The 72,089-nt window shown below is 38.7% G+C and overlaps 1 protein-coding gene across 7 annotated transcripts; it reads left to right on the forward strand.

The window, feature by feature from the left end:
* The first annotated feature begins 15,098 nt into the window (after positions 1-15,098).
* Positions 15,099-38,350, forward strand: SERTM1 (serine rich and transmembrane domain containing 1). 7 transcript variants are annotated; one of them, XM_032880079.1, is made up of 4 exons: positions 15,099-15,371; positions 17,123-17,184; positions 17,377-17,402; positions 35,911-38,350. In XM_032880079.1, exon 4 carries the CDS (start codon positions 36,098-36,100, stop codon positions 36,419-36,421), a length of 324 nt encoding a protein of 107 aa, XP_032735970.1. In that variant the 5' UTR covers positions 15,099-15,371; positions 17,123-17,184; positions 17,377-17,402; positions 35,911-36,097; the 3' UTR covers positions 36,422-38,350. The 7 variants fall into 7 exon arrangements, with proteins under 7 accessions (XP_032735970.1, XP_032735971.1, XP_032735966.1 ...); XM_032880080.1 differs by having other exon boundaries at positions 17,127-17,184; XM_032880075.1 differs by lacking the exon at positions 17,377-17,402.
* The last annotated feature ends 33,739 nt before the right edge of the window (positions 38,351-72,089 follow it).

A 72,089-nucleotide genomic window follows, 5' to 3' on the forward strand; every position in this document is an offset into this window, starting at 1 on the left:
GACCTGAGCCGAAGGCAGACGCTTAACCCACTGAGGCACCCAGGTGCCCCAACATTCTACCCTTCTTATAAGGATACCAGACAGTGGTGCCTGGGTGGCTCAGTCATTAAGCATCTGCCTTAGGCTCAGGTCATGATCCCAGGGTCCTGGAATCAATCCTACATCTGGATCCCTGCTGGGCTGGAAGCCTGTTTCCCCCTCTCCCATTCCCCCTGCTTGTGTTCCCTCTCTCGCTGTGTCTCTCTCTGTCAAAAAATATATAAAATCTTAAAAAAAAAAAAAAAAAAAAGGAAGAAAGAAAAAGGACACCAGATGTATGGATTAAGGGCCTACCCTATTGTAGCATGACCTCATCTTAAATATTGATTACATCTGCAACAAACCTATTTCCAAATAAGGTCACATTCTTAGGTATTAGGGGACAGGGCTGCAACATATCTTTTAGAAAGATGTAACTGAACCCAAACATTCATAAATTTTAAAATTAACTCTAAAAGAAAAAGTGAAATGGGAGAAAGAAGTATGAACAGAGAGGTTTGTGAACATGTGAGTAAAACTAAAAAAAAAAAAAAAAAGAAAAAACTGACTACATAGGACCATGAAGAAATATCTAAATTGAGCGGTTTTTTAATATTTTATATTTCTTTATAAATTGAGTGTTAAAGATAAAACCAAGATAGGAAAAAATTAAATATAAGATAGGGTAGCTATCAGTATTCAGGAGAAGTTATTTATTTAGGAGAAGAATAGGGTATCAAATAGTTTAAGAATTTCAGTCAAATATCTAGTTTAAGATTTTAAGAATAACCTCTGAGAGAATAGAAATTGAGAGTATATTGCCCAGTAATTGAGAAAAAGTGTCATTAAAAAAAAAAAATCATTCCAGAGGCACCTAGATGGCTCAGCTGGTTAAGTGTCTGCCTTTGGCTCAGGTCTTAATCCCGGGGGGTACTGGGATCATGCCCCACATTAGGCTTTCTGCTCAGTAAGGAGTCTGCTTCTCCCTCTGTCTCCCCCTCCCCTCACTTCCCCTCTCTCTCCTCTCCCCCTACTTGGGCTCTTGCTCCCTCTCTCTCTCTCAAATAAATAAATAAATAAAATCTTTTTAAAAAAATCATTTCAAAGGAAGTCAAGAAAAGAGAAAAAACAAGTAACATTAAATACATACACACGTACACACAAATGACTAAAGGATAGTAATAATTCCAAACATACCACAATCATGTTAAGTATTAAGTGCACTAAACTCTCCAGTTGAAAGGCAGAGACTGTGAACTAGACAAGAGGTGTTACAAGAGAAATACCTAAAATATAAGGAGATAGAAACATCCAAAGTAAAAGGATAGAAGAAATTTCATTAAGCCAGTCTTGATGCAGATGTATTAGTGGAGAAAATACTTTAAGGCAAAATCATTATTTAGAGATAAAAAGAGATACTATATAATGATAAACAGTTAAAATTCACCAAGTAATAGCCAATTCTAAATTATATATACCTAACAATGTGGTCTCAAATATACAAAAGCTAAAACTACTGGACTTGTCTTAAGATAATCCACCATTAAAGCATTTTAAAACTCATTTTGAAAGCTGATCAAGACAAAAAAAATAGTAAGAATATAGAAGATTTTACTTGAAAATACAATTAATAAGCTTGATCTTATGAACATCCTACCAATGAGAACACATATTCTTCATAACTATCTATGAAACATTTTAAAAAACTAGCCAGTTAATAGGCCACAAAACAACTCTCAACACATTTAACCAATCAGTATGGATGTATTTTGAAGATGTGGAAAAACAGATTTTTCTTCTGGATGGATTAGATATAAGTAATAAGAAAAACAGAGGTACCAAGGGTAACTGTTCAATTTTGGTTTAAGTACTGAGCAAATGATTATGCCATTAACTGAGACTGTGAATGTGGGACAGAATACAGGCATGGGGTTGGGAGCTGAGGTAGGGATATTAGAAATCCAGATTTCCATGTTGACCAAGTTCGACTGAACTTACCTTTTGGATATAAAAATGAAGATGCCAAGTAGGCAGTTCTGGAAAGAAATCGAATTTGATATGTAGATTAGAAAAAAAAATTAGTACAAAATGTTATTTTAACGACCAGATAAAGTACCTAAAGGAGGTGTCTGTTGATAGGACTAAGACTAAACCAGGGAAAACCCCAAACTTAAAGGTTAAGATGAGCAGAAGAAAGGCAAAAGTGATTAAGAGTTAGTGGCCAGTGAAGTCAAGGAAAACCAGTAGAGTATAGTGTCACAAACACCAAGGTAAGCTCTCCAGAAGGAAGAAGTGATAAATGGGTCAATTAGATAAAGAGAGAGAAGTAGTCATTAGATTCGGCAGTACAGAGACCATCATTGTCCTTAATGAATAACTCCACGGAGTGATATGAAGGAAGTTTTTGGAATGGATTGGGTGGAGAATGTAAGGTAAGGAAGTGAAATGGCAACATAGGAAACTCTTTTCAGAAGTTTATCTATGAAGGAAAGTAGAGAGATGGGGAGAGTAAGACAGGGATATAAAGTGAAGGGAGGGTTTTTTTTTGTTTTGTTTTGTTTTGTTTGTTTGTTTTTAAGATGTTATTTATTTATTTGAGAGAGAGGGCACAAGCAGTGGGAGTGGGTGAGGGAGAAGCAGGCTCTCCTCTGAGCAGGGAGCCCAATGCAGGGCTAAATCCCACGGTCCTGGGATCATGATCTGAGCAGATGTCAGAGGCTTAACCAACCGAGCCACCTAGGTACCCCAAGGGAGGGTTTTTTTTAAGACAGGATATATGAAAGCATACTCTTAAGTTGTTGGGAGTGATGTGATACATAGAGGTATTGCAGGGACAATGTCCTCAAGCAGCTGAAAGAAGACGGGGGCTCAGAGCTTAGGAGGAATGCAGACTTCCATGGGAGCAATGTTATCATAGTGATAAGTGGAGAGGCAAAGCATGGGTACCAATGTAGGTTGCTGGAAAGAAGATGAGGAAGTTCTTATCTTATTTCAACCAGTTTCTCAAGGAGCTATAAGATAAAGTTTTAAGTTGCTAGTTGAGATATGGAGGCAGTGATCTAGGAATTCTGAGGCAAGAAAAGAAGGTGTGAAATAGTTGTTTGAAAGTGGGGATTTGAATATGCCAGACTAGTAGGACTGCTAGGCAGTGTGGTGAATCCTCTAGAATGTTTTAATCACGTATTGAATGTGAAACCAGTCAGCATGGTCTCGTGCTTTTCTTCAGCAACAAAGAGCTTCTTGGGTACAGGTATGGAATTGGTAAATAGTTGGGTTGAACCAGGGTTAGACTTATGCCTGATGAGTACAATGACAGGAGGGACAAAGGACTTAAAGTGTTTGGAAGGGAATGACTACGGCATTGCATGGCCTTCAAACTCTTTTGGTTGCATATTTCCAAAGAAGAATTTTGAAAAACTATGTATCCTCCATGCATTTTTTAAGGTAACATCTAAATTTTACATTCTAAGTTGAAATATGACATACTTTTTGACATATAATGCATTTTGACATATCACTTTTTAGAAAATATAACTGTCAGAGGCCCTTGGTAATGCTGTAACAGAATACTACAGACTGGCTTATAACCAACAGCATTTATTTCTCACAGTTATGGAAGAAGCTAGGTAGTCCAAGATCAAGGCATTGGTAGATCCAGACATTGGTAGAGTCAGTGTTTGGTGAACACCCACTTCCTGGTTCAGTAATGGCCATCTACATGATGTATCCTCACACAGAGGAAGGACTTGGGAGCACTCTCTGGGTCTCTTTTTTATTAGCCTGAGGGGTACAGGTCTGTGAATCACCAAGTTTACACACTTCACAGCACTCATCATAGCACATACCCTCCCCAATGTCCATAACCCCACCTCCCTCTCCCTACCCGCCTCCCCCTGGCAACCCTCAGTTTGTTTTGTGAGATTAAGATTCTCTTATGGTTTGTCTCCCTCCCGATCCCATCTTGTTTCATTTATTCTTTTCCTACCCCTCAAACCCCCCATGTTGCATCTCTACTTCCTCATATCAGGGAGATCATATGATAGTTGTCTTTCTCTGATTGACTTATTTCGCTAAGCATAATATCTCTGGGTCTCTTTTATAAGAGCACCAATCCCACTCATTATTACCCTTATAACCTAATCACCTCAAAGGCCCCACCTTCTAATGTCATTACACTGAGAACTAGGTTTCAGCTTATGAATTTTAAAAGGATGAAAACATTGAGTTTATAGCAGTAACCAATGAATTTTAATACCATATGAATCTGGTGCTCACCATCATTAAAAATACATTTAAAAATGCTTCCTAAATTGAAATTTCACATCACTTTCCTTCTACTTGAATGTATACTTCCAGTATACTTACTCTCCCTGACAACTGAATTTTATACCATATTTTTGTACTCACAAGTTTTTTATTTATCACCTTCACACATTTCTTTGCAATGAACATGTATATAAACTGAAGCTTAATGTAATTTTTTATTCTTCTTTGAGCAAAAGGATCTAAGTGTTGAAGTTTTTCTTCTAGATTAATTATCATTATAACTACTTCTAATATACAATGAACTAAAATAATTTTCATATATTAAAACTTTTTGCCAAAACATAAATATATTTTAAAATTTGATAAATAACTATTAAACATAAAAACTGACATTTTATTGAAAGTTCTTCTCTTAAGGTAAATGAGGACACTTTTTGCCAATTAATTATTTCACCTATAGGTAAATGTTGCTTATTTTTAGATTAAATTGTAGAAAATATAGGCCACTTGTTTTATTTTTATTTTTCATTGTTACGCATATGTACTGAGAAACTTTTTTCTCACAACTAAGTAACTAGAAAGGGAAGAGTTTATAGCAATGCCACTCATCTCTTTGAACTCCTTCTGGGTTGAAAAGCAAAAGAAAAAGTCATACAAAGGTCTATCATAAGAAACATAATAATATATCATCTGACAACTCAATTTATTGAAAGCAAAGAATTAGAAATCCCCAAACTTGCAAAGTGGTTTGTTATCTGGTAATTAGAAGCATTTTTTTCCCCTTCAATTTCTGGAAGTATACCAAAAAAGCTTTACCAAGGTTTATCTGATTTTAAATTATACTTGCTAATCTTTCACTTAGAGGCACTTTGTTTAATTCAAAATACTCAGAAAGAAATTTAGAAAAGTGAGTATTATTAATTTCATTGCACCTTTGTCAATGCAGTATGTTTGATGAAATGCTATTTGTTTTGTTCTAAAGATTTTATTTATTTATTTGACACGGACAGAGAGATCACAAGTAGGCAGAAAGGCAGGCAGAGAGAGAGCCCAGAGGCGGAGCTCAATTCTAGGACCCTGAGATCATGACCTGAGATGAAGGCAGAGGCTTAACCCACTGAGCCACCCAGGTGCCCAGATGAAATGCTATTTAATTATCTTTTCTCACTAAACTTCTTATTTTGAAGTAACTGTAGTTTCACATGCAGTTGTAAAAAAATAATACAAGGCATTCCCCTATTTTCTTTATTTGGTTTCCTCCTGTAATCACATGTTTTTAATATATTTTCATTGATACGTTCAAGCTGCTGATACAATTTATTCAGTATATGGACAAAGTCTTTCATGCAATCCAACCGACAAAGCCAGTACTCAATGTCAAATCAAGCAGCAATATCAGAATTAGTTGCTTTCAGAAAGAGGTTGACTTCACTTTAAAATCATGCCATATATGTATTTTTAGGATATTAAAATATTGAGAAAAAATTGTAGAATACGCTTTGCCAACTAGATTACTTGCTTCTACAGATAAGGTTTAAATGATGTAGAATTAATATAATTATTTCATAATCATTTTCTAATCAGCTATAATTAAAACAAGACCATAATATTGTTTCTTGATACTTATTTTGTAATAATGCAGTGTAATGCCTAGCTGAAATGGTAAGTTTTTTATGACATGAGGAATGTGATAAAAACACATAGCCCTGGGGGTGCCTGGGTGGCTCAGTGGGTTAAGCTTCTGCCTTCAGCTCAGGTCATGATCTCAGGGTCCTGGAATCGAGCCCCGCTTTGGGCTCTCTGCTTAGCAGGGAGCCTGCTTCCCCCCACCCCACCCCACGTGCCTCTCTGCCTACTTGTGATCTCTATATGTCAAATAAATCAATAAAAAAATTTTTAAAGATTTTATTGATTTATTTGACAGACAGAGATCACAAGTAGGCAGAGAGGCAGGCAGAGAGAGAGGGGGAAGCAGGCTCCCCGCTGAGCAGAGAGTCCGATGCGGGGCTCCATCCTAGGACCCGGATATCAGGACCTGAGCCGAAGGCAGAGGCTTTAACCCACTGAGCCACCCAGGCACCCCAATAAATAAAATCTTTAAAGAAACAAACAAACAAACAAACAAACAAAAAACCACATAGCCCTGCTATAATTGCTAAGTAAATTGTATGTGTGTCAAGCTTTGTTTTTTATCCTTTTGGAGTATTTATAGGAAAATTAATATAAAATCAGAAATAACTATTAATTTTGTTAGACAAAGTGATCTTAAATATAAATTCAGAACTTTCTTCTGAATTTATTAAAGGAATAAAGATACATATTACTAAAACTTATCAGTCTAGCAGTCAACATATAGTATTATTTTTTGTTAATAGGAGGTAGAAATTATTGAACATTTTATAAGATGAAATTAGATGAATATTAACAGTAATTGGAACACATATTTCATGATTTAGTAAAAAAATTATTTTTAACTATCTTATTGAAAAGTGCATATACACTTACGTCACAATTTTTTTACTGTAAATTTCTTGAAGAATCAGTAGTCTTGAGGCACCTGGATGGCTCAATGGGTTAAGCCTCTGCCTTTGGCTCAGGTCATGATCTCAGGGTCCTGGGATCGAGCCCCGCATTGGGCTCTCTGCTCAGCAGGGAGTCTGCTTCCCTCTCTATCTCTGCCTGCCTCTCTGCCTACTTGTGATATCTCTCTCTCTGTCAAATAAATAAATAAAATCTTAAAAAAAAATCAGTAGACTTGAAAAGTGTTCCACTGATATTTATAAGAATCAACATCATGAACCTATTCTCCTTGGGCAGTTCAAAGGGTTTTTTTGTATCAGCTAATAAAAAGTGTCAGAAATGGGAGAAAAGAGTAACTTTACATGGGAGAGACCTGACAAATGCTACCTGAGCCAGGTGATCAGACTGACATCAACAGTGGTAAATCATGTGGATTGTTTGTACCCTGGACATGATGTGCTGAAAATGACACTTTACCCCTACAGCCTTCCTCCCAAACCCCATAATTTCAGCCTAATTATGAGAAAAACACCAGACAAATCCCAACTAAGGCACATTCTACAAAACAGCTGACCAGTCTTCTCAAAAATCTCAAGACATCAAAACCAAAAAGGTTGGAGAAGCTATAATAGCCAAGAGAAGAGTAAGGAGGCATGACAATTAAATGTAATATGGGATCCAGGAACAGAAAAAGAATATTAGGTAAAACTAAGAAAATATGAATTGGTTCAATAATTATAAAAATATACCATAATAATGTAAGATGTTAATAACAGGGATAACTGGGTATGGAGTATATGAGAATTCTACACTGCCTTTGCAATTTTTCTGTGAATCTAAAATTGTTCTAAAATTTAAAAAACTTAGTTCATGAATACCTAAGACAAAAAAAATTAGGTATATAAAAAGTGTTTTTAATTTTAAACATTTTTTCCCCTTGCTTTGCTCTCATACAATTCTCCTTCCAGACTGATAACAGACTTGAGGTAAATGAGGAAGAATCCTTAAACAAAAATTGTTAATGCCACCAAGCCATTTCTATCCAACATCTGAATTTAGAACATCCTAACATGGCATATTGTTTACACTTATACTATTTATAAGATCATGTTTCCCCTTAACCAAAATACATAGAAGACAGGAAAATCTTAAGTGCTTTAATGAATTTTTTTTTAGCTTTCTCAAAATTAATGTTTTATTATTTTATTTGGCACCCTGAGGTTTTACAGTCCAGTTGAACACACCCCAGAAGGATTTGGGATTAGTGAGGTATATGTTTTTCTCATGCGTAGCAGGAGAAGTAGTTTATAAATGCTTGTGAGTTCTCAGGTAGATCAATTTAAGAAAAATAATTGACATGACAGTTGAGGGTTTCCTTAAAACTATCTCTGTACAAGTCCTTCCTTGGAAAGTCTTCCTGTACCTTATGGCCACCTAGTTTGAAGACCGCTCAAATGATGAACTGAAGAATTTCAGATGAGTAATGGGGGAATTGAGGACAAGAGGGGGATGTTCAATTGTGAAAACCAGTAGGGCCACTGGTTTAGAAGTTTTGATGGAATCCATGTGGAATTCCTATAAGGGTAGATAGAAAAAGAAAAACAAATAAAACAAGAGCAAGATGATGGGAAACCAAATTTGTTTTTTTAAAAAGAGACAGAGAATACAAGAAAAGTCAAGCCGGGAGTGTTTGCCTGTTATTCAGGTGGGGGAAGTACCAGGACCAGCAGCATGTTCTGGAAGGTCTGTTTTCTCAGATATGCCCATGATGACCAAATCCACTCCTGCTCAAGTCTCTCTTGTTCATGACTGTGTACAAGTTCCTGGCACATGGGAAATGCTCAGTAATTATTTGATAATTAATTGAATGTATTTAGGAAGTTTAGACTGTAAAACACTATTCAGGGAAAATGTTCTTTACCTATCTGCCTTGTATATCAATGCTAGAAGTGAAAATAAGATTACTGTATTTATAGTTTTATAGCACCATTTCCCAAAACATTTTGATTACATGTACTTTGTATAGAAGTACTTGCTTGAGCTTTTCTTTTTCTTTTTTTTAAGATTTATTTGTTTGAGAGAGAGAGAGAGAGAGAGAGACAGCAGGAGTGCACATGCCTGGAGGAAGGAGAGGAGGGGGCAAAGGGAGAAGGAGGAGAGGGAATCTTAAGCAGACTCCTCGCTGAGTGGGAAGTCTGGCTAGGCTTGATCTCATGACCCTGAGATCACAACTGGAGCCGAAACCAAGAGTCAGCTGCTCATCTGACTGAACTGCCCAGGTACCCCTCCTTGAGCTTCTCTAAAAGGCATCTTTAACATGTGAGAAAAATAATTCACTCTGCAATAGTAACCCTATTGGATCTGCTGCTCTTCCTTCCCTTTCTCCTGAGGGGCTTGAGGAAGTCTCATACTTTCTAATTATGCACACATAATATTCTCCTCGTACTTACTGTACTGAAAGAATCAAGGTCCAATTGTTTTCTTTTCTTAAGAGCACATTTGCTCATGATGCATATTGTCCCAGGCTACTGATTGTTGATTCATTTTCACCTGGATATCTGGGGAGGAGGTGCCTGCACACCAGCTCTCCACCTGATGGTCAGTGCCATTCACACCCAACACTCCTGATAAGAATCCCTTTGGGTAAAGCTGCAAAATAAGGTAAAGGACATAGAAGAGTGAATATTTCTTAGTCATGCTGAAGGTTCCTGCCTAAGTAGATTTTCCCCCATAGTATTCGAGGGCGACCTTGAGGAATGGATAGAAAAACGATAGTGCCAGGTACTGGAAATTCCTAGTGCCTGGTATTATGGGGTAGAATTCAGCCTAAATATTTCACACCTCTTTAACTCCTCCCCAGCTCAACAACCGCCGCCCCCCCACCCCCACCCCCACGCCCAGTTTGTTAATTCCTTCCAAGTTAACTTTTCTATCCTAATACCTCCAGGTGCCATTTTGCTTTATGAAATTCTAATCCATGTCAAGGAAAACCTGTCTTTGAGAAGTACCTAAGTGGCACATTATGAACTGCAAAGCTCCCACAGAGCAATTTAAAATGATGAATATCCTTTTCAAACATCCTTTTCAAAATTGCACATGGACTTCAGCCAGTCACAAGACAGAGATGTGGAGGATGCATTAAACTCCCCATCTGCTCCTCACATTGCTCATCATTGATTTCTAACCCGCAGTAAGTCATTTGGCCACACCAGCAGAGCTGACGCGCAAGGGCAGCACCCAGCAGCTGGGGTGCATACTCCATGAAGCAATGTGTCCGTGGCATTACTATTTTTCTCCTCCCTGCATCCTGATGTGGCTCACTGCCATTCCAAGTACAGTTCTACCCACTATTCTCAGGAAAACACACAAACAAACTCTGAGGTACATTTTAGACTTTGAGAAAATAAAGCTCTTTAGGGGTAACTTCAGACTTTTGCTTTGATTAAAAGCAGCTTCGATGCATTTTCTCTCTTTTCAAATACAGCACCATGTGTAAATTCCTTCCTACCTGTGTCATGTCCTATTAACAGAATCACTTTTTTGCTTTCCAGACTGTGCCATTCACTGATTAGGTGTGACATTAAGATATTTCCTTTTCCACAAGCCATGAGAGGGCACTGTGTTATGGGAGATAAAACAAAGGCCATGGACTCAGGCAAGTAACGCCAAGGCATAATTAATGTTGGTGTAATTTCTGAGCATTATCTCAAGGTGGGCATATACAGTAGCCATTGTCCTCTGCCACTTCAGCCAAGCCCCATCTCCTACAGAAGCTGAAGAATAACAAAAATTATGCATGGTCACACTCTAGAACTGGCAGAAGGAAGACTGTGAACTGAGAATGTTTGGTGTTAGTGTCCACCTTGTTGCAAGGCTGCCCTTTTGGCCCTACTGTCCCCTGGCACTCTTTACACTGAATGCCACCAGGACCTTTCCTTATGGGAATATTCCATAGGTCAGTCCTTTAGAATGTTGCAGGGGCTCTTGCTGCCATTTTCTATTGTCTACACTCCACTCTTCCCTCCCGGTGCCCAGTGTTTCTGTTCTATACCTACCTGAACCCCTAAGAGTTCAAATTTAAGAACGAATTCATATGATCTGCTTAGATGCTAATGTAGAAATACCTCCAGCTTTTCACTCCCACAAGAAACTAGAGTACATTTTAAACAGGGGCTTCTGATACACCATTAATTTTTCAGCCCAGAGGAAGGTTCTTCTGCTGCAGATTTCAAGTAAGACAGGAAAAAAAGAAAGTACGTTTTTGGAGAGGAAGATCAGTGACTTCGGAGAGACACTATTTGACTATTGTTTCCTGGGTCCTAGCCATATCATCCCTGTAATCTTTGGAACCCTCTTGTCATATAAAATACACTGTTATCCTGGTTACCTCAAGGAATAAGGGAATTACTGCAAGGAATAAGGATATACAACACAATAAGAGCAACTGGAATTTCACAAGAACCCAGAAATAGCCAGGGTTAATCAGGTTCACAGAAAGGGAAATGTAGTTTGAAAACTAGGATTCAAGGCAAATCCAGGGCTAACCCATTAGCCTGGAGTCCCTGTGAGAGCAGGAGTTCACCTGTTCCCTCACCATCATGGGGTCTCAGTTCCTCTTGCTCTGTTTCCATGCTGCTCTCAGCTAACCACCTCTTCCTCTCCTCTGCATGTATGTAGATGCCTGCTATCTCATAACTTTTGTTTATTCATAACTTCTGCTTACTCATAATTTCAGCCCACACAAAGTCCTTGCTGTCTCATAGTCCATGGGTTGTGTTTTTAACTTCTGATCTGGATTCCAATTGACCAACTCTAATATTTCCAGTTGAGTGTCCTAGCAGAGCATTAGTTAATTAGCACTCTTCTTGCTGAGGTAGAGCCTTTATACCAAGCCTCAGCCAAAGTATTCTTAGTAGCTAAGGATCAATTTGGTAAAAAAAAATATTAATGAAAAGATACTGGATCAGAGACACGCTCAGAGAAGGAACAGAAACAGGGAGCATGCAGCATCACAGCCAATCACACCTCCAAATTAGACAAGTGAGAACACTATTGCCATCAGTGAGCAGTAGGAGCCATAACTTGCAACTGATACCTGGGCACTGGAAACACAATTTCACTGCTTGTCCTTCTGGTGGGCCTAGAAACTGTGGCAATCACTGTCACAGAAAGGGCTTCTCATCTCAGCGCCCTTGAATGATTCCCAGTTCTAGGTCTAAGAAAGGTACATTTGATCGGCCAACTTGCAGTCACATGAGCATGCTCTCGCCATAGCGGCAATGGGGATTGGGGTGGACATGGGAGAAATGAGCATGTGTATATAGCCTTTTTGGTTTCATCAATTTAAGCCCATCCTGAGTCGGTGAGCTCTGCTCAGGAGACAGAACATTGCTCCTCAGTCAGCAGGGGACTGTGGTCAGGATGGGCATTTTGATTGGCTAGTCCAATATAACCTCATAATAACTGAAAAAATAAAGAAAATTATTTCATGTGCACTATTGGCTTGAAGCCCCACAAGACACACTTATATTCAACTTAGGTATTTATATGTCTGCCTAATGGAGCGTAAGCATTTTAGGGTAGAGACTTTGTCTTTATTTTAATCTCCCTAGTGCCTGGGGCACTGCTTGGCATATAGCAGATGCTCCAAAAATGTCTGTTGAATTTAATAGTACTTGTGGTCCAGGAATTTCTCCATAGCATTAGAAAATCTAAATTTCTTCATGTTTTTGGGAAGACTGTGACTTAAGCAAACAAACAAAAAGGACTTACTGACACATCGTGTAAATGCAAAAGAAGTAAGAATTTTTATGACCTACCCTCTTCTCAGAGTTATCTGCGTTCCTCTAGAGGGTACAGAGCTCTGAGATTGTGGCAGATGGAATGTGAGAACTGCTTGAAAGAAGAGAGATTAAGGCATGAGAGGGAAGATAGAGTTTGGGGAGAGAACATTAAAACGGGGGCAGAGATGAAGAAATCAAGGAAAGGGAGCAGAGAATTAGTCTAGGGAGCATTAGAAACAGAACAAGCTTCCTGATAACCTAGAAGGGAATTAGAGAATGGACAAAGTAATTCTGAATGTTGCTTTGATGACAGCAAAGAAGGAAAGACAGAGCTAATATTTTTATACACTTACTACATGCAAGATAGTAGCTAGGAACTGTGTGTGTGTGTGTGTGTGTGTATTTAGACTTCACAACAACCTATTAAGGTTGATACTATTATTGCCATTTTATAGATAAGGAAAATGAGACTCAGAGAGATTGAGTGATTAGCTTAAGCACATAGATAAAAACTGACATCAGAATTTAATGATTCTCCACCTGACTCCAAATTCCACACTTAAAAAAATAACAACAGGAAAAAACAATTCATCCATCTCTGAGTAAGACAGAAAAGGACTGGAGGTTAAGGGGATGATCTTGCTCACTAAAAGCTAGGACTATGTCTCCAAACTGCCTGTGAACTCCCAGGAACTTGAGTGGCGCCTGACTACTTCTGAAGCCTTTCTATGTAAGCAAATTTGACAATTAACTTTCTAGATCACTTATACATGAAATTAAAAAAAATAAAGACAAGAGAAGCTTTGCCTCTCCTGTTAGGTTTTTTTTAACAGTTTGTGATCGGTTGTTACACCAGTACTAGGCAATTAAGCTCAGGAAATGTCAAGAAAAGACCTACAGATTACATATTTATTACTACCTTATTTTGTATTGAAGTACAATTGGTATATAACCAATGATTTCATGGATATTACTACTTACAATGAGGCAAGTAAAAATCTAAGTTAAGACATTGAGTAGAGGGATAGATAGATATAACAAAACTCATGAAAGTGACATGTGAATGAATCAAATTTAGAATACAAATGGAAATGCGTTGGGACAGAAGCAGGTCTCTGAATCTGCCCTCTTTTCTATGCAGTTCATTCCACCGCACTGCATTTTATTTATTTATTTATTTTAATGTTGTACTTGCCTTTTTTTTTTTTTTAAGATTTTATTTATTTGTTTGACAGATAGAGATCACAAGTAGGCAGGGAGGCAAGCAGGGAGAGAGGGGTAAGCAGGCTCCCTGCCGAGCAGAGAGCCCATGATGAGGGCTAAATCCCAGGATCCTGGGATCATGACGTGAGCCGAAGGCAGAGGCTTTAACCCACTGAGCCACCCAGGCGCCACTCCACTGCCCTGCATTTTAGATGATACAGAGATTCACATAGAAAAGATGAACACAACCCTACAATTCCTCTGGAGGAGGAAGAGGGAGAGAGCGCGGGCAGCCTTTGCTGACTTACCAAGGGGGCCTCAGAGTTGCTAAACATGGGCACAACTAACATAATCTCAGGAGATGGGCACTGGTAAGTAGGAGAATTTATACAAGTTTAAACGGTCACTACGACTTGGGCATCATCCTTCTATATTGATTTGCATGATTCATTGTCCTAGCCACAGATGGATGGAGCTCAGGGTGAATGCGGCAGGGCAGGAGGGGGTAGCTGGAGGTAGAAGAAAAGAAGCCAAACCAACATTTCACAAGTGCTCAGCCCTTCACCAGGCAAATAGTCAAGAGAGACAATTGGATTGTTAAATGTCAGAGTAGAAGAGACCCCAGACATCAAATGATCTGTTGAAATAAGTTTTTCAGTTGAAAAACAAGAATCCAGAGTATTTAAGTGAAGATCATGGGTCTGGTTGGTAACCTGGTAACCGAAGTTAGTCTTGTCAGTTAAAGGCTCATTTCCCAGAGTTCTTTTAAGGTCTATGACTCTCTCTAAGCCAGTTACCAGTAAGGACTTTTAGGGTTATCGGTTGCCCTGGCAGTGATGGAACTCCAATCCTATTCATTTCATCTGATGATTTGGCAGAGGACTCAGAGGGGAAAGAAGAGAAAAGCGTGTAAGGAGATACGTGTGAGGCCAAGCTTATCACGGGATGGGGCGATGCCCTCATGCAGCTCAGAGCTGAACTTGATGTCATGGACTCGTTGTCTGTAGTGGGGGTTGCATGGAACTCATAATAGACGTTTAAGAGGGGGTAGAAACTTGGCATAAAGTACATGCTTTCGCCTGCTGAGAGGTCTCTGAGTCTCCAGAGAAACTGCACCCCCGTACCCCCCCACACACAAAAGTTAACGGCACCACACCTGCCTTCCCCAGATGGGGCTCCCTGTGCGAACGCCTCTTCGTCCTCCAGGATTTTCCAACACCGGCTCAAGCTCCTCCCTCGCCCGAGCGGGGCTGCTGTCCTAGAGCCAAGCGCCAGCCAGAGCAGCGGCTGGGGGGCGGCGAGGAGGGGGCCGGCTCGCCGCCATTGGTTGTGCGGACCAGAGGGGCGGGGGAAAGACCCGCGGTCCCGCGGACTCCGCGGCCCCGGGGCTCACTCCAGCTGCGCCCGCTGCCCGCCAGTGCGCTTTGGTGCTGCGCCGCCTGCTGAGCCCGACATTCCCGCGGACCGCTTCGCGGGCGCGGATAGCTGAGACAGGGGCGCCTACGAGGAATTCAGCGCGGCCCCAACCTCACCCGGGGTGCTGAAGTACGGCCGGGGAGGTCGGCACGTCCGGATCCGCAGGTCAGTGAGAGGCTCCCGAAGCCTCCCTCGAGCGGAGGCACTAGAGTGGGGATTCGGGGACGCCCGAGGTGCCGAGCGCTGAAGGAGGGCTCGCCCTTTGCGAGGAGCGCCCTGACTCCTCTCCTGGGGCGGCCTCGAGTTCCGGAGCTTCCACTCCCTCCGGAGCCGCCCCCCCTCCCCAGACTCTCCCTGGCTCCCAAAGGGAGGCTCCTTCTCTGGACTCCCCTGAAGCTATCTCCTTTGTGGCCGGCCGTGTCCTTTATGGCCCCCAGCAACCTCCGCAGGTCACCTTTCCCGATTCTCCGGTTGACTTCGCGGGGCTACGCAGTGCCCGTAGCCCCAAGATGACCCGCTTCAGTCCCCGACACAGAGCCCGGAGGATCTGCCCTCGCGTCCGCTATTGCAGAGATTGATTCCTCGGTGCAAGCGTAGACAGTTCTACACTTTGCAGAACGTGCTTCTAGGTGCATTCTGTTTGCTTTTGCCTTTGTGGTATGTGCGGTCATTTGTTTGTTTTGCGCCTATCTGGGCACTCGCCACGCGCACACTGCACGCTTCCACCTTAACGGTGCTCACCGGAGTCTTTCCACCCATCTTAGTGGCTTCAGATCCAGGGAAGTTTTACCTGGCGCTGAACACTTGGCGTTCCGCAGCGTCAGTTTCCGAGTTCCCGAAAAAACCTAGTAGAAAACTGCACCAGCTACTGGAATCCCGTGTTTCCCTGTCGAGATGCGTGGATTATGGGCAAATTGAGTTCGGGTTTAGGAGAGAGGTGTGTGATGTGGCCCGCTCCGGGTAGCAGAAGGATCCCTTCATTCACAAAAACAGCTTGGGGCCAGGTTGGCGGTACCTGCGCGCTTTCTGCCGTTGGATGCCTGGGGCCTACCAGGCTCGGTTTGGTGTCAGACTCTAGAGGCAGGGTCTGTTTCTTAACCTTCATTTCCTCTGCCTGTTAAATTTCCTTTAGAAATTTTTTTTTTTTCCCTAAAGTGTTGAAGTACTTAGGTGGTTCTTTGTGGTTGATAGTTGGATTGGATGGCTCTGGACATTCTCAAAGCCATCGTATTTGGTCGGGTCCACACTACAGGTGCAAAGGGCACGAAATGGGCAGTGATTATGTCCCAGGGCCAACCTGAGAGACCACTGCTCAAGATCTTTCTCCTCGGGAGCTTTTTGCCTTAGATTTTTCTAGACTCATTGTCACACAGCAACCGATCAACAGGAAAAAAGGCAAGATAAGTGATACTTTTCTCTTAAAAGATTTGTCTCAATGCAGTCTAGCTGCCCAACGCACCTTCCTTTAAAAAGGGGGGGGGGTATTTAATCAGTTTATGGTATGCAACTAATCTGAGTGTTTTATTTGTAATCTAGCTCCTACAGATTCTTAAATCTATTTTGTGACTAAGATGTTTCATTTTGCTAAGTATAGAGGCATCTTGCTCCTACCTCCACTGTCTCACATGTACACACTTTATAATCAGCACCTAGTTGATCCCTTAATGCGATTGCTTTTTGAAGTGTATATTAGTTAAGTCTGCCTTGTAACTGAGTTGCACTGACACGACTCCCACAGGACATGTCCTTCAAATGCTGGGCATTGTGGGGATGGAGAACCATCTGCCAATCTCTGAAATATTCTGGGAATACTGAGTTCCAGAAAATGGGTGGGGTATTACATTTATGTATTTTTATTTTAAGGCTTATTATTTATTTGGCTTATGTATTTATTATTTTTGATTTCTTTACATAAGGCAGAGTGTTCTGAAGAGCTTGACACAGGTTCATGGTTCTCATTAAAGAAGCTTCATGTAAGGTAAGATCCATTCCATTTTCCCTGCTGTAATTTCAATTCAACAGATTTTATTGGATGTCTATGTTGTGTACAAGCCTGTCAGGAATTAAGAGATAAATAATGGTGTGATGACATGTGGCATCAAATCCATTAGAGAATTTATATGCAGGTTTCTTAAGAGTTTTTCTTTCTTTCTTTTTTTTAAAAAATCAGGGCAAATGAAGGATGACAGCTGATTGGTAAGAATGATTAATCACACTGATCATTAAGTAATGTGGAGTCATTCATTTATTGTGAGAATGAAAGATGAACCCATCACAAGCAAAACTCTCTGATTTGACCTTTATTCAGATCTAGTTTCTATTCTCTAAGCTTGCTGTTCTCCCTTTTGTATTATTTTATCTCTGTATTTTAATATGCTTTTTTAAAAAAAGTTGTAGACTTTACTTAAATAATTTTATATTTAATTTGTTATTAGAGAGAAGCAAAATGTAAAATTTTGACTGAATTTTTGTGTTTTGTTCATTTGGGTTTTTTAAATAGTAATTTAAGAACCTGGAAAAATACATTCCTAAAAGGTCCTGACGTCAGGCACTGTGTAGGTCCCACTTGCCTGGCTCTTGGCACCCATGAGCCATTCAGTAAACATCTGTTAAGTGAAACTAGAAGCCAAAAGTAGTATTGTAGAAGAATGCCATTTTCTTCAAATAGACATGTGTGGAGCATATTGCATTATTATATTACTATGTATTACTATGTTAATATAAAGCATCACAGGCTTAACTTTTATTATTATATGTTATGATTCTTAATGACAGCTAAAAAATAAAAAGCCTTTAAGTTAGTTAAAAGAATAGGGAACCTAATAAAGAAAAAGCTCAAACCAAGTGCATGAATTGGCAGGATTCCTTTTAGCTAACAGATCTAAATAGAGAAATCAAGCCACAGGCTTAGGTGCAGAAGTCCATGATAGACACACATGTGGATCAGCCTTTGACTTAAAACTCAGGAAGTCTATCTGTGCATTCACTGATCATTTCGGATACATGGTAGCAGACAAATAAGCCAAGTGCTGGAATTCCTTCAGTTCTGATTCTGATTTGTGGCAGATGTGTCCATGGGATATAGTGTTCTGAGTTGCTCAGTCTCGAGATACAGAATGCCTCCTTCAGGAGTTCCTAATGTATAGGATCCATGCTCCTGCACACATTTGGAGGCAGGAAATAATCACTGTTTAGTCTAAGTTTTTTTGGCAACAACAATGACAAAAAAATGGAGATTCTGAATAGTCAAGTAGCCCTATATAAATTACAGAATCTCTAAGCATGAAATGGTACAATCCAGCCAAAACAGTGTCAGTATTTCAAAGCTCTGAATTTATATCAGGAATAGGATAGACTATCATCAATATTTCCTAAGTTCCTAGGTTTTAAATTCTCATCTATTAAGATACATGGGAAATCAGTCAGTCCAGATTTATAATTTGCATTATGGGCTTGATTGTTGATGCTACTGATGTTGTTGATATTGTTGATTTTTTGATACTGTTATAGACAATAGTGAGAGGATATAGAAGTTGTAGCCTCTGATACTTGTTAAACAGGGTGTCTTATGGTGACAGACCTGAATACAATTTTTGATGAAAAACAAAAGGATAAGGTGGCTGTAAGAACCTGTTTCAAATTCAGAATGAAAGGAAGATGACTTACACCATAGTTAAAGCAATAAACAATTCATTCAACACATAGATTCACTCTTCAGGGAAAGCCAGAATGGCAGGTCTCCTGATTAATTTGCCATTAGTCTGGTACTGATTAGAACTGCCTGGTAATCTACTAACTATTACCAATTAAACTGGTTTGGTTCTTACTCACTTTCAATTTCCCTGTGACTGGGATTATAGCAGCTGGATTTACTCTTCTCTTTTCTTAAAGAAAACATTCACAATATCCCATAAAATGCAAATATAATACAAAGAGCAATTAAGCCCTATTGGGCAGATTGACTTTCTTGTTTCAGCCAGAGAGTCTTAAACTTTGAAAGAAAAGGTACATATGAACCATTTCGAAGGTTTTTAAAGTATATATGCAGTACAAAAAAAAAGGAGGAGGAGGAAGAGTGGTGATGGGGAGAGGGAAAGAAGAGAGGGAGGAGAAAGAGTTCCAGGCTTAAAAACCAGTTGCATTTTCACTGCATAAGCTCTCATTAAATTTTATTTCTATTTTTTCTCATGAAAATATCTTTATTGCTTTTCTCTCTGATTATAAAACAATATATTTTCTTTGTATCAAAATTCAGAGACATGCACAAAATTAGGATGTAAACAAACATACCCAGATCACCTGCTAACAAAAACTGTTAACAACTTTGTGCACAACCTTGTTCAGTTTAGTTTTCTTTTGCATGCCTCTAAAACTGTGTATGTGTGCCTAGTAGTAGTAGCAGTGCTAGTAGTTATTGTTTTATATAAATAGAATCATACTATGCACTATTCTGAAGCTTAGATTTTGACTTAGCCATACATGTCTGGCATCTTTCCATACTAGCAAATGTCGTCTTTTTCATTATATCACAGTCCTCCATTGCATGACTCTTCTACCATTTATTTAACCAATTCTTGACTCATGGACCTCTTGGTAGCTCCAATGTTTAGCTACAGAATAATACGTCTTTGTGCATGTATCTTTTAAACTTGTCTGATTTTTCCCATGGGGTAAATTATCAGAATATAAATAATATTGTTAGCCTACAATACCATACATTTTTGGATGAAAAAGGAAGCACTCAAATAATTCATCCAACAAGTAGGAGATACTCCTTGCTATGACCCAGAATATCTTTTATATGCCTGGCACATGATATTTTCTGCCCTTTAAAAAAACCCATTTGTTATTGATGTTTAACAGTCACATAGAGAGGTGCACAAAGTCCTAAGTATATAATTTATGATTCATGTGTTCAATTTGAAAACACCCTTGTAAATGGAACCCAGGTCAAAAAATATGTTTTTACTAATACTCTACTTGATGGCTTTCATATACCTTGGCAACCTGTCATTCTAACTATTCTTCATGAGAAAGTCCTTGGTGAGCTTGTTAACCTCTATTTCCATCACTCAAGTACAGGATTAAGGGCACTGTGACTTTTAAAGTGACAGAGGACTATTGATGGGATCTCAGACCTTCAAAAGGACTACTTGCCAACAAAGTTGGTCTGGCACTAGAATTAGTTTCTAAGCTCTTTCCTTCTGTCCCGTTTTTCTTTATTATCCCTATCAGTTTTGGACCCTGTTTGGCACATATTTTGATTCATATGATGAATTAACCTCTCGATAACAAAAGATACTGAATAACACGTTTTTCATCTAATTACTTCTTGCTGGCCACCCAGCTCAGCTCTGAGTATAGACTAGATTTGGAACCAGAAAAGGATCCTGGGCTCCTAATTTGTGGTTTCAGTCACCAGCTATCTCTTTCTGCCATCCTTTTCAAAAGGTGTGTAAACAATAACCTTCAAAATTAATTTACTTAGCGGCGCCTGGGTGGCTCAGTGGGTTAAGCCGCTGCCTTCGGCTCAGGTCGTGATCTCAGGGTCCTGGGATGGAGTCCCGCATCGGGCTCTCTGCTCAGTGGGGAGCCTGCTTCTCTCTCTCTCTCTGCCTGCCTCTCTGTCTACTTGTGATCTCTCTCTGTCAAATAAATAAATAAAATCTTTAAAAAAAAATAATTTACTTAACTTTTAGAGACTTCAGTTTCCTGGTTTATAAGGACTTCTAGCTACCCAATTCTATGAAAAATGCTTTCCTTTGGTGGTTGCTTATTTAATCTTTGTTTTGGTATTATTTGATTTTTTTTTTTAATAGAGGAAAGGTAATATTCAGAGAGACCATAGGGAAAGAAGGAATAACTTAGATGCATGATAAATGTTTTAAGTACATTCCAGAATGAATGAAAAGGAAAACCAAATATTTGCTTCTTTTGTGCTCATGTGTTTTCATTCCTTTTATTATTTTTCTAAGAAGCTGAGGTCTGGATTAGTTTCCTAGCCCAATACTGCTTCAAAATACATTTACTATAACTCCTCAGCTATATTCACAGTAATGAGTTTCAATATTTATAGGGGATTCCTCCATCCTTTTTTTGGTTATCTCAGTGAATACTTGACTAAATAAAACTTTTGTTGAAAGACATGGCTGCTTGATAAAAAGTATGCTCAGAGTTTGCTGTGGAACCTGAAACTATAAATTTAAATTTATATTTAAACTTATGTTGAATTTTATTTAAATTTATAAATTTTATTGCCATAACTTATAAGATTTAGGGTGTATTCATCGTTATATCATTATTCTTTAATATTGAGTACTTATGCTTTGAGTAATTGATATAATTTTATATGAGATCATTTATTCATTAATTCAATAAATTACTATATTTATTAATATAATACATTCTCTTTTCTTTGAATTTTGGGAAATTTGGGAAAAGTGACACATCACTTCTGGGTAGAAAATGTGAGACCCCGTGTGAGATTTGCCATGCCCCTTCCCTCTGCTGCAGTAATTGTGTAAATATGGGAAAGCTTCCGTCCCAGGTGAACTGAGCAAACACCTTCACCCCTTGCTGGCTTTATTAATACTTAGTGGAAACAATTAATGCACTTGTTTTAAGCCTAATCTATCTTCTTCTGACTAGTACAAAATCATACAAAGTAATACAAAGTAGTAATACAAAGTATTACTTTGTATTAATTCAAAGTAGTAATACAAAGTAATAAATATTACTATATCCCAAAATAGAACAAATACGGAATACCTCTCCAAGAAGCTTCAAATTTCTTCATTCCTTTACTATTTTATTTGTGCAACATCCAACAAATGCTTACTTAATATCTTTATATAAGACATTGTGCCGGTTCACGGTTATAAAGATAAGTGAAATGGTAGTCCTCGGTTTGAGGAGTTCATAGTCCATTAAAGCTTTAGGCCAACAGGTAAACAAATAGAGTAAGTATAATAAAATGTGAGAAATGCTAGTGTAAAAAGGTCCAGAAATTGTCATGAGAATGCAGAAGGAGCCAGAAATTTGCATAGAGAAAGTTGGTGGGGATTTGTATTATGAGTGAATAACCAGATGAGACAGAGGGCGGGGAAAGTTTGAGTAGAGTCTTGAAGAGTGGACAAATTGGGTTTTGGGTGGAATTAGGGAGAAGACATGTACAAATACAAGGACTAAGCATACATAAGTTTTTTAAAAAACTCTGGGAAATCAAGAATAGTTGCTACAATTGGACCATCAATCTTAGGAACAATGGGAAAAAAATGAGACTGGAAAAGTAACATGTGGCCAGATTAAAAGAAACATATTAACATAGCACAGATAATATAAGGAAAGGTCTTTTAGATTTCTTACTCAAGACGGTCACTGTAAAAATTTTATGTGCAATAGACTCTTGTGTGTAATGCTGATATTTTATCACTTTCTTATACATAGTTAACAAACAAGTATTTGTTGAATGAATAAATGAATGCACAAAAAGATACAGTTTTTCAGGGGCGCCTGGGTGGCTCAGTGGTTAAAGCCTCTGCCTTCGGCTCAGGTCATGATCTCAGGGTCCTGGGATCGAGTCCTGCATCGGGCTCTCTGCTCAGCAGGGAGCCTGCCTCCTCCTGTCTCTCTCTGCCTGCCTCTCTGCCTACTTGTGATCTGTCAAATAAATTAAAAAAAAAAAAAAATCTTAAAAAAAAAAAAAGATACAGTTTTTCAAAACCAAAGGCAACACCACCGTCCCATTACTTGTGTAATTTGACAGTGCTACTTGTTTTTTTCCTATTAGGAGTAATAAGTTAGTCTTGATATATCTTCACTATCTCTCACCTATTCCCACGTGAAGCCATTTGTGTATGTTTAAGTGACAGCTGGTCAGGACTGTCCTCACAAGTAGTACCTCATCACGCCCCAGCTTGTTAGGGAATATATCTTTGGCTGTCCCAGTAGCTAATTCTCATCCTTTTAAACCTCACTCTTGCATGAAATTAAAGCTAACCACAACATCCTCTACAACCTTCTTTCTCACCACTGCCATAGGGGGTTTCAATATATTACAGAGACAATTCTTACAACTCTCAGTTATATTCAGAATTTGAGTTCTTTATAGTCAATTTCTCGAATATCCAGCATAACCTCTGCTATTATAGTATAGTAAGATTTTGTATTAATCAGGAGAAGGTAGATTAGGCTTAAAACAACAAGTGCATTAATTGTTTCCACTAAGTATTAATAAAGCCAGCAAGGGGTGAAGGTGTTTGCTCAGTTCACCTGGGACGGAAGCTTTCCCATATTTACACAATTACTGCAGCAGAGGGAAGGGGCATGGCAAAGCTCACACGGGGTCTCACATTTTCTACTCAGAAGTGATGTGTCACTTTTCCCAAATTTCATTGGCCAAAACAAGTCAAAGGTGATGGGAACATGTAATCCTGTAACATGTCTGGAAAGAGGAAGGAACAGCAGAGACATATGAACAGCATGAATGACCACAAGTCTTCAAATTATCCCTCTTTTACTCTCAGGAGCCCTGGAGAGAAGGAACGAAATGAACACACAGCATCTGGAGACATAGCGATATAGATCTGAATTCCAGTCCAGCCTCTAAGTGGCTGGATGACCTTGGGGTAAGCTTTTAAATTCTCTGATCCTTAATTTCCTGTTAAAGAAATTTAACTTAGCTTCCCTATTGTCTTTGACAGAAAACGTTAATTTTCTGTTAAAGAAAGATGAGGGATAATAATAACTACCTTAAAGAGCAGTGAAGATTAGAGAAAATATACATGCACCATATGTACACATGAACACACACACAAAACTAGTACATGCTTTTATTTAATTTAATAAATACTGGCTACTGTTCATGTTGTTATTACTGTTTCCCCAAACTGTTGTGCTAGATAGTCTTTCTCTTATGTAACTTCCTGGGTATACCTTCTTCTGCCTATCACGTTCTGAAGACATTCCCATTCCACAATGATGTGGGAATGCTCCTGTCACCTTCTTTCTTTCCCCTCTACTTCCCACAAGTTTTCTGGCATGTTATGCCCCCTACATCCCAGCCCATACCATTAAAATAAAAGAGAACTAAAGACTAGATATAAGAGTAGTGGGCGATGTGTGAACATATATTTCTGACCAAAGCTATTCTGACAAGTGAATAAAAAACACAGAACCTACAACCTTAAGGGTAAGGTAGAGAGCTCCACTCTGATAAAGGACAAACTGGGTGTGGTGCAAAAACAATGAATACTGTTACGCTGAAAAGAAATAAAAAATAATAATAATTTAAAAAGACTCATATAAGAGATACACATTGTTTTCTTGAGTAAAACCGTATTTATTTATATTTTTAGAAGACTATTTCAGTGATCTGTTTTCTATAATTCTTAATTATTTCTCAATTACATATCCTTATATTTTTTAAAAGACTGTTTTATTTTATTTTTTTTTAAAAGATTTTATTTATTTATTTGACAGACAGAGACCACAAGTATGCAGAGAGGCAGGCAGAGAGAGAGAGGAGGAAGCAGACTCACTGCTGAGCAGAGAGCCCGATGCGGGGCTCGATCCCAGGACCCTGAGATCACGACCTGAGCCGAAGGCAGAGGCTCAACCCACTGAGCCACCCAGGCACCCCTAAAAGACTGTTTTATTTGAGAGAGAGAGAGGGAGGGTGTGTGTGGTGGGGGACAGGGGCAGAGGGAGAGGGAAAGCAAGAATCTCAAGCAGACTCCCTGCTGAGCACAGAACCAGAGAGACGGACGTGGGGTGAGATCATGACCTGTGCTGAAACCAAGAGTCAGATGCTTAACTGACTGAGCCATCCGGGTGGCTTGTTTTTAAGTTTAACACATTCTGAGAGAATTTGAGCCTACACTTGTTTATTGCTTCCCTATTGTCTTTGACAGATTCTCATCTTGAGTTGTTATCTAAAATGACAACAAGCTGCTGAGGACTTGATTTCCTCCCACACTTGATAGCCTGCCATATCATTTTGTTCCATGTTACAAGGAACATGCAGACATTCTCTTTGTTAGCCAGACTTTTGAGTTTACTGTACCGCCTGAGAGAGAGACAAACAAACAGAAAAAGAGAGAGCGAGAGCATTAAGACAATTTCCGCTATTTGATTCAAAGCAAGAATTATCAGGACCACGGGAAATCCAACATGGGAATATACTTTCCTGATGAAGGACATACTGCCCTGTTCTGTCCCCTGCCCTCCCTGGTGTACCTGGAAATCCTGGTAGATGAGTAATCTCAGAGCCATAAGAGAGCCCTTTGTCTCCTTATAGGATTGGTGTTTAATGTAATCCCTGCCTAAAATCTGACTCCTCAGGTACTCATCATTTTAGGGTACCTACCTATATTTGCAGTCATATAATTGGTGATGACTGGCAAAAGCTCTATTAATATCAGTGTCCCCTATTTTTTCATTTGTAGCTGCATTTTGCATGATGATTCAATTTCTAAATTATTCATTGGCCCCTATTTCATAAAATATGGACCATGGACTATAAGAGAGTTTTTGTGGTCAGGCTTAGCATCTTGCCACACTAGAGGGCTCACCCAAACCAGAATGATCAGGGATGTGGCTGCTGGTTTAAGAGTTTTAAAGGATTTTGAGTTCTGATCTGCGGAACTTACTATTTGAAGCCTGACACCTGCTGCCTTAAATAGTCTCCAACTTGTACTTCGTTTATTTGCGCTTTTGTTTCCTGCAGTCCCTGTGTAGAATCTGGGCCTCACTGACAGCTGTGGGCTCTCACCAAGAGTCCACCTCATTTGTCCTTATTAGAAAACCACTCTTGTGCCTGAGGCATTATTCTAAATAAAATAAGTCCAAGAATTACAAATAGCATAGGATCTCACTTATATGTGGAATCTAAAAATCAAAAGAAAGCAAACCTGAAGTCAGCTATAGGGAACAGATTAGAGGTTGCTGGAGGTGGGTGATGGGGGGCTGTGTGAAATTGGTGAAGTATTTCAAAGACACAAACTTCCAGTAAGATATTAAGTCATGGGGATGTAGTGTACAGCATGGTGACTATAGTCACTAATAGTGTATTATTTAGTTGAAAGTTGCTAAGAGAGTAGATCTTAAAAGTTCTCATCACAAGAAAAAAATTGTAACTAGTGAGGTGATAGGTAGTAACTAGACTTATTTGATCATTTTGCAATATACACAAATATCAGGTCATTATGTTGTACACCTGTGTGATATTGTGATTTGTAATAAATATATATTCCATCTTCTCCTATTTGTGGCATGCGAGGAATTTCCTACCTGATGAATGGCACAAAGGTGTCTTTTGTTATGTTAATTGAGGTGACTTTTGAACCACACCTAATGGAGAGGGCTGGTTACTGGAGGAATCTACCTTGTGATTAGAAGGTTGGAAGTTTGAGTTCAACAGGAAGGAGAGAAGAAAAGGGCAAGAGGTTGAATCAATCTCCAGTGACTGATGATTTAATCAATTATGTCTACGTAATGAAGTGTTCATAAAAACCCGAAAAGACAGGGTTCAGAGAGCTTCTGGGTAGACCAACCCATGGACATGCTGGGAGAGCGGCACACTCAGCATGGAAGCTCCATGCCCTTTCCTCATAGCTTGCCCTCTGTATCTCCTCTGTCTGGTTATTCCTGAGTGATATCTTTTTATAACATACTGGTAACCTAATAAGTAAGATGTTTCTCTGAATTCTGTGAGCTGCTCTAGCAAATTAACTGAACTGGAGGAGAGGGGCTTGGGAACCTTTGATTTACTGCCAGTCAGAAACACAGGTAACATCCTGGGGTTTAGGATTGGTGTCTGAAATGTGTATGTTGAGGTGGAGTGTCTTGCAGGATTGAACCCTCAACCTGTGGCATCAGATGCTATCTCCCAGTAGATAGTGTTAGATTTGAGTTGAATTACAGGACACTTAGCTAGTGTTCCTAGAATTGCTTGTTGGTGTGGAGAATGGCTACTAGTTCTGCCTCACAAATTGGAATTGGTACCAGAACCTACTTAACCTAAAACTAAAATGTTATATGTCAATTATATCTCAATTAAAAAGAAAAGAAAATGATTTTCTCTTGACCTAAGATGTCTCCTTATCTTTGGATATTTACACCATAGGAGAGATGCTCATGGCCACTTCTGAAGATGACTGATGATGTAAGATGAGCATAATTGGAGTCCATGATTCTGGAGGTCCATACTGAGATTTAGACCAGTGGGTGATAGCAAGCAGTGAAGTCATGAATAAGGCTGGCTAGTGAGTCACCATTCCTGGTCTTTAGGGAGCATTTCCCACCACGACGGATCCAGTTTCTTGGTCATATTAAACTTCCTCTAACTTACCCTCTCATGCTTCACCCCTAATACCCATAGCTTAGTGGGCATAATGAGCTGATGGCAGAAGCAAATAGTTGAGTTTTTTCAATGTCGTTGGATAGATTCCTTTGAGGAATCAGGCTTCTGTCATTGTGTTTCTTTAGAAGCTTCCAACATTTTAGCTGATGTACTGCATATTATGCCAAGCATATTTTCTTTGCTTTTGGATTTATTTATGTATTTGAGAGAGAGTGGGGGTGGGGCAGAGAGAGAGAGAAGGAGAGTCTAAAGCAGACTCTGCACTGAGCGCAGAGCCCAATGTAGAGTTCAATCTCATGACCCTGGGAAAACGACCTGAGCCAAAACCAAGAGTCAAATGTTTAACTGACTATACCACCCAGGCATCCCAAGCATATTTTCTTAACATCCTTCAGGACAAGTCATTTTTTCCCCAATTTACATGTTGAGAAATTTCAAATCTACTGAAAAGTTACAAGAATAATAACAACAGACACCTATATATTCTTTAACTAGAGTAACCAATTGTTAACATTTTGACATTTGCTTTATTATCTTTCTGTATGTGTATGTAAATGTGTGTACTATTTTTACTTATTTATTTATTTTTGGCTGAAACATTTGAGTGTTAGTTGCTGACATGACACTTTATGGCTACAAAGTTCAGCATGCATTTCCTAAAAATAACATTCTCCTATATCAAACTTAGGGAGTTCAGTATTGACATAATATAGTTATTTAATGTGCAATCTATAATTAAATTTCTCCAGTTGTCTTAATAATGTCCTTTATAACAAAGCTGTTTTTTCTTTTAATTGGCCCAAGGTTATTGCATTGCATTAGGGGATAGATTTTGAAATCTGCCTTCTATTTCTTTTTCTTAGTATTCATATGACTCCTAAATCATGTAACATGGCCAAAACTGAATGTATCCAAAACAGCCTGCGTAAGCTGCCAATTACTAAGCATTCTTTTTAAATATTCATTTTACTGTGGAAAGCATCATCATACTTTGACTGTCAGCTATTGAGGACTAGAAAATGAGAGAACTTATTTAGCAAAATTCATATGTATATATTATGCTAAACACTGGGCTAATATCCAGAAGGGACTGGCAATTCACACACTATGTAATCAACTAAGGTTCTATTTGTACTTATATTATGAGGAAAAATGGTTCATTAATTCAAGTAAATGCTGTGCCTTGATTAAAAATGTCATCACATAGAAGACTTTGTGAGCTGGAGACTGAAGACTTAAAATGCAAGACCTAAAACATTTATATACATTTGTGATATTCCCATCTCTTCTTGAGGAGCTATAAAACACCTTAGTTGAAACAAATACATGACTGTATTTGTTAATAAAGACAGATCTGGATAGTGGCTTGCTTAAATAATTTGCTAATACTGAAGTTCTTTTAAGACAACCTATGTCTCATCACTATTTTTTTTCAATCTGTACCTGTACATGTGATTTTATGGATAGTCTTTGACATATTCCTGTGTGCAAAAATAGAGAATTAGATACATTATATAATTTATATTCCTCTCCCCTCAATTAGCAAGATATTTTAAGTAGAGATGAAGCTTAGAGTTTAATTTATGGAGTGAATGAAATATTTACTATATATCCATTCTTATAAATTTAAAGTTTATGAGATGAGGAAAATTTACAAGAAAATTTATACAGAAAAATAACAAACATTTATAGAAACATGCAAACAGAAAGTTCCTCATTAAACACATTAGTTTGGATGCCTGTAGAAGAGGGAAGAAAATGGAATAAGGAATTAAGATTAAAAGGAATCAATGATGTCAATAAGCTATGAACTGAGGAATATATGTATTTAAAGAGGAAGGTAGCAGTAGAAACAAAAAGAAGTATTGTTAGGGAGTAATACAATACCATGTTCTCCTCTGATTGTAGCGAATGGCATTATGGCTCATAGCCGCCCACTTCTGAGGAATCTGCTCAGATTTACAGTGGACATCATCAAATGGCTGTTGAGAAACCAAATTTCCGGGCTCTACCCTGTTCTCTTACAGAAGTTTTAGAGGAACCCAAAGCTCCCTGGAGCCTGAGAGAGTAGACTAGAGATACCTAGTGGTCTACATGTAAAGGTTTAAAGAAAATTGTAGCTAATCACAAAATTAATTTTATAAAAACAAAATCTTTCTCAGTGTCATACTCTATAAGGGGACTGTTATGAGCAATTTGATTAGACCAAAAAAAATATTGGATATAAATTATTTTGACTGCAGAGGGAGAATGAGAGACAATGGAAAAGGAGAAAATACCATTTCATTCTTCTACCAGAGCATGGTTTAATGAGAACTTTTTAAAATGTGTCTAGCCTTATTAAAAATAAGTAAGATTTTTTACATACTAATGCTATGATTTAGCCGATTCTAGCTGCTCCAAGAATAACAAATGTTTTTTCCTATTACACTTCTAAAATACTGGAAATGATTAGATCTGAGTGGAGGGAGAGAAATGACCTGAAAGCTCTTACTAAAAATACTGTAACATCCTGAAAGGCCCTTCTTGCTTCTTACCTTCTTTCTTTCCACTGATTCATTTCGACCTTGCCTATGATTTTCAAGTCATTATTTCTCTGGCTCTTTGCTTTTTCTTTAAATGAAATGTTTAAGCCAGTGACCTTTTCTCCTGCTCCCTAAAAGAGACTTTCATTGTTCTGCTGCTGCTTAAACAGCTCCTGCTTCCTTCAACCTTCAGGCTGATACTTTTCTCATTTTGATTTAGACTTCTAGTGTTAGCCAAGAGGTATCCAATATCCCCCAAAGGTAGGACAGAGCCCTTCCTGGCCTTTTTTAAACATCATAAAAGAATCATGAAAATGCTGGCTATATCTGGCTTTGTATTTGATCTGTTTTTTAACCAGAATATTATCCATTTAAATTATCTTATTCTAAAAGAGTATCATTCTTAAATAATTATTCTTCCTAAGGCAGTGTTTTGGACATAAAATCTTCACATGGAATATAAATATAACACAAATTTATTAAGAATACTTTGATTTTTCCAGAAAAGCAGTGATATATAAATGCAAAGGAGGTCATATCTACTCTAACATTTGAGGTTGTACAAGATGGTCAGTCATTTTCAAATCCCCTTTTGAAATACTTTCTTGTGTATGAGGCTTTTTTTTTTTTTAACTTCACTCAATACACCATTTTGTATATTAAGGGAGGTATATTCTGAATGTTTTGTGAACTACAGTTTATGTGGGTAATTAATTTTTAAAGAATTAAGACAAAATAACTGACCTAGAATAAAGGAATTCTGAGTATAATTTAGTTATTTTGCTAAGAAAGTATTTTACTGGGCCTGAGGGTAATCCAGATAGACAAAAGTCATCACCAGGGTAGAGAAATATAGGAGACTGGTCTGAATCCAAAGCAACGTAATGACCTATCCTAGAAATTGATTTTTAAAATATTTTAAGATAAAATTTTAGCTGATACTAAGCTATTACTATGTCATTTTTTAAATTTTCATCAAAATATAGTGAAAAAATTCTGACTGTATTTTCTGATCATTCATTTAAACAGTGGGTAAAGACAACTGTTAATTTTAATTTTTTGTCTTACATTATCCAGTTTAGATCCATGAATTCTAGTGTATTATTCAGACTCTTCATCTTCTATATTTCTTCTCTAAGATGGTACTCTATTCCATATTTAATAATAGATAGACTCAGTTTATTTCCTTACTTGATTTTTTTTTATTGGACTCTTATAGGGACTAAGAAACAGAATTCACATATAGTTCTACCCTCTTAATGCATTAATAAGTAAGAGCAGTTTTCAAATATATGGATGGTTGAATCATCTTTGAATAAGGATAGCACATAAGATAGTAAACTTTATTTTCAATAGTCTAAGCCCAATGGGTAAGTATTTGCCATTTACTCCAAATGACAATCTACATTTAGAAATTGTGGGAAGTATGTATGTCAGCACCAACCTTCTCTCATCAGCCAAAGAAAAAGCATTAAGAGCGAAGATAATTGTGCAAATGGTAAAGGAGTGGCTCGAGATCTCATATAAAGATTACTATTTTCTAAGTAGAACTAAAAACAGCTTTGCTTAAATGTGATAAGGTCCCTACTAGATTTTGGAATGTTAATTTCTATGTGTTCTACAGAGAAAGAATATATCATTACATTTTAATATCAAATTTTATATTCGTAGACAAAAACAAACATTTTACTATGTCGTGTTAATACTTTGTCTTTCAAATGGTCTGATGGTCTGGGACAATGGCCTTTTTGGAGAATGACATAGCAGGACTTTATAATGATAAAATGTTGATGCAACATCCTAACAGCCAGGGCACTCTTTATGTCTATAAGGCAACAAAGCAACTTACCCAGTTTCCCACAACAAAAAACCTTTCAAATAGTTGTTATTCACATAGAAACGTTTTTGAATAAAGCTCAGAAACTCAGAAATTGCTGTGCCAGATTTGAGGCTGACTGTAGGCTGAGTTTTATACACCATTATTTTATAGAAGTCAAAGGCTCTGCCCACACACTGGCCACCAGAGGTCTTGTAGGGCTTGTGTGAGCAGACTCAGAGATGGGGGTCTGTCAGCTCTTTTTCTTTTTACCAGGCATGAAGGTACACGTCAGAGAGTATGCTTTTATTCTTCTAAAACTTACAATTCTTATAATCACCCCATGGGAATGAAAGCTTCCATTCTTCCAAAAGAGTCATAGAGGCATGCTGCTGAGTATCATGGAACCAGAGACCCCCAGGTTTGCCTCTATACTGTCTTCATCTCCCCACCTCACTGGGCTCATGGACACCTTATAGGTCCCCTCTTTCTCACTTCAATGGTGACTGCCTTTTGTAGATTTCTTCCCAGCACAGGTTTTTGTGCTGAGACACAAAGGGAAAGTGGCTGACCCTGAACCAAAACATTTATACGGATCTTCATTTATAATGTTGTGATCCAGCTGTCTCATTTTCCTTTATCAAAAATCACTTTCTGAGGATGGTTCAGAAAAAAGAATCATCATGCCCATGTGACTTTAGGTGCCACCCAAATGACAGTACACTGATGCTGCCCTGAGACAGGTCAAGGCTATGCATTTAAGATGAAGTCTCTCTCTTCTTTTCTTTAAACCTAATCTGTTTGGAGAAACGGCCCAAGAAGCATCATCTTGAAACACACCGTTTGATTTCATTTTCACAGCGCCACTTTTGGCCTCATTCACATGGTCACAAATCCTGAATACATACAACTGGCCTCATCCTGAGCATTATACTGTCAAACGTTCACCAGAGAGAAAGAGGATTTATCAATTTTTAAAAATTCAATAAGAAAGTGAGAATTAATGCCATCAAATTAAAATGATTTCTAACAGTGCACATATTGTTGTTTCAAAGTAGAACAGTGAAATTAGATTTGCCTATCTGTCATTTAAAATACAACATATTTTGGAAATGATATTAAATCTGAAATATTGGAAGAATATTTAAATTATTTAATTGAGAAATGTCAAATAATGACATGAGCTTTCGTTTGTTCATTTCCACCATTCTTCCAAGATGACTTAGAAGATCAGATCTTTTCCCCAAATCTTCTTAAATCTCATTTCCTGTAAACTATTCCGTAGACCATTGAGGCTCAGCAATGGGCCTTTTGTCTGAAAGGAGGAGATCTTCAGAATGTGAAAAGTGTTCTTGGAACGTTTATATGTAAAGAAATGCTTTTGTTTTAACAAGTCTTCTGGTAGCTGCTAAATTGCTGATACTCTAGTGACATCGTCTGTGCCTCCAGCTCTACCCCAGAAAATGACAGATTTGGGTAATGAATCCAATTCCAGCTGAATCTGTCACCTATACATGCCAGACTGTAGGACTAGCAGAGACTTGGAAAGTTCTTCTGGGCTTTCTAGGCATTCAGAAGGAACTTGTCTACCGGCACGTTACTTGGGCTGGCCTTTTATAATTTTCAAAGGATGCTTATGGAAATGTTCTTACAGACTAGCTCAGGACCTCTTAGCAAAGTAGGGAATGTAAATGTTACTGCACAAATAGGAAGACTGAAAAATCAAGACTAAATTGTGAGCTAGCCCAGAGTAGGTAGCAGATAGGAACTAATGATGCAAGTCTTCTTAATTTTCCTCTTCCCATCACAGTTGAGAAAACTAAGAACACAGTTGAGGCATGGAGTCTAGTCCCTCCTCTGTCACTGTCTAGCTGTGACCCTGAGTAAATCATGTCTTTGTGGCTTAGTTTCCTCAAGTGAGAATAATAATTCCTGCTCTACCAAGGAGCTGTGAGGAACACACAAAATGCATTGTCCCTTCTTTACCCATGCTAGGAAAAGAGGATGTAAAATCCTTCCTACTCAAATAATGGGAAAATTGAGACCAGATGGTATAAGGAGTTAGGATGAGCAGAAGCCCCAAATCCTGGCTTATCTTCTAATGAGATATTTCTTTTGTCAAATCAATTAGATTTTTTGTCTCTCCATCTCCTCAGCTAGACTTAGGAGGTCTTACCAAAACAAAGAATATTTTTTTCTATTCAGCCCATAATGTTTCTATCCTAGTTTTCTTTCCTATACATCATGCTGCCTCTGAAACTCTATTTTCCCTAAAGATGAATGGCTAAGACATTTAAATGCTATAAAAAGGCAAAGGATTGCCAAATCAGTGTGACACACTTGAGTCCCAATGTGATTCTCTCTCTCTTTTTTTAAGGTTTGTTAGGAGCCTGTAGCAGCCTAATGGAATTAAAATCACCAAGCAAAGCATAATGAGGAGTAGGAGTCAAATTATTTTAGGAACTACTTAGACACTGTATGTGGCCTACTCAGAGGAACTCACTAGGATCATTAGCCTGCATGACACCCAGCAGGGACAGCCATTGCAGAAGTGTCCCCCCTTCTCAGGGATCATTAAGACTGCTCAGCTCCAACCACAGCAGCCAATGTCAGCCCCTCAAAGAGTCAGCCACTTAATTAGATCTGGAGAACAGAAGGGAAAGGCAAGTTTTCAAGATAAAATGCAGGGCAGAGTTTGGGAAAAGGGAGAGCCAGGGGCAGAGGGAATCTTTTCACATTAGCATTTCACTACATCTGACACAAGGAGATTTAAAAATTTACAGCAAATGAATTGAATGCCATAAAGAGCTAGGAAGAGCATCTTTTCTGGACTTGAAGAGTCATCTGCCCCAAGGGATCATCCTCCCTCAGGATGCATTCCTCACCACCACATGGACTTAGTGGGCTGGAAGCCAGGCAGAAACTGGCTATGACTTTTCCAGTGATGAAGGAGAGGGTGTCTCAGACACACTACACCCACACTTGGAGAGTGTGGTGAGCCATGTGGTGTCCCGCTTGCTACCTGCCTGTCAGTCTGCTTTACTTCTGGTGTTTCTCACAGGGACCACAGTAGGAGAGAGAATATGGTAAAGATCATTCTTAGCCTCCTGGCTGAGAGAAAATTATTCCTTCTCCACTCCCATTAACACACATACACACACTATAACCTTTATTTTGGCCCAAACCTTTACAATTCACAAAGTGCTTCCATGCCTATTTTCTTGATCCCTGAATAACACAGAGAGGGAATGGGGCAAGCCATACATTTTATAGATGAGAAAAGTGAAACTCATAATAATATAGGTCATTTGCCCAACACCTGAAAGCCAAAGGGGGAATTCAAGCCTCCCTCAAACCTACATCTCTTGACAGCAAACCTTGTCCTTTCTACCACTTAAAGGGAATCCAATTTTTTTCTTCCAAATTAATCTGAAGTTTTTTATTCAGTACTGAAGTATGCAGAACCAGGTACACAGGTAGATCAAAAAGAAGAAACATGAAGAAATGGCCCCTTGTTTCAAGGAAATGAACTTCTAGAAACAAATCAGATTATAAAGGTTCAAGAAAAAGCAAACTTACATGTGTGGCGTGATTCTTCAAAGTGGTAGAAATAAATACTGCTAGTGGACTGGAGGTGTGCAGAGTTAAATTTCTGGAGAAAGGAGGTTTGGTGCTGGCTTTTTGGGTCCTAGTCTCAGAGCATCCACTTGGAGCATCTGTTGAAATCACAGCAGATGGAGCACATCAGAAATGTATTTTCCTTTTTATTTATTTTAGTTCCTTGGAGAATCCTGGCATCTTAGGTACTGTGGAGGTAAAATAAAAGTTCATTTTTATATCATCATTTGTAATATAATGACATAAACATTATCTACTTCTGGAGAAGTAATTTCGTTCCCTTCCCTTCTTCAAGTGAAAACTAGAAATCAGGTTTAAATATGATTATTTTGTGAATAACGCACTCAGCTGTTTTTTTTGTTGTTTGTTTGTTTGTTTTTGCAGTGCCAGAGGACACCTGATCCCCTGCTGCCTTTGTCTGAAAACCAAGAAGTTTGTTGTGCTGATTTAACTTCCTACAATCTTTGCTGATGCTATCATAAAAAAAAAAAAAAAATGCTGATTCTGTCCTTTTTAACCCCTGTGTAACAGATTTTTAACATACTTGTGCATTCTTTGACCCTCCATAAAGATGTCTGAACCTGACTCATCATCTGTATTTTCGGGTAACGTGGAAAATGGAACTTTCCTTGAGCTATTTCCCACATCCCTGTCCACGTCAGTGGACCCTTCCTCAGGTCACCTCTCAAATGTCTACATCTATGTGTCCATATTCCTCAGCCTTCTAGCATTTCTGCTTCTGCTTTTAATTATTGCTCTCCAGAGGCTCAAAAATATCATCTCCTCCAGTTCCTCCTACCCGGAGTATCCAAGCGATGCTGGAAGTTCTTTCACCAATTTGGAAGTCTGTAGTATTTCCTCTCAAAGGTCCACTTTCTCAAACCTTTCCTCATGAAGATGGAAGAATGCCTGAATGGTACAGCAGCCTAGGTTTTCCCTTGCAGGAAGTGTCACATGAACGAGTTGCTTCATGAAAGAAATAACACCTTTCTTTTCCAACCAATTAGACCTGTTTCTCCTTCTTCACCCATCATTTCTTGTTCCATTCATGATGCTTTTCATTTGTGAATGTAGGAGTTGACGCTGACTCAGAGAAAATGTGTGCAAACCTCGAGGGGCAGAATTTCACACAAACCACCTGACAAATCGGAGCAGACTTCTTCAAGGTGGATCAGTTCATTTCACTCTGCTGGACACCTGAGGCAGAACTCATCTGAGGCGGCCTCACAGTGGGTGCTGGATATGGACTCTTGCACTTCATTTCTCTTACAAAACCGTGAAACTAACTGAGCTAGAAGAAACTGGCAAAATTAAGTCTGAACTACTTAGAAGATATTCTCCATATTTAAAAGATAAAGTGGAAATACCAAATTTAAAAAAAAAGTCAATTTAGATTTAATGTAGAACATTCCTAAAACCGGAGGCAAAATATGCTTAATGTTTTGTTTTCACTTTAACAAATGGGAATCACATTTATTGATGAATTAAGTCATCATGGAAAAGTACTGGAAGAATTTAACTTTTAATAGCAAGACAAATATGTGTTATGATGAAGTCTGTAATATATTTTTGCCTCTTGGGTTTTTTTTTTCTATTTATGTTATAGTCATAATACCACTACTGTTGTAGAATTCTTTGTGATAATTGCTGTTACTAAGAGAAACATCCTAAGAGACAGCAAGAGGTTTTTATTTTATATCTATACTTTCTGTTAGTGGAAATTAGCATATGGAAAATATTCACTTAGTTCTGTTTTCGGCAGTAATAACTCCTAGCAGTCATGTAAGCATGTTCCTTTATTCAGTTTCATAGTCTTATAATTTTAGCACAGAATTTTGTTAAGGCTCCCAGATGTCAGATGTTTGCTCACCCACATTAGGTTGCAAAACTTAAAGAGACTAAATTGCTAATATACATGTTATTATAGACTCCATGAATGTTACAGATCTCTGAGAATTAGATGTTCTATGTTAACATAATACTTTACATTAGCATTCCAAGATGTGGGTTTTTATTAAAAACTGTGGACATTCAAGTTATGTCACTGCTGGGAGATTAGTGGTCCTGGGAGCCATGATACTGTGGTCACCCAAGCACTGAACTTGGGGTCTTTATCCATGAAATGAGGCCTACGTGTGAGCACAGACTTGGAAAATGGAAAAAATCAAGCTTCCCCTAAAAACAAAACAAAGCGAACTACAACTTCTTCAGAGTAAGAATTGTCATTTAATTTTAAAAACAAATGGCCCACAGCATTAACACAACTTCTTTAGCCTACAGAGCCCACTGCATCAACATGCCCTATCTTCCCATGGCAAATGGATCATTTCTTGTTCAAATATTTTCTAATCTTAAATAGTGGAGCTTCAATAGACGCTTTGGTTGACTGCGCAGGTGATACCCTCTAGTAACCCAATTGGGATAAAGATCCACCATTTTTACAAGGTCTATCTTCGTCATTCTAAAATTCTAAGAGAGATGAGGACTGGTAATGAGGATCTGAAGGTTTCTTTTCTTTTTTAATCCATAAGCTTCACTTAAGTCAGACCACATTGACCTATTTATATCAAAAACATCCCCAGACACTATAAGACCTACACAGAGTTACTGTCCTAAAATGTGCAATTAGTGAAAAATTTGCCTCTGCTGCCATTTAAAGCATGGCAGTGTGTTGCAGTATTATTATGTAGTGTAAATTTTGGACTAGAAGAACTCCACTATTTTAGATCATTATCAGCAGTCTCTCAATATGTGTGTGTATGTGTGTGTACTAATGTATATATATTTTCTCACATACTCCCAATTAAAAGTTGTGTGGAAGCTACAGGATTGTAGAGGCATCAGTGTTATCAATTTTGCTTTTTTATTAATTTTGTGCTACTTTGGTTATTGAAGAAAGTGATTTAAAAATAATAATAAAGGAATAAGTTTGCCATACAATAGAACAATCTGAGTATGATCTGTTCTAAGGGGTAACTTCATGCTCTTTCCTTCTGAAAGTAAAACTGCTTTAAAAAAAATATCTGCAGGCCTATCCCTGCACACACCCACTGCCACAATGGTTCTTGCTCTCCAGGTTAAGTAAAATAATTAGAAGCAACATTTACGAATGAAAATTAGGACTTGTCAGTTTTGCCAAGGTAACAGATTGCACAATTTGAGATGAATTTGTGTTGTCTAAGAAGTTCAGAAAGGTTAGAAGACTGGTTTATAAAAAAGAAGTAGAGCCCACTGAAAGCCTGGTTCTCCTCTTACTGTCTTCAGTAAGTTGGTACACAGTATTCTTTCCTAGGGAGGATTTTTCATCACTTTTTCTACACATCCTCTCTGAAGCAGGGTCAATAATGAGTGACCCCAATGTCAGCCTTCCTCCACCCCTACAAAAGTCTGCTAGCCTTGAGGCACTGAATTCCACACTTCCCTAATCAGATTCACTTGGATGCTTAGAAAATATTCCAGACCTCAGGAATGGAACCAGAGAATTGGTATTTGTAACAAGAACCCTGGGTGATGCTTATGATCAGTGTGACACAGGGTGGCAAAGGAAAGGTCACATATATTGTTCTAGTGTATCTGTGGAGATAAGAGGTCATCTCTCATCCACTGCCTAAGCAACTGCTGTTTCTCCAAGCTAAGTTCCCCTTCCATGTGCAGCTCATGGCACCCCCCCCAACACCACAAACCTACTCACTTTTCTGCAAGAGTCTGAACTTCAGGCCCCCTCCTCAGTGGAAAACTTGCCATCATGCTGGGCTCGGTATAATAGGGACTTGAGGAAGGTCACATCCTTTCTTCCTCACAACACCACTTTCATAAGACCATGTGCATACACCAGATGACATTAGAGGACTGGGGAGTTAACTGAGGGATTTATATAATGAGAGAAAATATTTTACACTGTATTAGTAGACCAGACGATTCTCACAACCCGGAAACAGTAGCACGACTAAAAAAATTGATCATTCTTGAGGTGCCTACATGGCTCAGTTGGTTAAGCCTCAGACTCTTGGCTTTAGCTCAGGTCAGGAGATTGAGTTCAGTGTTGGGCTCCGTGCTCAGCATTGAGTCTGCTTGAGATTCTTTCCTCTCCTGCCTCTCCCCCCGCTTCTGCTCTCCCCCTGCTCACTCTCACTCTCTCTGTCTCTTTCAAATAAATAAATAAATAAATAAATAAATAAATAAATAAAATCTTAAAAACAAAAAAAAAAAGAAAGAAAGAAAAAACATTTTCAGGGAGAAATGCCAGTTTCTAGAATTGGCTCTGCTTAAAGTCTGCCTTTTCCTGTTGGAAAGGCTGCCATTTCAAGTCACTGCCAGGTCTCACCCTGCTTTTGAAAGTCCCCTAGTTTCCATCCCAGTTGCTACAACATACAGACTCAAGCCTTTAGTACCACATTTCCCAGAACCTGAGTTACTCAGGATAGAATGCTCAAAGCGTGTGTGTGGAGGGGGTGAGTGTGGGTGGGTACTGGAGGGAAGGCTGTGGGGGAAGCTCAGCGTCTCCTAGGACCAGTTCTCTTCAGAATCTCTCCATCTGTGAGAGAACAATTGTGCTTCTCTCTCTTCTGGTTATCCAGTGGGCAGCTCTTAAATCCCACATGTGTCTGTGTGCGTATATACAGACTTAGACACACAGAAACTCACACACATACACTTTCTTCCACAAACATACAGCCCTCCCATGAATAAACAACAGTGCTCAATGTTTAGAGACCATACATCAATTTTCAAAGTCCATTTACCTCAATTTAACCCTGCCTTCAATGGTAAGCAGAGTACAGTAGTTTCTCCATGCTCATCCTTCTACTTCAAAACTGTGCCTACACATCCACCTTTTTAAAGAGATAATTACTAGTAATACTCCTTTTTATTGCAACAGAGCTCACTGACCCCCTAGTCACATCTGATTATCTGAAGACCTCATCAAAGCATTGCAAGCACCGACTGCTTTTCTTTATCTCAGATAAGATCCATTCTTAAGTAGTGTCTTTGCTACCCGGAACACTGTAAGGAGGCCTGAGTCCCTTGTTACTAGACATAGCAAGCAGATATGGTTCCCACCCTCATGAAGCTTACAATCTAGTGAAAAAGACACAAAACAAATGAGCAAACAAGATGCATAATTACAATTACAATTAGCACTAAGAAGAGAATAAAATGGTGAAATGATAGACAACAAGGGAAAGTCACTTAAGATAGGGTGGTTGGGGAAGGCCTTTTTGATGAGATCATTTTTAAGTATTGAAGTGTGTTGGGAAGAATATTCTCTCAAAAGAAGTAGCATGTACAATGACCCTGTAGCAGGAAAAGTCTCAGCTTATAAGAGTAGAGAAGTCAGAGTGTTGTGGTGCAGAGAATGGAGTTAGAGGTGCACAGGGACAGATTATGTAGGGCTTGGCAGGTTTTAGTAGGAGTTTGGGTATTATTCTGAGTGCAGTGGGAATTCACAGAAGGACTTTAAACAGAGCTATTAAATAATTGAATTTATGTTTAAGAAATATTACTCTAGCTCTTTTGTGGAAAATAAGCTAGAGATGGACAAAAAGCACTATTCAGATCCAACCTGGGTGGGGTATGGGAGTGGGTGGAGAGTTGTTCTCCCTGCTACAAATATCATATCTGTTCATCTTTTAGCCATGGAAACGGTCTTAGCTTAGAATTAGTGTTAGCATGCAACTCTCTTCCTCTCCTCCTCCACCACACACTCACCTCCCTTCCTCCCTCCCTCCCTCCATCTCTGTCTCTCTTACACACACACACACACACACACACACACACACCCCTCCTATTCCCCTCCTCTCCTCTCCTTGCTTGTCCCCATTTGGCCCTTGCTATACTCTTTTAATCATTTTCAGTCCATGGTAACTCTATTCCAGTATTTTCAACATGATGTCTGACTAATGTTCCAATAAAACTCTAATATTGGAGTAAAGTTAAAGCATTAAAGCATTTAAAATTTTGCTCCTTTAAAAATCCCATTCCAAAAAAAGCTATCATTCTTTATGCACTATATGGCTTATTCCTTATGATTCTAGACTCTTGTGAATGGTTGACATTTTTTAATACTTTCTCCTCAGTTATCTGCCTGCCCCATTTAACTAAGTCCAAGTGCCACAGAACACAGGGTGTGGATTCAGACAGAGCTTTGTTCAAATCCCTACCCCCTAAATATTACCTCTGTGGCCATAGACAACCTCTCTGAGCCTCCGGATTTTAGTAACACTACATTGCTTATTATGTGGTAACTAATATTTTATATGCAAACATGAAGCAAACATCATTTACAACTTTTGGCCCCTGAAGGTTCAAAATTCCCATTTTTTTCCTGCTTACCATCTTCTCTCCTTGCCTTCGTGAATTTAATCCCTTTTCCATTCTTTATTCAACCTCTACTGTTCTGCTTTCACCTACCCCCTATCTAAATCTCCCCCATGACCTCAGTGAAGACCCATGAAGGGAAGAACTCACACAGCTGTTTCCCTCAAAGGCAGTATTTACTTATCTCAGCCTATCTCCTTCACAAAGATTGTGCACGTTAGGGACCCAGTAATGTGTCTTAACGAAAGCAGTAACGGTGGAAATACAGATCAAGAACCAAGACTGCTGGTGAGCACCATCTGATTTATAAAGCATCCTGAATATGCTGGAGGGATTTGGAGTTCCAAATCAAATGAATGATTTAGGAAAGTCAGACTGGGATGTGTCAAGCAACACTGAGGCCTCTGTATATTTGCTCAAATCATCCAGTGTTGGCCCAATTAGCCAGCACCTCTGGACTCCCAGTATGAGCTGCTCGGCTACACAGCATATTGTTGGTTTCCTGTCCAACTGTCTTCATTTCCTTATATTTGGAGTAGTCTTTGTACTACTTATCCCTTGCATTCAATAATATAAACTTATTGAAGCATTTTTGTACACTGCTACTTCTGGATTACTACATTTCACAAAAGGAGCTTCTAGTTTCTTTTTATAATAAAATCTACTCAACCCCAGAGCTATAGTAACCCTGATAATTCAGAAGATAATTCAAGATCTCCCAGTGACCCAGACATATCATTATAAACATCATTTTTGTGGTCCACATGCATAAGTGCCAGTCCAGAGGGAATACTGGCTAATAAAATGCCAAATTAATTTACTATAATATCAGTTGCAGTAACATTGAATGTATCTACATGTTTACCACTAGTAATAAAAGTAAACTGGTTTAGCTCAAGATCATTATTCAAGCAGGAATAATAATAAATAGTATTAAATGCCAATACTTACGAGTCATTGTGTGTCAGACAACCTTTTAATTGCTTTATGTATTCCCTCATAGCACTCCACGAGGTAGGTAACATTATTATTCCCATTTTACAGATAAAGAAACTGAGGAAGGTCACAAAGTTAATGAGTGGCAGAATCAGGGCTTCAACTAAAAAGAAATCAGCCTTTAAGTTCTACAACCTCATTATTATGCTTTACTCCTCTCTTCCTTTCATTCAAAAATAGTCATTCTTATAGAAATACTTAGGAAAATGTTTACTCACAAAGGCAGGTTGAGGAATAAATAAATAACCAAGGGTTTAAACTTTATAGTATGCCCCAGACCTGTATAAACATGTATTTACTGAAATTGGAAAAAAGAGCACAAGGTATTGCTCTCTTACCTAACTATGGACCCAGGTTCTACAGAGCCCCCTTTGTCACTGACATGCCTGAGGCTGAACCTGTATATACTGAGCAAGGGTCTGCTTCTGGAGTGTGGACACAAAGATATTTCAGCCCCATGGATAGCCTGGGAGCATAGGGACACACATGCAAGATGCACAGGGAACCCCTTCTTGCAGCAGATTCATTTCTGATGAAAAGACAAGGTGTTCATTCATTAAGCAAGTATTTATTGAGCACCTATTATATATGCCAGGTATTGTTTTTTGCTCTTGGGATCCAAGAGTAAACAAAGCACAAAAATCTTTCAAGAAGTTTACATATTAGAGGAGGACAGATAATACCAAGATAAATAAATAAAATTGATAGTAGGTTTGATAATTTAAGTGAATAGGAGAAAAAATAAAGTAGGAAAAGGGGATAGAAAGAATTAAATGTGACTGAAAATTTAGATGGGGTAGAAAGGGAGATTTTTTTCTAAGAAGATGCTATTTGAGTTGCAAGGAACATCTTTTTTGTGCCCTTCTTCCCCCAAATTAAATTATAACCCAAAGGATGATCATCTCAAGATTGCAAAGTAAAAATGGTTATTGAACCTCTATTATCTCAATCACTCAGAGTCCGCCAACATAAATCTATAAACCAAAAAAGTTTTCACAGATTTTTGTTGGGGGTGGGGGGCAGAACAGAAAAAAAAAAAAAAAGATTCCTTACACATTGAACTGAATTCTTGGCTCTGTCTTCCATCTTCTGATGTGGTCTACATGCTCTGCTTACTCACATAAAAGATATATGTATGAAAACAATTGGTAGGCAAGCTAAAAATAATATTAACCATTTGCTTTTGCTATCTGATTCTAAATGTTTTGGTGATTATTTTCACTAAATAGAAATAAATGCACACTTTGGTGTCATGACTCAGCTGTCATGCCCAGCCTCAGCTGAATGGCTAGAAGTGGGAAAAAACTGCTGTAGAACTTACTAGCTGTAAAACTAGCTCTAATGGAAGTCAGAGGGAAGTCTGTTCCTAAGTGGAAGATGCTTAGCCGGCTGTTTGCTATAGGTATGGGTGATGAAGAAAGCATTCCAGTAGCAACACCAAGTCCAAAGCCATGGAGGACTGAGAGGGCTTAGCAAGTTTGAGGAAACTGTATAGTGTTCCATGTCATTAGCACATAACACACAGGCAGGAAGAGAGACCACCAAAGGACTACCTTTTGCAATGTCTCAGCCTTCCATTCCTGGTGTGACACCTGGTATCTGAACAGCACATCAAAGCCTGTAGCTAGATACCCTCCGGAGCACTTTTACAGGGTGGAGAGGACAAAGAGTTTGTGTGAGGAGGCCACTCCTCCTTTCCATCTTACCCCATATACCTCCATCTCTGAGGATCTGACTATAAGCCTCCTGTTGATGACCCTAAGACAACAAGATTACTAGTTATAGCTTTCCAGGGACTGGTGGGAGATGGTTCCAGAAGCCAGGGCTTAAACCTAATGCTACATTAGGTTCATGCATTATCGTATAGCTGGGGATTGCTGCTGAGTGCTCATAAGCAGGGGAATGACATGATCATATGCTTCACACATTTATTTTAAAGTTGGAATGATAATACATTTGAAAGTGCTTTGCAAACCTTAAAGTTTTATTTTTTTTCCCCCAGTTCTTGGCACATAGGATGGCTTAGTAACATTTGTAGAATGAATGAGGGAGTGAAAGACAGACCAACCACGCAGAAACAAATTCCCTCTACTCCCAGAAGAAGAACAGCTTTAGAGCCCTTAAACCTGTGAGGAAAACTGATCCACAGTGATTTTACAGGCACCATCTAAAAACTAGATGGAAACTACCTGAATTGGAAGGCTTCTAAGGATTTTCCAAAGTTCTGTTTCATCATGGAAACTATAACAAATATTCTCTTGCTTAGAAGAGTAAGCAGAAAGAAGTCAGACTGAAAGATACGTAACCACAGCTTGGATCACTGAGTTTTTGAATTGAGAAGTAGTTTGATAAAGCAGGGCATACCATATGCCATGAAAATATTCATGAGGACATGAGGAACGTAGGAATAAGTCAGAGAACCCAATAAATTATGGAACAGGAAAAAAGATCCTACCTGGTTCGATAAACCCGGCATTTTGGGGACTTTAAACTTTTCTGACTGTACTATTGTGGGTCTCAATCAGTGGTTCCATATAAGCATCAAAGTATTTCAAGCTTATTTGTACTCTTTGCTTCAGGGACCATGCAGGCAATTTATCCTACACTGTTTACAAGGCTGAGTGAAATCCACAGTTCTGCCTGAATTCCTTTTCCCCTTTAGAGATTTTGCTGCCTCCTGGTTTGGGTTCCCTCCAACTTGTGAGAATAATGTGTTCCACCACATCCTCTCCCCTCCTTCCTTCTGATCCTATCTTTCATTAACTGCAAAGTTCCCTCTTTTCTATGGATTCCACAGGCTACTTCAACCTTTCCTAGGGACAAACATCCCTCTCACTTAGGGACTTGTCTACCTGGTGCTCAGAATCAGCAACATCTCCTAGCTTGTTGTCCTGGTCCCTGGGCTAGTTACAACTGTTCTCATTTATAATCCCAGCAGAACCTAAGTCCAAGGGGACATTTATGCCCAATCTACAAAAACCTTCTCCCTAGGATTTGACTTACAATTATACTGACGTGAGAAAACACTGATGGAAGAAACTGATTTATGAAGTCAAATGCATGTTCCAATCATTTGTGACAGAGCTCACTATCTCAAGATAAAAAAAAATTTAGAATGATCAGATTTGCTTTGATGGTGGAATGGCTTTTTCTTACTCTTAGTATTACTTCTGTTCTAAAATATAACCGAAATATGATCTTAATAACACTCTTTTTTCCTATATTAATGCCACATTCAGGATCTCAGATTTGACACAATAGCTTAGCCAAAGAATGTCATCATGTATGAAGAGTAGCATTTTCAAAAGTGCTTGTTTCCTTATAATATACTGTTATTCTCTGGATGGGACTCCCTCGTCCTAATTTAACTTGGGAGGGAGAGAGCAAGTAGGAAAAATGACAAGACCTTGGAAGCATAATTCAGGTGGTAGGGGGAGACCAAAGTTGCCATAAACAGGCAGAGCAGTTGTGGGGGGGAATTATCCAGTCCATAAAGGCTAGTACTTAGGAAGGCACTCAAGTGAGTTAATGCAAATTGTCCAAGGCAGCAGTGGGGATCTCAGCTCTCACACTCTCTCTTCCTCTTGCCATCAAGACTTTATGATAAAGAGTTGCCTCCAACTTTCTTGGCTTCATTCACTCTTCAATCTACCACAGTCTGGTTTTTGCATACACATACACCTTTGAGTGAAACTGTGCTCTTTGACAGTCACCAACATTTTTGTTGTTAAATCCAGCAAACATGTCTGAGTTGCTCCATTGTCTGAACTCCCTGCAACATGTGACACACTGTTAAACATCCCCACCTCAACACTCTCTCTTCCCCTTGCTTTATAACCCCATTTTCTCCAGGTATTCCTCTGACCCCCATTTTCCAATACCTTTCTAGGCATCTTTCTTCTCGACTCTTCTTTTAAATATCAGTGTCCCCCAGATATTTGCTGTTGGTCTTTTTTCTTTTCATTCTACATAATTATAACCACTCACATGGAATTCATTTCCATTTTCTTGCTGATGACTCTCAGCCAACCTATAATCCAACTACCTCTGACCTGAACCCAGCAATCTAAAACTAAATTCCTCATCTTCCTGCCAATGCCCCCCCAAACTGTCCCATTTCTTGTCTCTACCATGGCGACTCTTCTTACTGCCTCACTGGCACTCAGTCACAAAATCCTGACCATCAGAACTATAAGATCTAGAATTTTGCCACTTTCCCTTAATCCCACTGTTTCTTTCAGGCTGCTTTTCTCTTCCAACTTCCAACTTCCACTCTCATTCCCTTGCAATCCATTTTACAATCTGCTGCCAAGTATTCTTAAGAAAATGCAAATCTAATCCATCATTTACCATTCTTTCTTTTTTTTTCATTGAGATACATGTTTTTAATTTATTTCTTTTCAGTGTAACAGAATTGTTTATGCACCACACCCAATGCTCCATGCAATACATGCCCTTCGTAATACCCACCACCTGGCTCCCTGCACCTTCTACCCCCAGCCCCTTCAAAACCCTCAGATTGTTTTTCAGAGACCATAGTCTCTCATGGTTCACCTCCCCTTCCAATTTCCCTCAACTCCCTTCTCCTCTCCATCTCCCCATGTCCTCCATGTTATTTGTTATGCTCCACAAATAAGTGAAACCATATGATAATTGACTCTCTCTGCTTGACTTATTTCACTCAGCATAATCTCTTCCAGTCCCGTCCATGTTGCTACAAAAGTTGGGTATTCATCCTTTCTGATGGAGGCATAATACTCCATAGTGTATATGGACCACATCTTCCTTATCCATCCGTCCTTGAAGGGCATCTTGGTTCTTTCCACAGTTTGACAACATGGCCATTGCTGCTATAAACACTGGGGTACAGATGGCCCTTCGTTTTACTACATCTGTATCTTTGGGGTAAATACCCAGTAGTGCAATTGCAGGGTCATAGGGAATCTCTGTTTTTAATTTCTTGAGGAATCTCCACACTGTTCTCCAAAGTGGCTGCACCAACTTGCATTCCCACCAACAGTGTAAGAGGGTTCCCCTTTCTCCACATCCCCTCCAACACACATTGTTTCCTGTCTTGCTAATTTTGGCCATTCTAACTGGTGTAATGTGGTATCTCAATGTGGTTTTAATTTGAATCTCCCTGATGGCTAGTGATGATGAACATTTTTTCATGTGTCTGATAGCCATTTGTATGTCTTCATTGGAGAAGTGTCTGTTCATGTCTTCTGCCCATTTTTTGACATGATTATCTGTTTTGTGTGTGTTGAGTTTGAGGAGTTCTTTATAGATCCTGGATATCAACCTTTTGTCTGTACTGTCATTTGTGAATATCTTCTCCTATTCTGTGGGTTGCCTCTTTATTTTCTTGACTGTTTCCTTTGCTGTGCAGAAGCTTTTGATCTTGATGAAGTCCCAAAAGTTCATCTTCGCTTTTGTTTCCTTTGCCTTTGGAGACATATCTTGAAAGAAGTTGCTGTTGATATCGAAGAGGTTACTGCCTATGTTCTCCTCTAGGATTCTGATGGATTCCTGTCTCACGTTGAGGTCTTTTATCCATTTTGAGTTTATCTTTGTGTATGGTGTAAGAGAATGGTCGAGTTTCATTCTTCTACATATAGTTGTCCAATTTTCCCAGCACCATTTATTGAAGAGACTTTTTTCCACTGTATATTTTTTCATGCTTTGTCGAAGATTATTTGACCATAGGGTTGAGGGTCCATATTTGGGCTCTCTACTCTGTTCCACTGGTCCGTGTGTCTGTTTTTATGCCAGTACCATGCTGCCTTGGTGATCAAAGCTTTGTAATAAAGGTTGAAATCAGGTAACATGATGTCCCCAGTTTTGTTTTTCTTTTTCAACATTTCCTTAGCAATTTGGGGTCTCTTCTGATTCCATACAAATATTAGGATTATTTGCTCCAGCTCTTTGAAAAATACCGGTGGGATTTTGATTGGAATGGCATTGAAAGTAGAGATAGCTCTAGGCAGGATAGACATTTTAACAATGTTCATTCTTCCAATCCCAGAGCATGGAATGGTCTTCTATCCTTTTGTGTCTTCTCCAATTTCTTTCATGAGTGTTCTGTAGTTCCTCAAGTACAGATCCTTTACCTCTTTGGTTAGGTTTATTCCCAGGTATCTTATGGTTCTTGGTGCTATAGTAAATGGAATCAATTCTCTAATTTCCCTTTCTGTATTTTCATTGTTAGCGTATAAGAAAGCAACTGATTTCTGTACATTGACTTTGTATCCTGACACATTACTGAGTTGCTGTATGAGTTCCAGTAGTTTGTGGGTGGAGTCTTTTGGGTTTTCCATGTAAAGTATCATGTCATCTGCGAAGAGAGAGAGTTTGACTTCTTCATTGACAATTTGGATACTTTTTTATTTCTCTTTGTTGTCTGATTGCTGTTGCTAGGACTTCTAATACAATGTTGAACAAAAGTAGTGAAAGTGGGCATCCTTGTCATGTTCCTGATCTCAACAGGAAGGCTGCGAACTTTTTCCTATTGAGGATGATATTTGCTGTGTGTTTTTCATAGATAGATTTTATGAAGTTCAGCAATGTTCCCTCTATCCCTATACTTTGAAGCGTTTTAATCAGGAACGGATGCTGGATTTTGTCAAATGCTTTTTCTGCATCAATTGAGAGGACCATGTGGTTCTTCCCTCTTCTCTTATTGATTTGTCCTAACACATTGATTGATTTGCGAATGTTGAACCATACTTGTAACCCAGGGATGAATCCCACCCGGTCATGGTGGATAATCTTTTTAATGTGCTATTGGATCCTATTTACTAGGATCTTGTTGAGAATCTTATCATCCATATTCATCAGTGATATTGGTCTGAAAATTCTCCTTTTTGGTGGGGTCTTTGCCTGGTTTGGGGATCAGGGTAATGCTGGCTTCATAAAAAGAGTCTGGAAGTTTTCCTTCTGCTTCAATTTTTTGAAACAACTTCAGGAGAATAGGTGTTATTTCTTCTTTGAAAGTCTGGTAGAATTCCCCAAGGAATCTGTCAGGTCCTGGGCTCTTGTTTTTTGGGAGGTTTTTGATCACTGCTTCAATCTCATTACTAGATATTGGTCTATTCAGGTTGTCAATTTCTTCCTGGTTCAATTTTGGGAGTTTATAGTTTTCCAGGAATGCATCCATTTCATCTAGGTTGCTTAATTTATTGGCATATAACTGTTGATAATAACTTCTGATGATTGTTTCTATTTCCTTGGTGTTAGTTGTGATCTCTCCCTTTTCACTCATAATTTTATTAATTTGAGCTTTCTCTCTTTTCTTTTGGATTAGTGTGGCCAGTGGTTTATCGATCTTACTGATTTTTTAAAAAAACCAGCTTCTAGTTTCATTGATACATTCTACTGTATCTCTAGTTTCTATCTCATTGATCTCTGCTCTAATCTTGATTATTTCCCTTCTTGTGTGTGGAGTTGTTTTTTTTTTTTAAGATTTTTTATTTATTGATTTGACAGAGAGAGATCACAAGTAGACAGAGAGGCAGGCAGAGAGAGAGAGAGAGAGAGAGGGAAGCAGGCTCCCTGCTGAGCAGAGAGCCTGATGCGGGACTCGATCCCAGGACCCTGAGATCATGACCTGAGCCGAAGGCAGCGGCTTAACCCACTGAGCCACCCAGGCGCCCCAATGTGTGGAGTTCTTTTAATTTGTTGTTGATTCTCCAGTTCTTTAAGGTACAGAGACAGCTGGTGTGTTCTGGATTTTTCAATTTTTTTGAGGGAGGCTTGGATGGCTATGTGTTTCCCCCTTAGGACCGCCTTTGCTGTATCCCATAGGTTTTGGACCGAAGTGTCTTCATTCTCATTGGTTTCCATGAATTGTTTAAGTTTTTCTTTGATCTCCTGGTTGATCCAAGCATTCTTAAGCAAGGTGGTCTTTAGCTTCCAGGTGTTTGAGTTCCTTCCAAACTTTTCCTTGTGATTGAGCTCCAGTTTCAAAGCATTGTGATCTGAGAATATGCAGGGAATAATCTCAGTCTTTTGATATCAGTTGAGCCCTGATTTGTGACCCAGTATGTGGTCTATTCTGGAGAAGGTTCTATGTGCACTTGAGAAGAATGAGTATTCTGTTGTTTTAGGGTGGAATGCTCTGCATATATCTATGAGGTCCATCTGGTCCAATATGTCATTCAATGCTCTTGTCTCTTTATTGATTTTCTGCTTGGATGATCTATTACTGAGAGAGGCGTGTTAAGATCTCCTACTATTAATGTACTCATATCAATATGACTCTTTGTCTTGATTAATAGTTTTCTTATGTAATTGGCTGCTCCCATATTGGGGGCATAGATATTTACAATTGTTAGATCATCTTGGTGGATAGTCCCTTTAAGAATGATGTAGTGTCCTTCTATATCTCTGGCTACAGTCTTTAGTTTAAAATCTAATTTATCTGATATGAGAATAGCTACCCCAGCCTTCTTTTGAGGCCCATTGGCATGAAAGATGCTTCTCCATCCCTTCACTTTCAGTCTGGGTGTATCTTTAGGTTCAAAATGGGTCTCTTGTAGACAACATATGGATGGGTCCTGTCGTTTTATCCAATCTGCAACCCTGTGTCATTTTATGGGCACATTTAGGCCATTCACATTGAGAGTGATTATTGATAGATACGTTTTTATTGGCATCATGTTACCTTTGAAGTCTTTCTTTCTGTAGATTGTCTCTATATTTCTGTTCAATGCTATTCTTAGGATTTTTCCTCTTTTATAGAGCCCCTCCCCCTTAATATTTCCTGCAGTGTCGGCTTGGTGGTCGCATACTTTTTTAAACCTTGCCGGTCTTGGAAACTCTTTATCTCTCCATCCATTTTGAATGTCAGTCTTGCTGGTTAAAGTATTCTTGGCTCCATGTTCTTCTCATTTAGTGCCCTGAATATATCTTGCCATCCCTTTCTGGCTTGCCAGGTTTCTGTGGACAGGTCTGACGTTATTCTGATGGGCTTTTCTCTGTACGTAAGAAGACTCTTTGACCTAGCTGTTTTCAAAAGATTGTGTCTACAATTATGCTTTCTCAATTTTACTATCAGGTGCCTTGATTTTTTTTAGATTCTATAATCTTGGTGGGAGACCGTTCTGCCTCTGGTACATGAACGCTGGTTCCATTCGTGAGATTAGGAAAATTTTCATGGAGAATTTGTTCCACTATATCTTTTAGACTTCTTTCTTTCTCCTCCCCTTCAGGGATTCCAATAATTCTGACATTGGAACGTTTCATGGTGTCATTTATTTCCCTAATTCTGTTTTCGTGGTTTCTAAGCTGTTTGTTCCAGGTTTCCTCCTGATCCTTTCTCTCTGTTTGTCCTCCAGATCACTAATTCTATCTTCTATCTCAGTTACCCTAGCTTTTAGAGAATTTAGATTAGATTGGAACTCATTGAGAACATTGTGAACATCATCCCTGGTGGCTTTCAGTTCTGCCCTAACATTGTGAACATCATCCCTGGTGGCTTTCAGTTCTGTCTTAATCAATTCCATTTTATCATCCATGGCTTTCTCCAACCTAGCTATTGCCTGGATAATTGTTAGCCTGAATTCCCTTTCTGACATATTGTCTATGTCGATAGCCATTAGTTCTGTTGCAGAAGGCCCAGCCTCTGAATTTTTCTTTTGTTGGGCATTCCTCCTCCTAGTCATTTTGGTGAAAGATGGCTGAACGGATGTATCTGGATGTATCAACCGTGGTGCGGTCGAGGTGCACCCTGGAACGCTTCTGAGCAATCAAGAGTCGCCACCCAAAGAAAGAAAAGAGAAAGAAAGAAAGAAAGAAAAAAGAAAAAAAAAGAGAGAGAGAGAGAGACAGGAAAAAAAAGAAAGATAAAATAAAAGAGAAGGCCCAGCCCAAATGGGCCCCAAGGTAAGATTTATGAGGTATATAAACAAAAACAGACAAACAAAAAGACTGACAAAATTAGATGACAAGAGAAAAAAAAAAAAAACATACATATATATATATATATGAGCAAAACAAAAAAAGAACCTCATCAAAAAGAACCCCAAGTATAAGATTTATATACTACCGGGACAAACACAAATACACAGAGACACTGGCGGAAGAAAAAGATGGGAGAGTGGTTATAAATTCTCAGTGTGGGGGAAGAAAGCTATTTTGATTCTTCCTGGATGTATCTTGATATCTTTGTTAAGGGACTCAACTTTCCTAAGATAAAGGGGGATTAAAAATTGGTTTACCTATAGGGGTAGCATTGATTGGGGAGAGGGGACTACCTTGAAGTTTAACTCTATATGAATATTAAAAAATAAAAATAAAAAACTAAACTAAACTAAAATTTAAAAAAATTTAAAAATAGAAAAGCAAAAGAAAAACATGGGTATATGTATCAAAAAGTTCAGGTTAAAAGGTTATCATGGAATTTGATGTACTGGACATCTCACTGTGATGGTAAGTAGGTTAAAAAATTATCTATAAAAAAATGAACCAGAATAGTGGGAATGAATTAAAAATAAGAGTTGTATCTATGAAGTAGTGGTGGTTGTTCTCGTCTTTTTTTTTTTTTTCCAGTTGGCTTTCTGGGGGAGGGGCCTGCCGCGTGGGCTTTCAGGCAGTGTTTTCCCGAGTTAAGTCCTCCCGCCCCTCTCAAGGGGGTGGGCTCTGACCGGTTTTTCAGGCTTTTGTTCTCTGGAGGTTTTTTTTGTTTGTTTGTTCATTTGTTTTCTCTCGCCTTGACAGCTTTTGATGGTTTTTAGAGGTTTAGAGGAAAGCAAACTGCACCCAGACCTCCCTCTCAGAGAGAAACCTCAGTCTGTTCCCCTCTGGGTGCTGCAGAGCACATAAATTCCCCCTTGGCTGCTGGCAGAGCACGGTCGCGGTCCCTGGGGATGCAGGAACTCCTGCTTGTACCCACGACAGCGGCGGCTGTCTGGGCAGCTCCAGACTGCAGAAAGGTTCCAAGCAATGATCGCACACTGAGATTTTCCTGGTGGCCTGGGCTGGGAATGCTCAGATTTTCCGGGTCCAAGAGCACCGGGCTGGCGCTTGCATGCACCTCTCTCAGGGGAGGGTGCGGGTGCAATTCAGACTCTGGTAGCGCAGTAGCGCGTGGGGAGTGCAAAAAGGCTGTGGTTCTGCCGGCTGGCTAGGCTCCCAGCCCCTCACAGGAGCCGGATCCCACGTGCTCTCAGGCACGATGGCGGCTCAGGGACCAAGACCTGGTTTCTTCGCCCCACTCTCTCTGGCTCAGCACCAGGGGTGGCTGTCCTGGGTCCGGAAACTTAAGTCCCTGTCCCTAACTGCCCCAATTCCCACAATTTCCCCCCACAATCCTTTGCTGTTTTTGAGTGCTTTCAACCAGACTCCAAGTTAATGCCGGTCCCCAGTCGCAGGGCACTCTCATATTGGGGTATTACTTTCCAGTGGGTCACTTCTGGTGGCTCCCTCCCCCTTTTGTTTATCTTCCGATATCAGTCCAACGTTCCCACTCCACTTTACCTGCCAACTGCCGTCTTCTGCCCCCATAGAGATCCAGACATGTATAATTCTAATCTCAGGCTGATTTCATGGGTGATCAGAGTTCTTTGGTAGGTAATCAGCTCACTTTAGGGTACAAGTTGAAACGGTGCCTCCTCCTAGTTCTCTGCCATCTTGTCTTCCCCCCATCATTTACCATTCTTAAGTGACTTTCCATTAAACTCAGAATAAAGATAAATTTTCTCTACTGGTTATAAGGCCTTCAGGCATGGCCCTTCTGTTCCTTATCTCTTACTATTCCAGCCTTCTCTCTGGGTCCTCCCACTCAGTCTTGGCGACATGTTCCAGGCCCCTCAATATGGAAGGAAGGAAGGACCTGCAACTCAGTCAATCTCAATCAATCAATTTCTCTGTCTCCCTCTTCTCTCTCTTCCCCAGATCATTGCAGATGCTGCTCCTTTTCTCTGGAAACACCAATTCCTCTCCCTATCCCTGATGTGTGACCATATATATATCCTTTACCTTTTCACTTAGATGTCAGTTCCTCCAGGGGTCTTTTGTAACCCTCCAGGAGGGGTCAGATATCTCTTCCAGGTTTTATATCCCCCTCCTTGTTGGAATACACAGCATTCATCATTGTGTTGATCCATGTGTCTTCTCTCACACATGATACAGAGAGCTCCTTGCAGGTAAAGCTGCAGGTTATCTTCACAGCCCTGGGCCCAGCATATAAGATACCTTCAATCAAGGGTCCACAAATAAACAAGTGATAATCTAAGAAAAACAGAATTAAATTTTCTTCATGCACATTAATATTTCCATACTGAATTTAGAATAACAAATCAAATACAATTTACATTTACATGTTTTTTATAAGCTACACAATCCTCACAAAACAAGTAAAAACAAGAAAAAAAATCTAAGATTAAATGGCTTGTCCAAATCATTTAACTAAATAAAGCTCAGGGTAGCCTTTTTCAGTGTTTACACTTCTGACCTGTAAGCTACCCAAAGCTTTCGATCTATTCCTTTTAGCTTCTTTTGAGGCTAGAGAACTATTTTACACTTCACTCCATGCCTTTGCTATTGACTGTGTGTGCCCCCAATTGTCACTAATTCTCTTTTGGACGTACTTTCTCTTTGTCAAAGGAAGCTCTATGACTCACCAGCTTACAACCTGCCTTCTTAAATGAGTAGACTTATTTGCTCAAAGCAGATGAACATAATTAACCACTACACACCACACAACAATTAAATTGGGAAAACACTGGATAGATCTCTACAGAATCAGAAAATACCTGCTTAAAAGCTGCAGGGATCTAGAATCATTATTTTGTCTCAGCATGAGGTCACAATTCAGCCACACTTGTCCACACTGTCATAGTTAATGCTAAAATACAACAGATAATTGCTCATGAAGGAAGTATGCTCTTAGTGCTCAGTGCTCTGATTTTTTTCCCCAACAGGACAATGATATTTTACCAAAAATAATTTATACCTTGGCATCCAAAGTAATGCAAACTGATGAAAATATAAGAATCCACTAAAATTAAGGATAAGAAATCCTTTGGCTCGTACAATAGGCAGATTGAGAACTCTGGTGAATGTAAGAAATGTGGGCTATGCATTGTGTTCTGAATGCACTAATAGAGGTTATACAGGTGGTTTGTTCCCAATACATGTGAAAACACATGCTACACAAAACCCTTAATGAATATTTACTGCAATGACTATACAGAATTTGTCCTAAATTTGTACTTCTTTGTACTTCTGACAGTAGGAATACAAAAGGCTTAAAGATTGGCAGCCTCAAAGGTTTTTATTTTTTTTAAAGATTTTATTTAGTTTTGTGTGAGAGAGAGCACAAACAAGCACGAATGGCAGGGGGCGGGGCAGAAGGAGAAGTAGACTCCCCACTGAGCAGGGAGCCTGATGTGGAACTTGGTCCCAGGACCCTGGGATCATGAGCTGAGCTAAAGGCAGATGCTTAACCAACTCAACCACCCAGGTGCCCCAGCCTCAAGGCTTTTTAAACACAGATTTATAGAGTCTGTTTTTTAGGTCCTTGTTTATAGGCTCTATGATTCACTAAATAATTACACAGGTGCAGAACATATCCTCAGGTTGCTCACAGTCTGATGGGAAAAGGAAGAGAAGAAGAGGAAGAAAGAAAAAGAAAAAAAACATACACTGAATGTCTGCTATGATTCAGGTACTATATAAAATGTTATATATAATTTCATTTAATCTTCATGGTACTTACATGTAGTTGGGATTATTAGCTCTGTCTTTCACAGAAAGACAGTGAGATCTGCTTTCCAAGATTATCCTGATGGGAACTTGCTGCAGGGCAATGTGATAAGAACTGTACAAGCTAGAGGAAGAGGCAGGTCTATGGAACTGAGTGGATTATAAGAAATCAGAGCATGGGGAAGGAGATTCACAGGGTTAGACACTAAGAATTTGGAGATCCCCATTTTATGTCTCTGTTCTGAGAACACAGCTAGAAATATGGGTCTGGAGTTCAGGGAAATTCAGAGCCGAAAGCATGAATGAGATCCTTAGGGATTAGATACTAATCCAGCAGAGAAAAGGCTGAGGACTGAAGTTTGGGTTTAAAAACAAAACAAAACAAAACAAGAACAATAAAAACACTGCTTAAGAAAGAAGAGGAATTCACCAAAAAGGCTAAGATGGAATTGTCTGAAATGCAAAAAACAGGAAAAGGAGAACACAGTGTCATGGAATAAGAACTGAAAAGAAGAAGTGGATGTCCAAGGAGGGCTACATAGATGTTTACATCTCATATGGGGTGCATGGCAGGGGCTGGCATTGCGACTGACTTATGGGCTGAGGAGGAGTCTGCTGAGATGGAAGGGCAGAAGATAGACTAGAAAGCAGGTAATTTGTTGGTTTGCAAACTGGCCCCATACAAGGAGGTCAAGGAAAGACCAATGAAAGGGGCAGACCATTCCAGACTGGTAGGTAGCAGTTTTCATAAGCAGTAAAAAGTAAGCAAGGGAACATAGGATTCTTGCTGTGGAGGCTGCAAGGTAAGTAGATCTCCACAGCTGCCTGCCAGAAGTTTATACAGAGGCCTTAGCTAGATTCAGTCATGTATATCGTCCAGATGGTCTCAAATACACCTTACTATCTTAAGGTCTATATCCCTAAAACAGAATCTAGTGCAAAGAAGTGAGGTGGAATGCACACTCCAAGGACAGGTGAAGAGGTTAGGGTCCTCTGATTACCTGGGTCCAACTCTCAGGCAACCAAAGGTCACATCCTCCTCATGATGACCTCCTCCAACACAGTTTTCTCCCACTGAGTAGCATACTCCAGACCTAGCAGAGGGCTCAGAAATGTTTTTTTAATGACCAAATGAAGGATTTAGTTAATTAATCCTTGAAGGACCCGAGAAAAATGGGAGGAAATAAGATCCAGTGCAGATAACTGAGATCAGCCCTGTACATGAGGGATGTCACCTCCTCCTCTAAAGCTGGCATCACCAACAATAAGTATGTTGCTTGAATAGAGGAGATACTCAAATGTTTGTGGAAAAAGGAAAGAAATTATATTAAGGGTTTATCAAAATATAGGTCATCCGTGTTCCTTAATTTCAGTTAGAAAATTTTATTTTAAAAAAGTCTATCAGGGATGACTGGGTGGCTCAGTCAGTTAAGTGTCTGCCTTTGGCTCAGGTCATGATCCCAGAGTCCTGGGATCATGTCTCACATCAGGCTCCTTGCTTAGTGGGGAGCCTGCTTCTCCCTATGCCTCTGGTGGCTGCTCCCCCTGCTTGTTCTTGCTCTCTCTCTCTCTCCCATAAATAAATAAATAAATAAATAAATAAATAAATAGATAAATAGGTAAGTAAATAGTCTACTAATCAAAATTGAATTTTGGTAATCAATGACAATTTTGTAGTAGGCATGCTAAAATAGTGTTCTTTTGATTTTTCACCATGAATGACACAAGCCTTTCACTGTTGATAGTTTAATACTATGCTTAAAAAAAGAAATAGATTATTAAGCACCGTAGAAATTAAGTTATTTTTAAATATGATGAAGATTCTCATGCAGCTATAATATAGGATATGTTCATGGATTTTAAAGAAGTGGTGCATAAAAATAGGAATGAAATGTGGATATTTGCTCTTCTAACTTGGTGTTTATCCAATAAGTAAGGACAGAGGTCATAGGAAGAAAAGATGTTAAGAACCTCTTTAAAAAATATAACCATACAATGGGCTTAAAGTCCTGTGGCTATGTCAAAAGAAATGTAAACCTGTAGAGAATTTAGATATTGCTTAGCAGGGTTCATCTGTTCTATTCATGTCCTTCAAATGCCACCTGAGACAGCACTGGGACCCCAGGCCCCAGGTAAGAGCAGGTTCTGTAAGACGTAGCCCTCTGTCACAGAAACACCAGCTACCTCATTTCTCTCTCGATTTGAGTTTTCTTCTCTGATTTGGAAAGTATGCATTCCACAGGCACGAGCTTCTGTGCTACCTGTCTAAGCTTCCACTGACAGGAATGAAAAGCCAGACATTTTTCAAAATGCAGGTTATGGAACACTGGAAAACTGTGTTATCTTCCCGACTGTTCAGTGGATAAACTTGTTTAATTACTCTGAGATTCCAAATGAAACACCAATTTTCTCCAGTCTCCCCCATCACCACTAGTGTTTTCAAGGAGTGATATTTGGATATGGGAAGTAATAAACTAATTTCCTTTCCTCCTCATTCTTATTGTTACCACATGGTCAACTAGAATTGAATAACTGCAATAATTTCAAAAACTGCTACAATCTGCAAACTGCTTTCCTCTATGTCTCATTTATTTTCTACTATGCTGCCAGATCAATCTTCCAAACACATGCATAATTTACCATGTTGAGGCCCTGTTGAAGAACCTACAATGACTCCCATTGCTTACTACATTAAGTCTTAATTTCTTTGTGCAGCTTTTAAGACCTTCAGAATTTGGCTCCATTCCTACTTATATTTACACTACTTATACTCCTGCACTTCAAGGCACCCTCCTCTTGAGCAGAACTATCTCCTTTCTTTCTGTTCAGGGCCCTTCTCATCTTTGACCCATGCCTATCCTGTCTTGTCCCCATTTCTCTACCAGTTAGAATGCCTTCCTTCCCCTTCCAACCTGCTCCCAACTCCTTCTCCACCCCTCCAAGGCCAGGGTAAGCTCTACACCTTCCAGAGAGTTCTCCAACTCTTTTAGTCCCAGTTGGGTACACTTCCTGTGAGTGGCAAAGTAAAAACTAAGCAGTATTTGGGAAGGAGATGGTATATTTAATTGTTCTTTGTTGGGACTTCTTTGGAAATTCATCTTAAATTTCTTTCTGTATTCCCTACATAATCTAGGAAAGGGCAAAGCAAGTAGGAGACCTAAATTCTTACTGAGGCCTTGACTGGAGAGTATGTACCTGTCCTTTAGCTCTGAGGCCACAATGGTGTATCTCTGCCTAAATGTCAGCAGCTAGAGAACTAGTTACTAACATTCTTACTACAAACCCAATTCTGATACTACATCTTTAGCAAATGCAAATCTATAACTGGTTCTGCTTTCAGAGAAGCTTTTAGGACTTCATTCAATGTTAACCAAATGAAACGTTTGCCTCTGGCTAGTTTTCACCACTTTCTCAGAAAGGTGCAGTTGATTTGGAATTTGTGCCCTATTTTAAGTGTGATAAGCTAAAGAGAAAAAATGATGTGGGAGCTTATGGCTGTGGAAACTTTTAAGCTTTGGTCATCCCCGACTCTTTTATGTCATCTGCCAGCCTGGGCTCAATTCATGTGGTTATGTTGCCTGTAAGAATTTCTATGACTTCAAATGGCACCATTTCAGGGCTACCAACATTTAGTGACTATTTTAATACTTTCGACTCATCTAGGAAAGACATGGCTGATGTGGAATGAAATGGAACTTGGGATTCTCAGTTGAACTCTTAGCGTCCTGTTCGTCAGATACTTAAAGAAGACATAGGCCTTTCTTAGACTCTCCTCAATCTGCTTCTTCAGTCATTTTGAATATTAGAATTAGTTTGCCCCTGGATTTTTATTATTTTTTTTTAAAGATTTTATTTATTTGACAGAAAGAGACACAGTGAGAGAGGGGAACGCAAGCAGGGGGAGTGGGAGAGGGAGAAGCAGGCCTCCCGCCGAGCAGGGAGTCTGATGGACGCGGGGCTTGATCCCAGGACGCTAGCATCACAACCCAAGCGGAAGGCAGACGCTTAAAGATTGAGCCACCCAGGCGCCCCTGGATTTTTATTTTAAATGTTAATTATATATTAACAGAAGAACCAGAATAAATAGCATTTATATTTTTGGTTTTCTGTGATTATTTATGTCTCTGCCTTCAGAATGAAATCATTTCCTTCCTGACTAATCAGAAGGCTGAATTTAGGTAACAGAGTATAGTTGTGGTCTGAAAATAGATTTCTAAAAAGAAAAATAATTTCATAGCTGACTATGCATGTCTTAATTGAATGCCATCCTACACTGCCTGGCAACCACATATTCATTCTTTAAGACCCAGTTCAAATGGTTTTCTCTCTGTGAAGCCTTCTCTAGCTTTCCCAAGCATAGTTTGGCATCTTTACTTCATATTCTAACAACCCATTTTTTTTTTTTTATTCCTTGAAGTCACAAATATTTACTGAGCACCTACTTTCCATTAGTCAGTGTCTTACACCCTTGCCATAATACACTTCATGGAGTTTATCAGCTAGCCCATCTGTCTCCCCCTCCCACTCAACTTCAAGAGGGTGAGTACTATGTTTTACTCATTTTCCTATCCTTCTACACAATGCTTGCACACAGTACATGCTCAATGGGATGATTTACACCATAAACTACAGGAGCCAGTGGTTCCTAAGCAGCTACATGAGTAACATCAGTGACAGGGAGACCAATTCATTAGGTTTCAGATTTTGAGATGAAAGAGTTTGTCTGGGTTTCTAGCCTTGGGCACCTGAAGGAAAGGTTGGGAAGACGGAGTTTAGGCCTGAAAGTTTGAGCTGTCAACAGAACTCATCTAAATAGCTCCTGGATGTGCCTACTATTACCATTGCTCTGACTTCTTAAAATAATCCTCATTTCTTGCCTGAACTTACTAATAACCTCTAAATTCGTGTCCCTAACTCCATAGTACTCTTTTCCTCCCTAGTTTCTTCTAATCCATCTTGAACATAACAATTCGCCTGATCTTTCTAAAAACAAATACTTGTTTGCCTAAAATCCTTTCAACCTTTAAAATCTTTCAGTGATTATATATACACAGGCCTTCAGTTTAAAATCCAGATGCCTTGCTGTGATGTTTAACTCCATCCATGTTCCAGTCCTTCCTTCCTCATCACTCTTACTCCTCCACACATACCCTGTTCTCCAATTATACTAAGCTACTGGAAGTTCCCTGAAAGTTCCAAACCATCATAACTTTACGTTTTGGCATATGATGCTTCTTCTTCCTGGACTGAAATCTTTCATATCATTTGTCTTACTCAACTCATTCTAACTCAATTGTCAGGTGATAGCTAAGGTGGTATCTCATCTGAGATGCTTTCCTTAACCATTCCCCCACATCTCAACTGGGTTAGGTGCTGATACATAAGCTCCTATACCAATTTGTGCATTCCCCTAATATAGAACATCTCACAATGGGACAGCACTTGTCTGACTTGTCAAACCAAACATGAAAGATACAAATTCATTTATTTAACAAATATTTCACGGGCACCTGCTCTAGGTCAAGCACTGTTCTAGACTCTCAGAATCTAACAATGAAAGAAACTGACAAAATCTTTTGAGACAAGCAAGAAACAAATACACAAAATGGAGGAATAAATGTTTCTCTTTATTAACTTGACTGGCACTGAGCTTCTTGAAGACAGGCACAATTTCTTAGTTGCATCTGTCACTATCTCAGTGAGTTCTTCGCTGATCAACCCACTTAACACACACACAGCTTTCCTATTTGCATTCCCTGCTTTATATTTCTCTCTGAAATACCACCTTCTAAAAAACTATATAATGTCCTGACTTATTTTGTTTATAATCTATTTATGCACTAGAGGTAAATTGCCTGAGAGCAAGAATTTGAAAGTATGTATTTTGTAAAACTGAATTTCCCTGGTCTCATGAATGGCTTTGCCCTTCTACTTTGCTTTATATTATGGTTATAAGAAATAACCACATGTTATTAAGAAATATGTTATGTTAATAAGAAATAACCACTTACACTTTTCTGAGGTAAACTTCTGGAGTCCTTTTGTTCTTGTGAGTGCCCACAAATATCACCAATATCCTGTTTTGCTAACAGTTGAATGCCAAGATGCTTGAAACTTTGCTCTGGTTTTTATTGTCAGAATTTCTGTTACCTGTTCACAGACTGACTTCTTCTAACAATATAAAATTCTGTCCCTGCTTAGTCACTTCAATGCAACTGCTTTAGAAGGCATCTCCCCTGCTGCCAGTCAAGTTAATAAAGAGAAACATTTATTCCTCCATTTTGTGTATTTGTTTCTTGCTTGTCTCAAAAGATTTTGTCAGTTTCTTTCATTGTTAGATTCTGAGAGTCTAGAACAGTGCTTGACCTAGAGCAGGTGCCCGTGAAATATTTGTTAAATAAATGAATTTGTATCTTTCATGTTTGGTTTGACACCTGGCACATAATAGACCCTCAATACATGTTAACTGAATAAGCTAATGGAAGATTTTAAGAAACAGGAATGTAGAATCACATCAAGGACAAAGTGGATAAAAATGCCATTCTAGACTTCTTCTTCCCCATGTTTTCTATCTAATCAACTGCTACACTGTGATTTTCTTTTAAAAAAAATTTTTATTTATTTATTTGACAGAAAGAGAGCACAAACAAGGGTAGTAGCAGGCAGAGGGAGAGGGAAAATTGGACTCCCTGCTGAGCAAAGAGTCCAATGTGGGGTTCTATCCCAGGACCCTGAGATAATAACTTAAGCCAAAGGCAGACGTTTAACCAACTGAGCCACCCAGTCGCCCCATACTTCTTAATATTTTCTATTCTTTTCCTGCCACTTCCACTATTTCATTCGTGTCCCTGTCATCTCCACTATGGACTAGTACAGTATTCTTCTAGTTAGTTTCCACGCCTTCAGTCTTGCTCTCCTCTAGTCAAGTCAATCCTACTCTAAGTGATGTTTCTAAAATGTGTGCAGGAGCATTATTCCCCCAACTGGTGAATCCCATTATCTGAGGGATCACATTCAGATTGCTCTGTAAGAATGAGGCCCTTCCTGACCTGGCTCTTTCCCATCCTTACCTTCTACCCCAATCTACCCTACCCCACATGTGCTCTGCACAACTGCCTTTCCAAATGACTGCAATTATTTAAGCACTTCTTTCTCATTTCTGTGCTTTTATTCTCTTTGCGTGGGACAGCCCTGATCTACTTTGTACACCTGATGAACTTTATCTTCCAAAATTTACTTAATGTTGCTTCCTCTTTGAAGTCTTCTTGACCCCCAAGTAAAACTGTTGCTCCTTCCTGTGCTTCCTAAAGCACTCAACACCCTGTCAACTGTCACAGCCCATTCATTATCATTCTTGGCTGTGACCTGAAGCCTTCTTGAGTTTTTCAGAACTCATAGGTCTTGAGAAAAAGCTCATGTTTGGATCCATCAAAGGCCTCCTTCTCTGTGAGCAAAACCATCTAAGCGATCCATTTAAAGTTTTCAATATGAATTAGGAATTCTTTCTCAGAAGGCACACAGAAATCAAAAAGATTTCTTACCTGAGTGAACCCTACTGAAACTGGTAAGAGAAAATGATGCCTTGCTTTGAGATTGTGGAAGTTTCTTATTTAACTGTCCAGAGCAGTTATCAAAGGGTTTAAGAAACATGTCAAGAAGTCCAATGTAATATGGGTGACTGAGTGAGAACTCTGATTATAAAACTAGGCAGAATTTCTTTTCCTGAGCCACTCAAAGTATTTAAGTAATCTCTTCAAAGAATAAATTATAATGGAATAAATAAATTGTAACAACAGTAAGCATACAGTAGTAATATTGTGGCACTTCATGGTGTGTTTGTTTGTTTTAATTGACCATGACCTATTCCTATAGATGGCCTTAGAAAATACAAATAAATATGGACTCTTTTCTAGCACAGTCACTGTCAGGGAGAACATATGGTGCACCTCCAAAAGCAATCTCAGTACTTTTCCTCACTTCCTTTTAAAACAATGCTGTTGCTAAAATTTGGTAAAGAAAGAAAATATATCCTATCTGGTAACCATTTATAAACAATACACTTTCTTTTCTTAAAACTGTTAAACAAAATCTATTTATATATCATCGTTAGGCTTTCACACAATGAAGTAATTACTTTGGGCTTGGATTCTCAAGAAATTCCACTGCTGTGCTTCATAGTGACTGGTCAAGAGATGAAGGGGTGGGTTTTAAAAAAGTATCCTATCTCCTTATTCCCAGGGTTAAAAAAAATGACCAGAATAGAAAATTATATCCTGATTCCCAGATCAAGAAATGCCAGTGTAACCAACATCACTATGTTAAAGGCAAGTAAGAACCCACTAGGAACAGAGAAGGCATGGTGGTAGGACAAAGATGTAAGGGATGGCAATGCCCTCAGGGAGTTTACAACTTTTTCCCATCACTCAGTCAGCCTAGCTCCTTCCTGCCTCTAGACTTTTGCCCTGGCCATTTGTTTTACCTTCAATAGTTTTCCCAGACCTCTGACCTGGTAAACTCCAACCTGTCATTGATTGTCAGCTTAAAAACCATTCAATCAGAGTAGGGGACCAGAGTAGGGGTTATTTCCTCTCTAAAATGAGATCCTTCATATCTAGCCCTGTGCATTCCTTCATTGCATCTATTATGATTGTTATTTTATACAGATATTTGTAAGATTTTTTTTAACTAGTGTCATTTAAAGGTTATCCCTCCAGATAGATTGCAAAGCTCATCAAGATAAATGATCTTGCTCACCCCTCTACCCTCAGGCCTAACACCATTGTGTGGCAGATAGTGGGGTCTCAGGAAATACCTGAGAGTATTATTTGACAGAGAGAGATCACAAGTAGGTAGAGTGAGTAGCTTTATTAATGACTTGAATACAAATTGGCAAAAAGCACTTCATGGTAGCATGGCTGAGGTCCCGATGATAGCTGGCTTGTGAGATTAAGGGAGAGAATATCCAACCTGAAGCTGAAATGGTCTCTATTAAGAGAAGAGCTGAGATGGATCTAGAAGAAAGAATAAGATTTATTCCAGAGAAGATATGGGTTAAGTGTCTCTGGCTGAAGGAACAGAATAGTATGTATCGCAAATTGCGGGGAGGGGAGGGAGACATGAAAACACTCATATGCTTGAATAGAATGGTCTATGGGAAAGTGGTGGGATAAGAAGTTGATTAAATTTAGGCAAATCTAGGCAATGATGGTCCCATTAAAGGTTTCGAGCAAAGTGATTATTATATAAATGTAATATTTTGACATCTAAATTACAAAGCAGATAAAATAAAGGGTTTAATTTCCATTTAATTTCCATTGGTTTTACTGCAAGATTATGGAAGTATTATTTTAAACAACATCATTTTGGATAGATTAAAATATTTGCTTACAACTAAAATAGAGAGTTATGAGAGATTAATAATTAAAGAGCAGAGTGGCTAAGTGAGTAACCACTGCTAATTAAAGATCATTTAAAAATTAAGGTAAGGGGCGCCTGGGAGGCTCAGTGGGTTAAAGCCTCTGCCTTCAGCTCAGGTCATGATCCCAGGATCCTGGGATCGAGCCCCACATAGGGCTCTCTGCTCAGCAGGGAGACTGCTTCCTCCTTTCTCTGTGCCTGCCTCTCTGCCTACTTGTGATCTCTGTCAAATAAATAAATAAAATCTAAAAATAAATAAATAAGGTAACACTTCAATTCTAATCATGAAAATTGACATTTGTGATTTAAACAATATTTTATGTAAAACTTCAGAACCACATCTATTGCATTTGTTAAAGTATCTCTCAGATTCTAAAATACCACTTGCTGAAGAAGCTTCCAGAATATTTTCTATTTGACTATTTTTAATAGTCAACTAGTTACTCTCATAATTATAGAAAAATAGAAATGCAGCTCAGATGCCAGCTGAGGCACCTTGCCTTCAAATAAAATTGACAGAAAAATACCTGGCTTCTCAGCTTCCCTGGGGACGATGGGGGATGGCTTTTGCCTAGAGATTTCTCTCTTGAGTGTCTCTTATTGCTTCACAATAAGCTGTCCATTTTAAAGATACTACATTTCCCCAAACGTGGAACATGTGACACCAACTTTTTTAGGGACTGATGACTATAAAATAAATGAAATTATGTAAAGGAAATAAATGATTAACATCCACTCGAATTCTTGATTCTTAGACCAATGTCCCCTGAAGTACAGTTCCCCCTTCCAACCTCCACAGAACATGTCACCACCCACCACTCGAGAACAATAGTTTCATATGATTCAACCTAATATTGTCCTTCCCTGATAAGCCATGCATTTGAAAAATGTCTTATTGTGGTCAGAGATTGCAATAGAGAAAGTCAGAGACATATAACATGTCATAGCTATGCTCAACTAAAGGTATAAATAACTTCAGTGATTCCATAGCACATCCAAAGCATCTGACATTAAAATATACCCCATAAAATATACTTCTGAAATATAGTTACCTCTTCAAAAGGGATTTCAGTAGACTGAAAAATTTACAAAGCACAACTATTCTGTTACAGAACCTAAACACTTGGCAGTGGAGAGACAAAATGAAAATGATTTTCAAGCTGAGATGTTTACAAAGGTAATGTTTCACAAGTTAAGGACTACTTGAGCAGAAATGAATATACTTGACTAAAAGAAGTTTCAGTGTTGCCTGAATACACACTGTAAATTTAGACTAAGACTTTTTTTTTTTTTTAAGATTTTATTTATTTATTTAACAGAAAGAGAGATCACAAGTAGGCAGAGAGGGAGGCAGAGAGAGAGGGGAAGCAGACTTCCCACAGATCAGAGAGCCTGACGCGGGGCTCGATCTTAGGACCCTGAGATCATGACCTGAGTTGAAGGCAGATGCTTAACCCACTGAGCCCCTCAGACAACCCTAGACCAAGCATTTTCATTAATTTAGTACTCAACCACATCTGCTGTGGAAATCTCTAAGGTTGGTAACCTTTTTCATCCCAAGCACTACCTTTCTAGGTAGGAGCGTGAGAGGCTGCCGTATGGGAAAAAGTTGAATTGGAAGATGGTGACTCTCATTTACATATGTGGCAATTTGCCTGGAGATTTCTATTTAAAATGGCCTCCTAGAGTCTCTCCTAGGAAGAAGGATAAGCAGTTAATTCATCACTCCTAGCCTTGACTGGAATATTGGATTGATGTGTATGCTATGAATTTAATTTCAAGGAAGGAAAGCTTAATTTTGGAAATGTGAATATTTTAGAAGCATCATAAAAGATCCCTAAGAATGGTTTCTTTGCCGGGAGAAACATGTGACTTTCTATTATAATATCCCAGACCCAGGACTTCCACTGTCTCACAAAATGGCACCTGGCCTTTTAAGAGGTTGTGCTAGTCTTACGACAGAAGAATCTGTAGCACAAAAAGTCCAGTACACTCTAAGAACACGTATAAGACAATCTGGATCTCTCCCACTCACAAATACTCTAAAACTGTGCCATGCAGTGTAGCAGCCACTAGCCATATGTGGCACCTGAAATGCAGGCACCTGAGCACCTGAAATGCAGCTAGTCTGAACTGGGAAGTGCTGGAAATGTACAACACACACCATATTTCTAGGCCTAGTATAAAACACAAATGTGTAAAAAATCTCAATTTTTTACACTGATTACATGTTAATATGATAATATCCTATCATATGGTAACATTTTAGGTTACATTAAATATACTATAACATTAGTTTTACCTTTCTAAAAATGTGGCTACTAGAAATTTTTAAATTATATATGTGTCATGCATTTTAGTTCTACTAGACAGTGTTCCTTGAAAACTGTGAAAACCCATTTTCTACCTAACTACTAGGGCTGGATAGAACCCAGGAGGCATGCCAGCTTTGAAACTCTGAGCTGTAACTTTTGATGTTAGGTGATGTAGTGAAGGCTTGTGCAACATGCAATAGAATTTACCCTGGTAAGCAAGGTGATGGGCAAAGAAATGGTCTAATGACTATTTCCATGGCTGTTTCAGAAGGGAAGCTGTGGTTCTTAAATTGTGGTCCTCAGACTAATAGCAGCATCAGCATCACCTTGGAACTTGATAGATATGCAATTCCTCAGGTCCATTCTTGACCTACTGAATCAGAAACTCTGGGGATAGGACCCAGTAATTTCTGTTTTAAGAAACCCTCCCAGGTCATTCTGATGCACTCTCAAATTTAGAACAAATGTTATATCTCATTTAACACCCTGCCTGCTTTGGCGGTTGCAATTAGTTACCTCCCACTTAATGAGATGAACTGTGTGCAAAGAAGTTAAGAAATGTACCCTAGTTACGCAGCTATTAAGTGGCAAAATAAATAAATAAATAAATAAATAAATAAGTCTTTCAATTCCTGTGTTTCCAATCCTAGAGTGGATGATCTTAATCAGATGTCAAATTGGGAGGGGGTTGGGGTGGAAGATGAGAAGAGATATAGGGAGTCTAGACCCATGGCAATTAAACGTTTTGAAGTAACCAACCTAAGAATCTGATGAAATGCTGTGGGTCTTCTACAAAAATGCACTTTTACACAACACTGATATAAATTCAGGGCTGACCCTTGAGGGCTCTGCCTGCATCTAATTTTATAACCCTTCATCTAGAGCCTCAAATTGGATGACGAGTCATTATTCATAGTACACAAGTCTCCATTTATAGGAACAGGGTTCCTACTAAAGATACAGTGGAGGGAAAATTTGGTCATAGATGTTGAATGAGTAAGAATTGTGTTTCTTAACATATATAGTTATCTCCTGGACATCGGCCTTAGCAACATATATACAAATATGTTTCCTTAAGCAAAAGAAAGAAAAGCAAAAATAAACTATTGGGGCTATACCAAAATAAAAAGCTTCTGCACACCAAATGAAGCTATCAGCAAAACAAAAAGGTAACCTAGTGAATGAAAAAAAGATCTGCAAATGATATATATTATAAGGGATTAATATCCAAAATATATAAAGAACTTATACAACTCAACACCACAAAACAATTCAATTTTTAAAATGGGCAGGCGACCTGCATAGGCATTTTTCCAAAGAAGACATACAGATGACCAACAGACACATGAAAAGATACTCAATATCACCCATCATCAGAGAAATGCAAATCAAAACCACAATGAAATATCACCTCACACCTGTCAGAATGGCTAAAATAAAACACAACAAACAAGTGTTGGCAACAATATAGAGAAAAGAGAATCCGCATGCACTATTGGTAGGAATAGAAATTAGTGCAACCACTATGGAAAACAGTATGTGGTTCCTCAAAAAATTAGAAAATAGAAATACCATATGATCCAGTAATTACATCACTGGGTATTTACCAAAAGGAAACAAAAGCACTAATTTGAAAAAGATACATGTACTTATTTTTATTGTGGCACTATTTACAATAGCCAAGATATAGAAACAACTCAAGTGTCCATTGATGAATGGAGAAATAAGAGGTCACACTCACACACATACATGCACATACAGAGAAATTATTACTCAGCCATAAACAGGAATGACATCTTTCCATCTGTAACAACATGGATGGACTTAGAGGGTATTATGTTAAGTGAAATACGTCAGACAGAGTAAGACAAGTACCATATGATTTCACTTATATGTGGAATTAAAAAAAAAATGAACAAACAATTTATATACAGAGAACAAACTGGTGGTTGCCAGAGGGGAGATGGGTAGGAAGAATGGGCAAAACAGATAAAGGGGATTAAGAGGTACACACTTCCAGTCAGAAAATAAACAAATTATAGAGATGAAAAGTAGAGCATAGATATTATGCTCTGTCAGTAATATTATGATAACTATATAATGACAGATGGTGACTACATTTATCATGGTAAGCAATGAGTAATGCAGAATTGTCAAATCACTCTGTCATACACCTGAGACTAATATAACATAGTATGTCAATTGTACTTTAATAAAACAAACAAACAGTGTTTCCTCTGCTGGCTCAACTAGGAACAAAACATTCATTGGTGGTTTATAATCCCAACTGCTTTTTAGCAGAGGGAGTAGCAAGCACTGAACTGATCTTGAAATCTGAGAGGGGCAGGGTCTTGAGGAAGAAGGACAGTCATAGGCCTTGATCACGTTTGGCTGTAACGTGAGAGCACCGCTACAAAACAAGTAAAAATCCTTACTAACAGTGTCTGTTTTTCCCACTTGAAGATAATGTCAATGACGGGAATTTCTACCTGTGTTGGCGTTTGGAACAAATCGGGCTGAAAAAATGGACGTACAAATGAACATGACTTTGTGTTTGTGATGCAGAGGGTATTTGCAGAGTCTGAAGCTCTTTGCTAAGCACAGTACAGCTCATTTTTAACCTGACCTGGAACTTTCATAATTTGTTTCCAGACAATGGTGATCAAGTGCTTGGAGATGGTAAAAAAGGGGAGGCTGGTCTCTTTTTATCAACCTGCAAAAATAAAGCTGAACATTTTATTCTTTCATAAAAAGGAAAAGTAGGTTATCTTGAACTGTATTAGTAAATCCTTATTGTTTCTTTAATAAGTAATTCTACATTTCAGAAGATAGAAAAATATTAGGGTGACTACATACCTCTGTTCATTTGGCATTTGTTTAGTGCCTTGAAGTAAAAGGCAATCGCTGATTTAAATGAATTGAGTTCTGAAAGTTTGTACTGGAGAAATTTTCCATAAAAATTACAAATACTATTATAATTACATACACACACACTATTATAATTATACATTATTATGATTATATATAATTACATTAATAATGGCTTGTATTTGTTTTCCTAACTACATCAAAAAATAGTTAAAATATATGCTTTTGGAATCAACCTGCAAAATCTAACCGTTATTTATGGCACTATTTCCATGGGGAGATACAATAAATGTTAGAAACCTATTTAAACCTACCATTGGCTAAAGAAGGGACTTTTAATACCTTCTGTGATTCTGGAAAACAGATCACGTTTTTTTTTTTTTTTTTTTTTTTTTTTGACTGGCTCTGGTGGAAACACTTTCTCCTCTTTGGCTGCTAGTTTTGCAAAAGGAAAGGAATTCGCCCCCTGGTGGTGATCACATACATCATGAAATGTTCATAAACAGGAGTTTATATATTACAAACTGCTCTGTGATCCCCCTATATTAAAAAACAAAAACAAAAACTGAATTACCCTACCTGGACTATATGATTAGCATCTTCTTATATATTACCTTATCTCTAATTTTTTACCCACACAATCCAAAACTTTATTATGTCATGGTCAGATGTTTCTAAATTAGATTATAAGATCCTGGGTAGAAAACTTACTTACAACTCTACATTTTTTCATTCACTTCAAGATTATCACATTTGTTCATTCATTCATATAATCCATTCATTTGAATAATGAGTATCTAGGACACATGAATGAGACACTTTTGATGATGTCACTGGGTTCACTGTGCCTAGTATAGGGCTAGTCTACACCATCTATGAGATGGAAAGCTTATTGCTATAAAACAAACAAACAAAATAAATGCAAAAAGATGTTTCCCAGTATTC

The sequence above is a fragment of the Lontra canadensis genome, unplaced genomic scaffold (assembly GCF_010015895.1).
Source record: "Lontra canadensis isolate GAN:19392208 unplaced genomic scaffold, GSC_riverotter_1.0 scaffold67, whole genome shotgun sequence".
In the NCBI taxonomy this organism is placed as follows: Eukaryota; Metazoa; Chordata; class Mammalia; order Carnivora; family Mustelidae; genus Lontra; species Lontra canadensis.

Bases quoted from the DNA above. Each gene is read 5' to 3' on its own strand.
- SERTM1 (XM_032880079.1), top strand. From the start codon at position 36,098: ATGTCTGAACCTGACTCATCATCTGTATTTTCGGGTAACGTGGAAAAT.